This window comes from Cinclus cinclus, chromosome 2 (genome assembly GCF_963662255.1).
Source record: "Cinclus cinclus chromosome 2, bCinCin1.1, whole genome shotgun sequence".
NCBI lineage: Eukaryota > Metazoa > Chordata > Aves > Passeriformes > Cinclidae > Cinclus > Cinclus cinclus.
Window position 1 is genome coordinate 21,168,162 of NC_085047.1, and position 72,089 is coordinate 21,240,250.

At 41.6% G+C, this 72,089-nt stretch overlaps 2 protein-coding genes and 1 long non-coding RNA gene across 30 annotated transcripts in view; 1 reads left to right on the forward strand and 2 right to left on the reverse strand.

Moving 5' to 3' along the window:
* COL8A1 (collagen type VIII alpha 1 chain) overlaps positions 1-3,184 on the forward strand; it is a 3,956-nt gene extending 772 nt beyond the window's left edge. The window contains exons 1-2 of one of the 2 annotated variants that reach the window (XM_062512358.1): positions 1,080-2,731; positions 2,792-3,184. In XM_062512358.1, the coding sequence (XP_062368342.1) occupies positions 1,214-2,731; positions 2,792-3,184 (1,911 nt within the window). In that variant the 5' untranslated portion in view covers positions 1,080-1,213. Of the gene's footprint in view, positions 1-1,079 lie in introns of those variants that run through there. The other variant, XM_062512357.1, reaches the window with a different exon arrangement.
* A 2,643-nt stretch (positions 3,185-5,827) lies between these two features.
* ST3GAL6 (ST3 beta-galactoside alpha-2,3-sialyltransferase 6) lies at positions 5,828-49,105 on the reverse strand. Of its 26 annotated transcripts, none has more exons than XM_062515464.1 (15): positions 48,829-49,105; positions 44,808-46,461; positions 44,414-44,522; positions 43,726-43,817; positions 43,158-43,284; positions 29,434-29,533; positions 28,595-28,675; positions 27,273-27,350; positions 25,040-25,143; positions 23,258-23,321; positions 17,476-17,571; positions 16,890-17,076; positions 15,687-15,824; positions 12,076-12,228; positions 5,828-10,368 (listed from the first exon to the last, which is right to left on the reverse strand). In XM_062515464.1, the coding sequence occupies exons 6-15, from the start codon at positions 29,520-29,522 to the stop codon at positions 10,288-10,290; spliced, it is 1,071 nt and encodes a 356-aa protein (XP_062371448.1). In that variant the 5' UTR covers positions 29,523-29,533; positions 43,158-43,284; positions 43,726-43,817; positions 44,414-44,522; positions 44,808-46,461; positions 48,829-49,105; the 3' UTR covers positions 5,828-10,287. The 26 variants fall into 26 exon arrangements, 23 of the variants coding, with proteins under 23 accessions (XP_062371448.1, XP_062371445.1, XP_062371451.1 ...); XM_062515461.1 differs by adding an exon at positions 43,988-44,055 and having other exon boundaries at positions 44,414-46,461; XM_062515467.1 differs by lacking the exon at positions 44,414-44,522 and having other exon boundaries at positions 46,311-46,461.
* Positions 49,106-57,550: 8,445 nt separating this feature from the next.
* Positions 57,551-72,089, reverse strand: part of LOC134058252 (uncharacterized) — a 19,401-nt gene continuing 4,862 nt past the window's right edge. For both annotated transcript variants that reach the window (XR_009934391.1, XR_009934390.1), the window contains 4 exons: positions 70,246-70,294; positions 59,756-59,836; positions 59,465-59,490; positions 57,551-57,661 (listed from right to left, as the gene is read on the reverse strand). This is a non-coding gene — a long non-coding RNA (uncharacterized LOC134058252). The remainder of the gene's footprint in view (positions 57,662-59,464; positions 59,491-59,755; positions 59,837-70,245; positions 70,295-72,089) is intronic.

The window sequence follows — 72,089 nt, forward strand, 5'->3', positions numbered from 1 at the left end:
TTTTGAGGTTTGCAGATAAAAACATACAATTGCTCTTCAGACTCTGGAGTCCTCTTTCTGTAGGTTTTTTATAGGTGTAGCAGAGGCATTGAAAGTACGGAGGATTAATGCACAAGTCTGCACGCACAAGCACTTTCCCTATTCAGTAAAGGAAGTTTGGACAGTATTAAGATATTTAAGAAAACAAGAAAAAGAGACCAGGGGCACTCAGTGTCATAAAATCCTTGAGAGGACCACCAGCATATGTGCAACTGCAGACAAGCTGGATAACTTTGTCTTACTGGAGCTCCAGCTAACCACAGCCTCCACTGACTTCAGAGGGAAATGGAAGATTTCGGGACCTATTTTTGGAGTGTCTGAATGAGCACCATTGGCTGTAGCAAAATCAACCTATCTCATGAGCAGAAGTATTTGATGTGGATAAAACACAACACATGCAGAGAGGAAAGGCTTCTGCCTCCCAAAGAATAGTTAATTCTCATCCTGAAACCTCATCTCCTGTCCTTCCTCAAATCTCTCACTTCCTTACACATTTTTGGAAAGAGTTTCCACTTAACCCAAAAAGCCTGCAGCTTGAAAAGCAACCAACCCCAGCAGCAACTTCCCCACCCTGACCTGCAATGATATGTGGTCACATACACAAAAAGGTGGGTTTGGACAATACAAACATTTTGCAAAGTGTTTAGAAGAGCCATAACTAGACATGGCTCTGCCAAAAGAGCAATACTGATTAAAGCTGCAGGTTTCCAGTAATACTCTAAAGAGAACCAAAGCCTTGGGGAAAATACAAACATACCATGTGTATAAACTTCTTACCAATACAATCTTTTTTGATCTTGCTCATTTAAGCCCCTCCAGAAAAAGCACTTTTATGCCAGGATTACTCCCACACCATAACAGCACCAAGTTTTCTACAAAAGCTCTTAAACCTAGATTGATCTACAGATACATGGGACAAAAATGCAGATTTTGCTGTTCCAGACTGTATAGGTGGACAACACCACCAAAGCACAAATGGCTTTTACATATAATACACATATGTACAATTTGTGGAAACAGAAGCATGCATGGAAGTTTGGAGTATGAAAAACAGTAGCAACATCCTCTTCATTCTCAACACCAACCTGTAACTCACTAGCTGTCTCTGTCTGCCACAAAACCACAAGGCATCATAAAAAGCATATTCAATTCAAAACTTTTTTTTTTGAAGGATATGATTGCAGTCACCTTTTATCTCTCTCTCTCTCCCCTTTCTTTTTCTTTTCTTCCCGACCTAGAAATTCCCATGCGCAGTCTGAGGGGTGAACAAGGCCCCCCAGGTGAACCTGGACCAAGAGGGCCACCAGGGCCACCAGGATTACCAGGTCATGGTGTACCAGGAGCCAAAGGAAAACCAGGCCCACAAGGATACCCAGGAATTGGAAAGCCAGGTTTGCCAGGGATGCCAGGAAAACCAGGAGTCATGGGGCCCCCAGGGCCAAGAGGAGAGATGGGGCCGAAGGGGGAGATTGGGCCCATGGGGATACCTGGACCGCAAGGACCACCAGGGCCTCATGGGCTTCCCGGCATAGGGAAAGCAGGTGCTCCAGGGCTACAAGGGCAACCAGGGCCAAAGGGTGAGCCTGGGATGAAGGGGCCACCAGGAATACCTGGAATCCCAGGCCCAAAAGGGGAGAAGGGTGTCGGGATCCCAGGTTTGCCGGGTCTGAAGGGTCCACCTGGGCTGCCTGGTGCACCTGGCCCCGTGGGGCTGCCGGGGGTTGGCAAACCAGGCATGGTTGGCTTCCCTGGCCCACAGGGACCCCTGGGCAAACCCGGACCCCCAGGAGAGTTAGGGCTGCAGGGGCCTCCAGGGGCCCCTGGGATCCAGGGCCCTCCTGGTCCACCTGGCATTGGCAAACCAGGCCAGGACGGTATGCCTGGCCAGCCCGGCTTCCCGGGTGGCAAAGGGGAGCAGGGACTCCCAGGCCTGCCAGGGCCCCCTGGCCTACCTGGGGTTGGGAAGCCAGGCTTTCCTGGGCCCAAAGGGGAGCGAGGTGTGGGTGGTCTGCCTGGTCCCCTGGGCCCAAAAGGGGAGAAGGGGCACGCGGGGCCACCTGGCATGGGAGGGCCACCAGGGGAGCCTGGCCGGCCAGGACTGCCGGGCATCATGGGCCCCCCGGGGGCTGCCGGTTTCCCAGGACCTAAAGGGGAGGGGGGTGCCGTAGGGCCACCAGGACCAGTGGGCCCCAAAGGAGAACCTGGCCTGCAGGGTTTTCCAGGAAAGCCAGGCTTTCCTGGGGAAGTGGGTGGTCCTGGCCTGCGGGGGCTGCCGGGCCCCATAGGACCCAAAGGGGAAGCCGGACACAAAGGCTTGCCGGGGCTGCCGGGTGTCCCAGGGCTTGTGGGGCCAAAGGGTGAGCCCGGGCTCCCCGGTGCCCAGGGGCTTCAGGGCCCCTCAGGCATCCCGGGCATTGCGGGACCCAGTGGTCCCATCGGCCCTCCCGGGCTGCCAGGGGCCAAGGGCGAGCCAGGCATGCCCGGCCCCCCCGGCTTCCCTGGGGTAGGCAAACCTGGCGCTGCAGGGCTGCAGGGACCCCCGGGAAAGCCTGGGGCGCTTGGTCCTCCTGGCCAGCCGGGACTTCAGGGGCCACCGGGCCCCCCCGGGCCCCCGGGGCCCCCAGTCCTCATCCCACCCACTCCACCAGCCGTGGGACAGTACCTGCCTGAGGTGGGGCCAGGGATAGAGGGCGTGAAGCCTCCATACGGCTACAAGGGCAAGAAAGGCAAGGCTGGCGGCGTTGTCTACGAGATGCCCGCTTTCACGGCAGAGCTCCTCACGCCCTTCCCCCGCGTCGGGGTGCCCGTGAAGTTCGACAAGCTTCTGTACAATGGCCGACAGAACTACAACCCCCAGACGGGCATCTTCACCTGCGAGATCCCCGGCATCTACTACTTTGCCTACCACGTCCACTGTAAAGGCGCCAACGTGTGGGTGGCTCTGTACAAGAACAACGAGCCGCTCATGTATACCTATGACGAGTACAAGAAGGGCTTCCTAGACCAGGCTTCGGGAAGTGCTGTGGTGCAGCTGATGCACGGAGACAAGGTTTACGTTCAGATGCCATCCGAGCAGGCGGCAGGACTCTATGCCGGGCAGTATGTTCATTCGTCTTTTTCAGGGTATTTATTGTATCCCATGTAAAATAAAACAGACACACACACAACATACACACAAAATGAAAACCTTTCTCCTCTGCTTCAAACTTTTATACCACAAAAGATGCATTTTATGACCATTTTGGACCATCTTGTACAAAAACAAAACCAAAAAAATTACAAACTTTATGCAGAGCTAGTTATAAAAAAAAGGTGTGGTGAACATATCTAAAGATGTGTTATCAGGTTCATCAACAGTTGTTTTGTACCCAAGGGGGACATATTAGCTGTACATTATGTATTTCTGCAATGCCATGCTTACTTCACAGTAATTCAGTACTAAAGTTCAAATCAGTGTATGTCACTCACTCCTGTTGCATTGCTCATAGTTATGAGATGAGAAACAGTGACTTAAACCAGAGTAGGTCAGTCTCTAACTATATTTAAAAAATTGAGTGGCTTGTTTGCCTGGGTGGGGGTTCTCTTGGGTTTTTGACAGCAGGTCAGCCCCACAAGCAAAGATTCTCTTAGCTGGAGACTTTTATTTCCCTTCTCCTGTAATAAAACAATCCTGCAGGTGTTGTTTTTTTCCCCTGAACAATTTATTTATGACAGAAGAGGGATTCTGATGGCATGACGGGCCCTCCTGAGCCTTTCCCAGCAGTCATTGGACCTAAAATGTCACCACTGACTCCAGCAGGGACTGGTTTCACCTCCAAATGTCACAGCACTTGAAAGTCTCCATTTTCTAGTAACACAGCTCAAGTAGATGAGGTAAATGTCCCCCTTTTACTTGTGCCATGTCATTGAGACACTTTGGCCAACACATGGCAATACTTCAGGGCGACATAAATTTGCTTGGATTTCTGTGCTTGTACCAAGAACCCATTTGACTTGTCACAAGAGACACCTATTCTGCCACTCAGCAAAAGCTGAATCAGTTTGCTCTTCAAGGACTAGGCAAAGCAGAAGTAGCTCTGTTTGCTTAACCAATTTATTGCTTGAGATCAACCAGTAACTTCACCAGCAATATTGATCACGCAAATTTATCCAAGAACTTTGTTCTATCTAAAAAGCTGATTTCCAATCTTTATTTATATGTTACCAGTTGTCAGGGAGAACCTGCAGGCCTCAATTCTTCTCTGTACTTGAGGACAGCGACTTCGTGTTGCACAAAGTCTCTGTCTGCTCATCAATGGTGCTAATCTCACCTAAATAACTGTTCTGTTTCCAAAGGGCAGTGGACCTTGCTGTGGTTCCCTGTACAGTGCTGCACATCACACACTGCTGCGCTAGTTCAAAGAGTTAAGTGCTCATCATTTCTTCAATGTCTTTAGCTACTGCTACTGCTTTTGATTCAAAAATTAACTAGATTTTTTCATGCAGAAATAAGATTGGATTTAACTGGCATTACCATTATTTAAATGCAGAGTTTAATGCAATCTAACACTGACTGAGGACTCCAGTGATATAATGTGGTGCTTTATCTCAGAAATTTTATGGAACGGTGGCAGGAACGGACGGACAGTTTACCAGACACTGGTGACTTCAGTATGTTCCCAGAATATATGAGATATGTCAAAAGCAAATAATTTTGTATTTAAAATTTTTGTATTGATTTGAAAAAAGTATCTTATTAAATATCTTTAAGAATAAAACCAAAAACTAATTCTGTCTTCATACAGAACTATCAGAAGGAACACTGAACCTGCTGCATTCATTTATCAGACCCCAAGGGCTTTCTGAAACCCCTGACAGCCTGATATAGAAGGGAAAAAACTGAGATACACCTTTTTCTCTAGTTCCCATCTCCTGGCATAACATGCTCTAAGCCAGAGAAGGAACATGTCCAGTTGGTGGGGAGGCACAGCAGGGTCTGGGGAAGAGGGAAGGGCTCCCTCTGGCAGCCCGTGGGGACAGATACTGCTCAGCATGAGCCACCATGGGAGTGCAGCTGAAGGTAGAAAAGGGGCAGCTAAGGAATCAGCCACAGAGGCTGCTGCTGAGGGCTTGTGTTGCCTGAAAAGGCAGAACTGACTACCCAAGATGAGAGATGCTGGCTCTCCTGATGTGGTTTCCCCACCTCACCTCAAAGACAACCATTTCCTCTAAGGTGGTGAACTCCCGAACTGTCCATACTGAAAGGAATGCACTGAATACCTACCGTGCCAAAGAATTGTTATCCATATCTCCCTTAGACTCCCTGAAGCCCTCAGCATCTCATTGTTACTGCACAAAGAGAAAACAAATAATGACCTAAGTACCGCACTCAGCATCTCTCACTTTCTATCTAAAACCATTTCCACTTTCTGAAACTTTTTATTGCACACAATCTTCATTCTACATCTCTTATTTTAGCATTCCCCTGACAGTGCACAGTAAGCCAAGCAAGATTCAAGAAACAATGAAAAATTCGAATCACAAGGATGCTGCTCTTGATCTTAGCCACAAAAAACATGCCCCAGCTCTGTTTGTACTCAGCCTGGAGTCAGATCTCCAGCCACAGTACAACTCAGCCCACCCAGGTTGAAAAAACTTTCAGCTGTTTGCGCTACAAAGCACTAAAGTTTGTTCCAAAATTTGATACCACATCTGACAACTCCATTTACTTTACACATCAATAATAATGGCCCTGGGCATACCCACGTATCCACGCTCACACACAGCCTTGCAAAAGTAAGTCTGAGAGCACTGTCTTTAACAGTTTATTTGCAGGAAAATATTCTCATTCCATACAGAGCATTCAAAATTTCACTTGAAACAACTCTAAGAACTCTTCAAAATACAAGTGGTACTTTAAAGGCATATAAAACTTAAGACAAATGGCAACTGGGTCTTTCCCAACACCAAAAATGTACGTTGAGCTTCGTATGTTCTTAAAAATCAGAGTCCACTTAAAAGTGAAGGTGTTTACACTCTCCCCCAGAGCACTGCTAAAAAGGAAAGCATGTCATTAGAAATGAGATTAAACGCCAGAGTTGTGACTATGTATTATTATCATCTATCTAGTCACTGGAAATGTCATTTAATAACATCTTTTAGGCACTCTCAGATTCATGTTTAGTGCAATAGTCTGTGACTTTATTATATACAGCAGAGGAAAAAACAGCTTCCCAGCGAAGAAACTTCCTGAAAGTCTGAGCCAAACAGAGCTTTCAGCTGACATGTGTCATCCTGCCTGTTCTGTGCACAGTTTGGTATCTTTGAGCTGTGTCTTTCTGACAGTGCGGCATTTTGAGAGGGGTGGCAGATAAAATGCAGAAGCACCTTTGCTGTAAGATGATGCTGTCTACAAATTCAGCAGGCTGTCAGAGGACAGGAACAGAGTAAGAAGGGAGGAGAATATCTGACTTCAGATAGAAAAATAACGGAGACACTAGGGACCTACACAGTTACACCGTTATCAGACACAGAAATAAAACCAGCAGCTTCACTCCTGATATGATAAAAAAATACACAGCTTTTAAAGGGACATTTCAGTGCAGAGACTTCATTCTCAGGAATGGCAAAAAGGAAAAAAATGTCTTAATAGTAGCTCATGCTCAGAAACTATCTAAATATTTGGTGTTAGCATTATTGCATTTTTCTAAAAGCCCTAAGTCAAGTCTTTGGTACTGTAAAACACCTGTGTAAATGTGCCCAGACAGAAGAGAAACTAATCTGTGAGCACTGCCGAGAAATACACTACACATACGCATTCCTGCCTGAATGAAGCTAATGCCAAAGCAAGACCTGTCCTCGAGGCAGAGTAGCAGGAATGATGTGTGTGAAGCAGGTAGTGGAACAGGGCTGCTCTACACAGGATCCTACAAAACATCCTGTGGGGAGAAAATTCATTACTTGGCTCACTGCTTATTACTGAGGACAAAAGCTACTGGCCTGCAAGCTGGGCTTTAAAAAAAAAAAAAAAAAAACCAAAAATACCCCATGGTTTATCAACAACATCAGCTGTTGGCTTGATCCTGAAACAGGTTTCATTCAAAATGTTACCCAGTACCCTGGGACAATAACTGTGGTGGACTCAACACCCCTGGCAGGAGCACAGAAAGGGGAGAAACTGGAAATACTGTTTAACTGAAAAATAAGTCAGTCATACAATAGGAAGGCTTATTAGGATATAAAAAGAAACAGCTGATATAAACACTTGTAGAGAACATATTAATTTGAGAACATCAAACATTATTTAAAAATATTTTAGGGAGATCAAAAAGATGATGTGGCAAAAGTAAAAAAGACTAAAGGGTTTTTAAGTACAAAGAGATTGGGAGACACCATTTGCTTGCCATGAAGCTGCTTTTTTATTTTCAATTATTTTGTTTGTTCTACTACAGCTAGAATACAAATCCTATCTTTCCCACAAAAAGCAAAAAATCTACTAGAAAAAATGGAGAAGGAAATTGTTTAGATTAGTGGGAAGAGTATCTCTGAGATAAAACAGAGCAGAGAAAATAAGCACATCTTCAAAAGCAGACCTCCGTACCCACTTCCTGGAACTGAAGAAGCAGAGGGATACAGCCTGCACCATCACAAGAACTCTCCTCACAGTGTCTGGAACAAATTCAACAGCTCTCCTGGTTAAAAAAAAAAACCAAAAAAACCTCCTGGTCAGGCATCCTGCAAGATGTTACATGGATGCAGCTGGACCATGGCAGCAGCCACTGGGAGAGCTGGGGGCCTCAGCTCTGGAAGCAACTGAGGATTTTGATGGTGAAGGGCTGCCCTCCACTTCTACTGGCCTTGGCTCTCAACACAAAGATCTAACAGGGGCTCCTCTGCAACAAGAGCTTGGAGAACACTGTTATGTCTGCAAAAAGCCTTGCCACAGCAGCTTTTGCAGGAAGAATTACTACTGTCAGGAGTTCAAATCACTGTTAAGTCTGGGGCTGCAGAATCACACACAAACCCTTTCATTAACTGAAATAACCAGGAGAAATAAATACAACACTGTCACTATTTCCTTAAGTGAAACCCCACCTGTTTGTATTCAGATTTTCAAGCAAAGATCTCTTCAGAGTCTGAGGAAAAAATAAAGGAAATACAAAAAATTAAGAGTACTTCTGCCAGCTCATGAAGAAATTGTGCTTTCTTCCATTTCCACCACCAGAGTCACCGGTTCCAGTGCCCCAGGACCTGCCACACACTCCCATCTCCTCCACACTCCCACCTGCCACCCTGCACACAGCTGGAGTGCAGCTGTACCCAAGGGACACACGGCAGACAAGACACCATGGCATACCCTGTCCCTTGCTCGGACACACCTGCATCCTTCCCCACCCCATACCACAGATTTTTCTGACGTCTCGAGTTATTTTAGGTATGTCCAGCTTGCTTGAAACAGACCAAAGCTCAGCAATCACTGGGTGAAAGCACAAGCTTCCCCCCCTTCGGCTGTAGCACCTCTCCAAACCATACTGCCCTCCCTGATTCCCAAATGGCAGAGCCAAGGAGCTAAAGCTGGAAATGAGAACTATGGAAGATGTTTTTAGTTTTGCCAGTTTTTTGGGGGTTTTTTTAATACCTACTGCACCCTACAAGAAAGATTACTCTTTCGTTTCTTCAATGGTTATTACTCTATATAGCTGCAGCAAAATAAATTATGTTCAGTACTCTTGCAAGTAGTACTTACAAGAACATAAGTACTCTTATGTTCTTACTCTTCCTCAGCTTCTGAAAATAAATACCATGGTTTATGTTCATATTGCAATTGTTTGCATTACTCCTAAATGTACTCTCTATATAATTTTATTTAAAAGCAACAATGGTATTCCTACCAACTTCAAGGACTTTTTTTAAGTGAACTTATTTGTGTGTTCTTCAGGTGTGATTGATAAAGATAACCACAAAATCTTCCAGAAATTCTGCCATAAATAAAATAAAAACTTTATATAAATGTCCTGTGAGAGAACTGGAACAGCATATTGATGTTCTTTGACAGTTGTCAAGTGCCTTCCCATACAGATTTCATTTATTCACAGGCTTGTCAGAGACAAACCAATACAGGAAACAAACATTCCATTAAATGTTTCAATTAAAATCTCAAGTTCGCACTATTCGCCACACCTCAAACTTAAATATCAAGACAGAAGAGGTAAACAGATGCCAAATGATAATTCAGCTGAGGTACATCCTGGGTATTCCCTACTGCACTCTACTGCCAAAAATGGGAGTATTCCTTGCTTGTATTGATGAGTTACAGCATCTGAGGAAGGAGACTGACCTCGCTTGTGAAAATCCACTTGTTTTTGAGGAACAAACAAAAAAATACATGAGAGCCTGTCCTGGAGAACTGACTCCAACAAGCATTGACTCTAAACTCATGAACTTCTTTGTACAAGCTTGTGTTTCTGCTGTGGTCTGGAGGCTGACATGAAGGTAGTTTGGACAGCCCTTCAGTCTTCATATTCCCTCTTTAAAAGTCAACTCAGCAACTGTAAAATTTACTGGATGCACAGCAGAGAGTGTATGATTTTGCATAAAATGGGTACAACTCAAGCATTGTCAACACCAACATCTCCACAAATCGGACAAAGGGTCTTCACCTTTGACAATGGCAGACAGAAGTTCAGAGCAGATGGTCAGTGCAGAAGCTGTGGCTTCTTGGCTGAAGGCTATTCTCCTCAGGAGTATGGAAGAACAAGACATGTACAGTGTGTATGTTCCCCCTTCTCCAAAACACACAGTAATGATGTAGATGCATAGTTTAAAAACCATTTTCATACAACAAGACAGACAGTCAACTTTACATCCATCTTACTGATTGAACACTGGTCATCCCAGTTATCTTGACAGTTGGAACCCTTTTGGAGGACAGCATCAGCAACAAAAGTATTCCAGAGCATTAATGATTTGGAAAGAGTTCTCACTGATAAGTAAGTGATGTGCATCACATTTTTATATATCCCTGATGCTTTCAGTTGAAAGTTTCATGGTTTTCCCACTATTAAATAGCTTCACAGAAATTCAGTTAACTCTGTTTGCAATAGTCCATCATCCTTAGAAGCTTAGAAGCTTTTGCCTTGATGAGTTTTCTGGGCTCCTTTAAAGAGTAAACAGTTATGCTGCACTTAAAAAATAAAAATGTCATACAAAAAATAAAAATTTTTCAAATCTTGAAAATAGTGACTGTTCTTTGTATTTTCCATTCAGCTTTCACGTCAAATTGACCACAAAGTTCTTGTCTATAAGCTTCTTCAAAAATTTCTGTTCAGCAGTGATGTTGTGGTACTCATTCTAAAGAGATGCAAGGGAATAATAAAATTAATTGCAAAAATCAAATTATCACCAGCAGCACCACTTGGCTGTTCCTTTCTATTACCTGTGATACTTCAAAGATGCTAAGAACAGAAAAGGTCTGGGGAAAAGACTTCTTAGCAAAGGCTAAGCACAGTTCCCAAGAAAACAAAACTAGATTAGACATTTCCATAAGGACACAACCAAAAAGGATGATCCTTTGGGGATAAGAAAGGGTAAGATGTGGTCTCAAAGAAATCCTTTCATTATTAACTCTCCCAACTCCTTGCCCTGCTTATTCAGAACAACAGCTGTGTAACCGTATCTACAGCACAAGCAGTCAGAAAACAAGTGATCCTCAAAGCTCAGTACAGGTTCTTGAAAAGCACATCAGGCACTTGTGGTTCAGATAAACCCTGCCAATTAGGTTCAACAAGCCCAAACCAACCCATCTTCTGTGCTGTATCCAGGTCCTGGATACACAGGAGACCACTAAGGCTAGTGGAGGGCAGCACAAGGAAAGTAAATTAAGATGCTGAATCCAGTAAATTAAAATGAATATAATATGAATACTACATAAAAGATTATACAGATATAGTGCATTTACACAGCACGTGTATATATATATATATATATATATATATATATGGTAATTTATTGCCACTGAAGAACTAAAACGAACACTTTTGTTTAATAGTTTGTTTTTTAAAGTTTCAAGACTTTAGGATACTATGTCTATTCAACTAATGATCAACCTTACTCAAACAGAGTATGGTGCAAAAAAGCACTTGCAGAGAGAAGAGCCTCCAAACGAAGGCAAACTGAGTGTCAGAGGAAAATTATCTCAGAATAGCAGGCATCTAGGAGTTCTGTGAGAAACATGAAAGGCTCCTATGAGCATTGTCTCTACCCTTCCTCTTCAGAAAATGTTAGAGGAGGAAAATGGTACCCATACACTCTGGGTAAATGGGAAAGAAAACTTCACGCTACAGTGAAGGGCTGACAGGGTTGCTTGAAATACAGAGATGAAGGCAACTGAATACAAGAACAGAGACATAAAAGAAAAGAGAGGCACAGCCTTAGCAAAACAGCAGGGAGAAGGCATTCCTGATGTTTTCCAGCCTGCTGCTGCTGCCTCTCCTGAGTTATGGCTTCCCCCTCCTGGAAGCAGTTCCTTCTCTTCCTACCCTCCTCCAAGAGCTGCTTTTCTACATTCAGTTTCCAAAATTCAGTTCTTTTCCTATGAAAGACCTAATACAAGTTCATAGGTCTTAAATCCTTCCATTCCCCTTTGCTCTTCTGTCTTTTAAGGAGTTTGACAGCTATGACATACAGTGCAAGTAGGTGCCAAGAGAACACGAATAGAAAAAACAGCGCTCTTATGCTGCCAGTGCTAACAAAGACATCTTTAGGACAAGAGCTCTGCAGCCTAAGGAAAACATCAGCAAAGCAGAACACAACACACAAATGCACATCTCATGCAGACGTTGCAGAATATGGTACAGCATAAGAACACGAAGATCAGTATCTACGTTTTTCAGAAACAACAGCAGACAGGAAAATATTCAAGCAATGTTAACCCACAAGCAGCTGAACCAGGAGAAGGTGGGAGGCCCTTCTGACCTGCAGTCCACACTTCTATCTATATTAAATTGCCTTCCCCAGTTACCAGCTCCATTTCTCTCAGCACAAACAAGTGTTAGTTACCTGCATCATCTGAGACATGGTTTCATTGCCATAGTAGTGCAAAGAACTATTTTTGTCGGTGAAGTCGTACTTGAAGCCTGCCAGGTGGACTTCATGGCATATGTGAAATGCCAGTGTAATGGCAATTAGCCCCGTTGTTGGATGCTTGGGTTTCTACAACAAAACACAAAGAGAACACATGCATAATACCTGGCAGCCTGATGGGAATAGTGAACTTAAGAACAGAGACAAGGGAAATAAGGCAGCCTGGGTCTTCTACAGATGTTCGGTTTCACAGCTTGATCCCCTCCTGTCTCTAAAGGAGTAAAGTAATACCCCCATAGGTTTTCCATGACTGAGGTGTCAGTCATGTCAGTGCCCCCTGGGATTCCTTGGTTTCTAGTGAGGGCTGAGTCCACACTGTAGCCCTTCCCTCCACAGAGGCATCAGAAAGGTCTCCCCCTTGCTCTAGTCAGCTACTTTCATAAAACTGAGCAGGCTTCACTACACTGGGAAGCAATTTACAACCTCCCCACCCCAAATTTGATTAAATTATGAGATGTGTTCAGAAGTTTCTAAATGATGAACAGAACATTATATGCCCAAATTTTCACAGCAACAAACTAAAAAAGCGTGAAGGCTACTGCTACACAAATTTTACTGAATTTGCATTTCTTCAAAGCAGGGAAATTCCAAAAGTATTTTGCTTTAGACCCTCCTCTGTTATCTCCATTAGAATAAACAAAATTGTAATTAAAATTATTTCTCCAAACAGTAAGTTCAGAAGTAATTGCAAATTAGAATGACGAGCATCTCAAACATGGACAGGACTTAATTGTGCAAAACTGTGCAAAGTACCTAACCAAAAGGCAGCATTTCTCACAAAAGCAAAGAACTCCATGCAACCTATACGCCCTATCTTAAGTTCAGATATGTGACTTCTTTAGTCGTAGCAGAGGCTAATATGATCCGGGGAAAGAAATGAGGCAGTCTTTTTACAGAGAGATGAACTCATTCATTCAACCAAGATGAAGCTAAGGTGAAAAAGTGTCTCCAAAAATGGACAAAACTTCCAGGAACCAATACCCTTCTTAGCTAAACTAAGATTTTTCTCAGAGACTAAATGGGCTATTATATGCTCTCAGTAGCATCAGTAAAACCTCAAACTGAGTACAAAATTATGTTTTTTTTTTCCCAACTCTGACACAAGGCCCAGTTTGTCGCTGAAAAAGGAACAAACAAACCAGTACTAGACAACTCTGTGCACTGAAGAGGCAGATGCAATCAATATGTTTCTTTTGATAACACATCCTATGACAACAAAAAATCCCCAGGAAGAAGTTACTATTCTCAGCTCTTTTAAGCTTAACTGAAGTCACAGAAATGAACTATCGCCTTTTGCATAAAAATTTCTGGTACCTTTATGCAACTCTCTGAGTATTCCAGAAATAGTATCTGCTTAAAAATGTGCACTATGTCCAGGGCTCCTGCCAGTTAGCAAAATAACTTTCTGCCCTGGGACCCAACATCATAAACTTAGTGGTGACTCTGTTGCAACATCCATACTAAACAGGACTCTAAAACTATGGCAGGAATGCTACATGTTAAGATTATTGCTATTTGGAAATATCAGGAATATCATAGGTCGTAACTAGCTCTGTTTACCTTCAGCTATCATAAAATTCACCTCCAAAGAATATAATTTAAAAACAACTACTTTTAAAATGTACTATCATGCAATATCCAAATATCCTTGGCCTGTAATTCAGTATTTTCAGCATAATAATGGGAATAGGCACAGCTCTGGAGTGACTCCACTACAATTTCTTGAGTTTTAGTGGTCCTGGGGCAACACATTCGATTTTATTCCTGGCTCTACCAATCATCAGAAATGCTTGCTGGCTATGCACTAATGTGCTTACTGGGAACTTGAGGCTGGTTTAATGGAAAAGGCAGAGAGAGCAGGGAAAGCAACAGTGGTCACTGGCATCTCCCGCAGGCAGAGGGGGCTGAAGCACAGGACAGCAAAGCCAGCACCAGCTCTCCCTAGGGATGAGCAATGGTACACAGGGCCCCAGTGTGAGACCCCTGGAGGGACCTGCAGTTTAACCAAGTTGTGCCAGGACCACTGCAGATGTGCAGGCTCCCAGCCATGGCCCACCTCCAAGATGGGAAGAAAAGGGAGGAAGATGCATGCTTGAGATTGATGACTGCTGCACAGGGATGAGGGACTGCAAAACCCCTGGCATGCAATAATAAGGATCTATGTGGAGACAGCACAAGGGCATGGCGACACTAACCCAGCCCTGTGCACAGGCATTAAAAGGCAGGAGAGGAGCAAAGAGCAACCAAGGGGCCTGTGCCTCTGTACCAGCTGACACCATGCAGATCTCTGACTCACTAACAGCACTGATTTTAACATCTACTTCCACTGAGCAGGGAGGCCCAGAAGAGTCAGGAAGGCTTTCTGGACCCATGGAGGCCATGCATGTTCTGTGGTCATTTAGGAGATAAGTCAGGCATCCAATTTCTATGCTGCTTTCTTGCCACCATTGGCTGACAAGCTGAAATGCAACAGAGGCCCAAGCATGCACATAGCCAAAATACCTATTCCAGTTTGAGAGTTAACAAGAAGAAGAAAACTACTATTCAGCTCAGAAAACAGAAAGAAATTTCAGAAAGAGGTACAGAACCTACCCCCCCACCACCTCCTCAAATATTAGGAAGAGTAAACAAGAGAAAAAAATTGTGGCAGATACTCCACAGTTATAGCCTGTCACATTTCCACACACGTCAGTTGGGTGGTGTTGGTGAAGTGGGGATGTGACCCCACAGAACTGTCTCTGTGCAAAACAGCACATGGTTGATCCTGACTGCACAAGGGAGGTCCCCAGCTTGATGCTTCACCTTTCATAAAAACATTTTTCAGTCAAGAACTGAAAATTAAAATTTATTTTTATGTCCAAATTGCTGGTTAGCTCATTACAATACCAGGCATCAAATATGTAAGCATGACCATGGTGTCAAACATTCATCATCAGCACAGGGCTGGAATACCCTCTATGTTCCCTACTCCACCCCCAGCCCCAGGAGTGTGAAATTGCAGCAGTTAGAATTACCAGTTTGGGAGGGGGGGGGGGGGGGGGGGGGGGGTGGGGAAGAGGTGTTTGGTGTGGGGTTAATCTCAGTGTTGTGGGTTTTGGTGGAGGTTTCATTGTTTGGGGTTTTTTGTCTGTTTGTTGTTCTGTGTGCCTTGGGTTTTTTGGTTTTTTTTACAACACCCAACATTCAGTAGTTCAGGACTACTATTTCTAGAAGCACTTTGATCTGTCAAGCAGCATTACCTGCCTGTCTTCCCCAGTTTTCTTAACAGAATTTTGTCTGTCCAGAAAGCAGCCTCATTTCATACCAATTACAGAACCCATAAAAACATACTGTTGACATACAAGGCTAGCCACTGTCTTTCTGGGTTCCATTTTCCCATCTTTTTTAAGCACCATCTAAATGGCGAACTACTTTAATTCCAACCTAAAAGGTTTTCTGTATTACAGTCTACTGTAATAAAGATATAATTGCCTCTAAATACACATTTGGTTGCACAAAACCAGAAGGGACAAAAGAAAAAAGCAAACCTCCTTCTTAGGAAACCTTGTTGGGAAATGAAGCCACTCATAAGCAGTTTTCCTGGTGATGCTGGGATCAAGGATCCTGATTTGACTTGATTTGTAGATCATATTCAGAGCTGGTTTCTTCCAAAAGCCCTTTGCACTCTGTGACAGGAAAGTGAACACACATTTTTAACAACTAAAAACAGTTTAATTTAGTTTTATAGCTCTAACCAGCGCAAACTTCAAGGGCATGAGGTTAAAGAATTAGAGTGCTGAATCTCCCCAAGTCAAAAAACACCTGCTCCTGCAACAGGATAACCCACTGCCACAGCAGTGGCCAGCTGGCTGGAAAACAGCTTTGCAGTAAGGTCTCTGATGGACAACATGTACCAACAATATGCCCCAGAGACAATAAATGCTCACTGTGTGCTGGCACATAAGTAGAAGTACAGACAACAGGCAGACAGAAGTTGCTATTATTCCCAAGTACTTAGCACTGTGCCCTTCCTGCACGCCCACAAATGCTATGTTGGGGTCCACTCCAAGCAGAAGAGTGTCAAATGGCAGAAGGTCACTGCAACAGCCAAGGGGCCAGAGCTCACAGCAAACAAAAAGGGTCTGAGCAGGCTGGGTTTGTTCACTCCATCTTCCTATCTGGAAGGGGTTAACAAAGATGAGATCACACTCTTCTCAGAGGCACACAAGGAGAAATTCTGTCCTGCCCTGTGAGTGTGCTGAAGCACTAAAACAGAGTTCGGAGAAATATCATTGGAAACATCTCAGACAAAAGTACTCAAAATTTACTCGGTCCATGCCCTGAGAACCTGGTATGACTTTGAACCTGGCCCTTAATGAAGAAGACTCGTGATGATTTTGGACATAAGACCCCCTGAGAGAGGTCACTTTTAACATTATTCTGCAATTCCTCCAAGTGCACACAGTAAAATACTCCAGGAAATGTCTGGAGCTTGCATGTTAAAATATCAAACACTAGGGAGAGGATAAAAACATGTTTCCCAGAGGTAAACTGCTTTGTGGTGAGGAACTGATCAAATATGTGCGTTAGGAAGACAACAAAGCATTTATGGAAGAGGGATAATAAATAAACTGACTAGGAGGAGATCCAGAGCTCCTCTCAGGTGGAAGGACTACAGTTAAAAGCAAAGGCACAATCACATAAGAGGTATGTGGCAAGGTGAGCCAAAGCACATGAGTAATTGCACCCACTATTTTCTGACCACCAAGTATCTCCCAAAGCCACTTCAAGTCCCGTGGCTTGAAGACGATGAGAACAATAGTGGTATTAGGGTCATAGTGGATGGGATCTGAGAAGATAGATTCCGGGTAAGAAAGGCGGAAAGTCGTCCTCCTCCCAACATCCTCTTCGTACCCTATCACAGGGCCATTATTCATTCTGCAAAGGACAGAGGCACAGAGACATCAGTGACTGCCCCACCCACATTCCTACCTTGCAGTAGCAGCCACACATGTTATTAGTCAGCAGGACAGACACTTTGTCTGGGTAACAGGAAGGTTTAGCAGCCCAGCATTTATGTATCACATTACACAGCAAGAGGAGCAATTATCAGGTGCACTCACCCTCTAAACTCAGAGGGATCAAGCACACGTGGGAACTTGGCCAAGGTGGTTTAGAATACAGTCACACAATTGCTTATCATGTGTCACTCGAGCAGAAAGCAAGCCTTCAGATTTGGTTCCAACACAGACATTAGGGAAGGGCAGAGAGAGTACCTCGCCTTGGAGAATTACCTATTGCTCCATGTACACAAAATGAAAAGGAGATACCATTTACCTTATTATGACATCATATGAGTCAATTTTCTCCCCTAATGTCTTATTTCGAAGTACTCCTCCATTACCGACCACAACACACCGTCGACAGGCAATGCTGTGAAACAAAGGGAAGTTTTAATATTCATTACTTCCCTGGCTTCGTATTATTAATGGTATTTCTACATATGAACTGTCTTATTTTCTAAGTGAGATCCTGTATCTTTTACAGCCCTTGGCCCCTACAAAGCAGATTCAATCCTGTACAATGTACTATGGTTGCCTTAAAAAATAAAATAAGAAAGGCATTATTTCAGGGACTAAGTCAGTAATTGGCTTCTCTCTTGTCAAACTGCTTTTACACATCTCCTTTTTCTAGCGGTCTGCTGTTTAAGAACATCTAACCATTTGCTGATATGGGTGCCATTTGATAAATTATCCTCCACAATCCTTCTAACTTGTCTGAGTCTTGAAAAGCTAATTCAGTATTAAGGTGCTTCTGCAATATTATACTACTTCACACCTCCAACACAAGCTAAAACAGCAGAATTTATGCTCACAATTCACCTTACAGGCCTATGAGCTGTACATGTGAAAAATCTTATCCCGATGACACATGACAGCTTTTCAAATTAATCTGGTGTGGATTTCTTTCCCTCTACTTAAAAGGTACTGTCTAAACACGTTTAAACAAGCGACATGTGTGCCATCATGATATAACAAGATGGGTTCCTTGATTAAAAGTTGCATTCTCGCATGACCAGATTCAAATTAAGACAGCATTACTAGGCATATAAAATACTATGTGCCAAAAATAAGATCTTATGCTACATCCAATCAAAACAGTAATTTCAAATTTACAATACATTCAGAGACAAAAAACATGCAAATATCTTATTATAGAAATGCTAAACTTATGTAAATTATAAGGGTAAGATTTTCAAAGTTATCACAGGTTTTCTCAGAGCATATGTAGCTTTTTACTGTCTTATTTCACTGCTAGTAAAGTGCTGTTAAAAAAAAAAGGTGGGGAGGGGAGCTTCCTGTTTTTTTACTCAAGAAATTTTGCCTTTTTAGGGAAGGTTTAAATCTAACATGTAAGACTGTAAACTCCTTTCAGAATAAGCCCATCATTTTTTGTTATTGTAAAAATGCCTCTTTGTTTAGAGCAAAAGCCATTCAATTTGGTTGCAGCAGGAACAATGAGAAAATAAAAACATTGGTATTTTCCTCAGACACAATCAGGCTCACAGTTTACCAAGGATGAGTCACCTCATAATAACATCCTACTCCCTTGATTCTTTCTTCAAGTCAGAAAAAGGCTCTATATGTGACTTCTTATTCTAGGTTCACCAAAACCATGTCCCAAAAAACACTAACTTGAGAATTCCAAGCATGGCACTTCATGCAGACTAATTAACTTCTTTCTCCTCAAATAGTCCAACCTGTTTTTTTCAGCTGAGAGTTATTATTCAACATTAATGAAAACAGCTGGTTCAAGCCAAGACTGAGAAACATCTCAAGGTACAAAGCAGTTGCCTGAATTTCCTACAGAATTAACATCATCTGCAGAGATGGCTGCCTTTAAATATATACACGTATATGCATACACATACACACATGTATACATGTATGTAGAAAAAACAGTGCTCTAAATGCAGCTTTCAGGCCTGGGTGACATGAAAAAAGCTGGTATACCTTTCTCTACTATTTCCTGAACAGCTCAGTAGAAGGCAAGCATTCATAAAAAGACTTCTAGCTAACACCATAACTCATGTGACCTGGTATCTTGAAAATCAGAGGGGTGAAAACCTGTTATACCATCCTGTCCACACTACACTCAATTCCCTCTCTACTCCTTTTGCCCATTTATTTTCCATTTAATTTTTCTATCTACTTTGAAAGTATCTTAAGCAGGCTGATGAGCATATGCCTCTTACAATTTACAGCAGGAGTAAGAAAGCAGAAGTTAGTTGCCCTTTTCCTGAATTACACCTTGCTGCTTACAGCTATACCTTAGAGATCAAAGTAAGGAAGGATGAAAAAAATGTCATCAGTAAGTGATGAAGGTGGAGTGAGGTAGAGGGGCAAAAAGCACAAGATTAGCATATGGTTGTATCATGTGTCCTAGCATTTACTTTGCTGAGGCACTGCTTTTTCTGCTCCCTCCTTTCCTTATTACATACTTTTCAACTTTTTGAAGAAGTGATTTAAGACATTTGTTCAGTAAGCTAATCTCTAGCAACTGAAATAATGCCTTCGACTCTGGTATACAAGTAAGAGGTCTTTGCTTTCTCCTCTCTGTAGTCATGATGCAGCAGGACATGCTCAGGGCAGGGAGGGTAAAATAAAATATGACTTCAGAGCTGAGCAACTGAGGTTTGCTCAGCTACAGAAGTTGTAAAATTCAAATTCAAGCTCTTTTTTCTTACTGATGAATGCAGACTGTATTTTGTTTATGACTAAGAGTAGATTAGTACTACTTAGACAGAAAACAGTGAAATTTGAAGCTTGATTAAGTTTCTGAATTACAGTGCCCTTCATAAGATGTATAATCAAAGTTATCAGCTGCCACCAAATACCCAATAAATAATCTAACATTAGTATTTGAACTTTTGAAATGGGTAAAGTCAACAAGCAGATCAAATACGCCTGAAGAAGTGTACACAAGTACAGTCAAACAAATTAAATCAACCAGCTTTTAATCTCTGTCAGCCTCAGGGAGTCAAGACGGGCTTGTCAAAGTCAAATAGGAAGTCTGGCAATGTCCTATTTCTAAACTGCTTCCTCACCTGACACTTCCCTCCCAGTATTCAAATGTCTTCAGTTATGATCCTAAGTCTTAAGTTCACAGTAGTACTTAGTCCACTAACAAGAATAAGCAGGAAGGGAAACTGTTTATATAAAAAAACAGAGCATAGTATCATAGAAAACTAACATATGACAGAGATAAAATATGTAGCAAGGCTGAACTGCATTTAAAGGCTCTTAAGTTAAATAAACTGACCTGTACTCACAGCAGATCAGAGGACAGCACACCAATTTTCAGCAGACTGTTACGCCCAGACACTTAACCAATCTCACTTCTTAAAATTTCCTTTTCATAATGTTTTCAAATTAAACAACCCCAAACACTCACCCTTCCTCCAAGTTAAAACACTGATAAGAGAAATTAGTTTAGATATCCGTAAACAACATCAGGTGTGCTACAAGTAAAATACAATAGATTGCAATGTCTGGACGTTCAGCTTCCCATCAGTAGCATAATACTGATGACAGTAAAAAATATTAAGACCTTGGCTGTAACAACAGCTGTAGGAAAGGTCTGAGTGACAAAGAGGATTGCTTTCATGTGTCAAAGGTCTACTAAGAGTATAAATGGATCCCAATGCAAACACCATGGTAACTGATCTCCAGTGTCTGCACTCAAACCTTTTCCCTATTCAGGTGGTGTACAAGAGCCTCAATCTCAAGGCCAGGCCTTGGCTTATGTATTTTGCTTATAGGGTGAAATGCTGAAAGAAACATTTTTCTTATCTATAGAAGAAAAATACTGCTAAATGGAACTGTAGCCTCTAAAGGTCAAAAAGTTTGCATCCTCCACATTCCACTAAAATAGTGTTTCAATGGAAAAAGAAAAAAGATCTCAGACTCAGCTCCTTTAACACACAATCCCATAGTCACTTGAGGAATGGAAATTATTTCCTTTGAGGTTATTTGATAAAAGGAGGATGCAGAGGTCACGTTTTGTTGACTCAGGACTGTGTAAATGCATTCATAAGAACTACTGAGCTCAGAGTCCTTGGAGTACTCTGCGAGAAACTGAAGTCACAATTGAACTGAAGTCAGTGACACTATTCATTTCCAGACTCTTTGGGAGAGCTATACCTTTACACAGCGAGAATTTAACCTAAGTTTGGAAACTGACACTGTTTGGAAAATAAAACCTTTGTAGCTCACCCTGTACAGATTTACCTAAGTTGTACACAAAATACAGCTATATAAGCACTATGGACTTCGTTCTTATCTAGCCTAATATTTGTCTGCCTTAAGAAACATTAATAGGAAAATTTGGTTTATATTCTGCCAAGAAGGCTGAATTGGACAACAGTATTACAGAGCTGCTTAGTAATTCTGTATTACTGGAGAGCATTGTTAGGATTACTTCCTAAAGAGTTTCATTTTTAAAAGCCACCATATCTCAGTGAAGTACATGTACAGAAACTCTTCCAGACTACAGTGAATCATGCCCTAGGACTGCTGTACACAAAACCTGATGGATCTAGAAAGAATATGTTGTGTGAAGTCATACTATGCTTGACTTGTTTATATTACTGCTTATTAAACAGTAATATCCCTTAATTTTGCTTCAGTACCACTAAGTATGCTACTTTTAATAAAATGAAGCATACTTCCCAGAATACTAACCATATCTACATCTCAGAGACTCTACATTCAAGGGATGAATACCAATTTCCTCACTTTTCATCTACAGGACAGGCATTTCCATTTAAAAGGTACAAGCATCTCTGCTTTACAGCACAAACAATTATGTTCCTGAACTTATGGTTTCAGGGAACTTCTAACACAACATTTGGCATTCTCCTTCAAACTCTAGAAAAAAGAACAGCTCCTGTCAGACAATTCTGTATAAATTTACCCCATTAACAAAATCCTGATAGAAAATACAGAGTTTTACTTTTTTCCTTCCTTAAGAGTAAACTTGAGCATCAGAGAAAGAAAGTAGTACAGTAGGGAAAAAAAGAAAAAAAAAACTGTATTAAAACAAATTCTTAAGTCTGAATGTATTCCCAAGTCTAATTGAACTGATCCTGATATCTGGCTTCAGTAGCAGCAATCTTGTATGATCTCTAATTAAAAAACAAAAACAAGTACAGCTAACCTGTTATTTGCATTCAACTCTATTAAGAAGTATGCATATTAACATCACCTCTGGCAGGTTGTCAGCCCATCTGCTGGACTGCAAACCTAAGGAGTCATCTGCATCATTCTGTGAACACAGGACTTTAGTCTATTTGCCAACCCTACCTGCAAAAACTTCCCAAAAAAGCCAAGCAAAACCAAGACACACAAACACAAGGGCCCTTCAAAACAAAACCAAACTTCCTGGCAGATGCGGCTTCCAACAAGAGATTTAATCTAATTTAATCTAAGATTAATATTAATATCTAATCCATAGGAAGCAAGCTATCTAACTATCAACTATCAAGCTGTCAACTATCTTTCGTGCCACACCCTTGTTACTCCCAAAAGGACAGACTTTCCTGTCTTCATAGGTGTCCCTGATCCACAAGGAAAGGAAGTTGAGCCTATGTACGAACAAGGGTGCACACAGCAGCCAGCGCATGGAGAGGCACAGAGATATGTCCAAGATTTGTTCTGCATAGAAGCAGACGTTGGTTTGCACCTACTTATCTCAAACATCCTCCATAATACACTGAATTTGCAAGAGGAAGTCACATTCAGTGTAAGTATAAAAAGATACTACAGGAAGGTGGGAACTGCATTCAGCAGGTGAATTCCTAACACACCTATAAAAGGAAATCTGTAAGTTAAAGCTCCCTCACAGAATCATTTTTCTTGCATGCTGGTGCTACTTAAGTATAAAACCAAGCCTACTTAAACCTTGGAATCAGCTACACACTGCTTGGATCCTGTCAGTCTGCTCTGTGTCTTAACTAACTTGAGCAATTTTAGGATAACCCCACAGACATTCCTTTTCAGGCAAGTACTAAATCTTAAAAATGCAACTAACAGGAACAGTAGCAAATAAACCATCTCACCTGTATTCTTCACTCGAAAGGCCACAGTTCTGCAGTCTTGAAAGGGCTAAACGAAAAAATTGGTCTAAAAAACAAATATAAACAAGATCAATGAAAACACTCAGTATTTGCAATACAAAAATATGCATGTCACCCTGACCACAATGTTTTTAAACACAGTAGTGCACTGTGCATAAAAACATCAAAGCAAGAACACTTGTAATTTAGTGCCACAGATCAACCAATGATGCCAAAGAAATTCAGGTTTATCACAGCTCCTCTCTGAGTTTTTTCTGCCACAAAAGACAAAAGAGCATGAGATTTGTATTTTAAAAAAAATTTGTTACAGTAAATAAGAACTGGAAGAATTTCCAAGATGCACATTCTAACAGACTTTGTTTTTTCTTCTACCCACCTTTAGCTGACTCAAGAGGGCTCATACAGCCAGGGACAGTAACACTGTTACGAATCTTTGGAGAAGACATCAATCTAGCCTGTGGCACAGCAGGACAGAAGCACCTTTCCAGCCCACTCCTGGTGGGCAGGCTCCTGCTGGACACTTAATTTGCCTCAGGGGAGAAATCAACTCATTCCCAAATGTAGTTTTCCTCACTGTAACCCTAGAAGTGCAGGAAAATGCACCATCCCCGTTACCACTGATGGAGGGCAAATCGAAAGTTTAAAGCCCAGACTAAGAAGGTACACTGTTAGTGTCAGACACTCCGAAATTTGAAACTTTATAACCCTTTCAAAAAGGGTGGCTAAGGCCCTTAGGGTGTCGGCCCTGTTTATTTTGGCTTGACCAACACGGGCAGTGGGGTTGCACCAGAAAACCTTTCCACAGGTCTCGCAGCCAGGCAGTGTCATCTATTCCCCCCTGTGGCACCTTCACTGGCAGGAGCAGCCAGCTCAGTGTCGTGGTCTGGCCCCAAATGGCAAGTAAGTGCCACACAGCCACTTAGTCTCCACCAACTGATGGGTAGGAGAAGCAGAAAAAGCTAAAATGAGTATGGAAAAGGAAAGAAAAAGGGGAATAAAACCCAAGAAAAACAAGTGATGCAGAATACAATTGCTCACTACCTACTGACCGATGCCAGATCCCAGGCAGCAACCATCCCCTCCTGTAGAACTCCCCACTAGTTTAAGAACTGAGCCTGTTATATGGCATAGAATACCCATTTTCCAGCTGGGGTCAGTTGCCCTGGCAATGCTCCCCTGAGTTTCTTGTGCACCTTGATTTAGAGCAAGCACTACTTAGCAACAATTAAAACATCCATGTGTTGTCAACATTCTTCTCATGCTAAATCCCAAACACAGCACTGTACCACCTACTAAGAAGAAAATTAACTCTATTCCAGTCAAAACCAGGACAGTAAAAGGAAAATTTCCCTGATGTAACTGCCTAAACCTGAGGACTTGTAGGACTTTGGATTCCAACCAACTTAGGTGTGCTGATTGAAGCCCATCACACTGACTCAGTATTTCCCCTAGCAAAGCACAGCTGAGTATCTTTAGCACTCCAGCCCATATACAAAGAGAAGGAAGTTGAATAAGGTCCACTCTTCCTCACTGACATCTTTTTGAAGCTTCTCTACTAAGAGGGGCAACCTCAACCCAGTGTTTCACTTGTTAGAAACAGGAAGGTGTAAGTCAGAGGAAATTAACAAAACCATTAACCACTGCTAGACACCCCAAAAGGATTAGCATCAGTGCACAGGAAAGATCATGGCCAAAGATTCAGGTGGCTTTACATTGCCATTTAGGTATTTCTGACTTAAAATAAGGTACATGGGAAATACAAACCTGCTCTCTTTATTCCATAAGGTAGTTCAAACTTATTGCTCCCTTGGAACTCTGCCACTCTGATAAAATCATTAGCGCACAGGAATGGGTATATTTTGTCAACACTGATGAAGGAAAAAAGAAAAGTCTCAAAATCCACATGATGTACCTGCACAAGCCAGTAAGTCATGCGATTGCTTTGTAAAAAGCTCTCTTTATCCCACTATTACCATTTTTATTATCATCCATTTTTAAAAGAACAAAAAAATTCCATTCTTATTGCATTGTCATCTGTTTTTAAAAGAAGAAAAATCACAGGGAAAGCAAACAGATGACAGAAAAGGGGAAGATCTTGTAACAAAAAATATAGGCAAAGAGTGAGATAAAAAACTTGTTTATTTGTACAATTTATATGGACCATTAAAATTGTGTGACTGAAAGTTTACACCATGAGACCACGTATTTAAAAGAATACATAACCCAAGAAGACAGTGATTAACTTCAGGTTTGAAATGTACATAATAGAGCTAGCATGGAAAATTAAGAGTTATTACTGTACACAGCAATTTAATAAGTAAGAATAGGTTTTGAAGCAAGACATTTTAACTTGACAAGACATTAACTTGAAAATACCATCTCCTGATTCGAGCTGCACTCCTATTCCAAAAATGTGGCACTATATGACTGTATTGACATTAGTAAGTTGTTTGAGGCAAGAGGGCTGTATCCATGCAACAGAACAGTATGGAGTTCTCATGTCCACATTACATGCATCTTGGGTCTTTTATATTCTGGACTAACTCTAGTAGGGTCTCAGCCCTTAGCAGCTGCAGCACATGGGCTGTGCTCTGGCAGTGCATCTTCTGGCTTAAGCAGATGTCTGAAAGGATCCCAGTGCTCTCACACCAGGGCCATCCTGGGATGAGAAGCACAATGTGCAGGGATCACAAGGGAGTTTGCCTCAAAAGCACATTCTTCCTGCAAACTAGAACACGATGGCATTATACCTTCTAAGTGTCAAGCTAAAAAGAATGGGTCACTTCTTTTGTTAAAAGACAGGAACCACAGAAAAGGGTGTCTCATAGCCAGGAAGGGACTTTTACTGCCAAGTCCAGCAAAATGAGTGAACAGCAGACAGAAACATGGCATGTGCTACCATGCCCTTGGCTTCACCTTTGAACTCAGTGTACTAGTTGACTTTGCAATGATCCTGCATATTAGGCCTTAGATTAAAATGTTAACACAGAAGTCTACGGTCATTAAAAAACCTAATGTTAATCACAAAAAGCCCCAGTCAGCACATGACTTGTTTGTCCATTAAGAATATTAATAGCTGTTAAGGAAACCTTCTCTTTCAGTTTCCCAAATCGACTATCTCACTCTCTAAGCTCTGTGTATTCAGAAGATACTGACAGTAAAAAGGGAAAAAAAAACCCAAAAACAAAACACTATAGCCCACAAACCAAGAAATGGGCCATAGCTTAACTAAGCAAGACCAGCTAGACCAGCTAGCACTGAGACATGATGCACTAAATACCTGTATAAAATTTAGTAACTTGCTCAGCTGTTTAAAAGCAGCTGGTAAGCTCAGACACAATAAATAATTTACCTACTGAGAAAAGATTCTTAGTTCTAGCTCTTCTAGCTCTGGTTCCTTTCCAATAAATAATTCTGTGAGGTTAGAAATCCTTTCAACCTCCCCAGGTTATTACCAAAGCACACAGACCAGATCTTCAGCTCATGCAAACTGTCACCATAAAGAAGCTACAGAAGTGTTTTGAGACTGTCCTAGCAGTGCACGTACCTCCTTCTTGCTGTGTACCTCTGAGCCCATTCCTGCCCCTTTGCTGAACACTAAAGCTACCGTGCTGCACCAAACACACAGACAGCCTGGGGACATTCCATGAGCAAGGGAAATAGGATCGAGGTAACCAGGAGCTGACCAAAACTCGAAGACTAAAAGTCTGCTTTGAGTGGCACAAAGTTCACATGCTTCTATGTGCTTTAAAATCCACAACAGCAGTAAAATTATAGCCACATTTTCTCATATACAAGGAGTACCAGGGGAAAAAAAAAGCCACAGTGTCTTTGTGCAGAGGTTTAAGACTCCTTCAGCCAGGACTTGGTCTAATCTTTCCAAGCTTTCTCAGGGCACTACTCAACATTTGGTCCACAATGTGTAAATATCCCAAGTTCTACCTCAATCAGCACAGCCTTTCCTTCCCGTCCCCCTCAATTCCCACAGAAGACTCACCCCAGTAAAGATTCAAATGCTGGTTTCAGAAGGCAAGTGTCCAGTGCATTCCTCCTCTCCACAGCCGTAGGTGGTAGCCTGCAAAAAAACAATTCCATGTAAATAGCAAGACCAGGAATAGGTAGCAGAAACACGGTAGGGAAACTTGGACATATCAAATTAGTAAAAGCTGATTACTGAATTAAGATCACACCAAGATTTCATTACTACCTCCCCCGATAGAGATGAAACATTATTGCAGCACAATTACTTTTACTAGCAAAGGCTTTTATCTCACACTGCCGCTCCAAGGGGGCTGTGACCTCACTTGGTCAGCAAGTATCAAAGCAGGCATAATCAAAAGTGAGAACTGAGGCCGACCTCCAGAGAAGTAGGACTCCTGGACTCAATCACCCCTGCAGCCATTCCAGATAGCATCCCCATCACTCCTTAGGGAGGAGACAAAGTCTTGTTTGGAGAAGGAAATACAGTACTTTAAGGAAAATTAGATTCTTTGGGGCTAAATCATTCCACTCATAATAAAGCTAAGACTTACATTTCTAAGCATACTCCCAACCTGGAGATTTAGCCCAATTAATCACAAATATGAAGCCCAGAAGAGAAGGTAAAGTTCAGTGTGAGTAATATGTGCCTCTGGATTGCATGAAGAAGGATGAAACCACCACATTAGAATCACAAGCCAAATAGACCATTAAGGTTAACTGATTTTGGTAACCTCAAGTTCTTATATGAATACTGACACTGAGAAAGCACCCTGTGAAATCTATCAGCTGGCCACCTTGTTGCTTTCCAGCATCAGCCGCACACGACAGCCTTTTGCAGGACAGCTTCAGAGAGAAGAGAGGTCCACTTTCAAGTTCTAGCATTAGGTGCTCATTAGTCCCACAAATCTAACTGCAGGAAGTCACAAGCACAAGAGCTGCCTATACACACACTTGAACACAAGTGGAATACACCTCTGGTTTAGCGAAGTTTTAAGCACTGAAGCTGCCAACAAACTGCGCTAACTTTATTCAGGTATAACTCGGAATTGCACAGATTTGAAAATTGTTAGCCAATGTCCTTCCAACAGTTCACTGCTTGTTAGAGACAGTTATTTGAAGTGGCCATAAATATTAAACAAACACTGGAAACATAACATGGACAAGTTACTTTCTGACTGACACCTTACCACTGTGTTTATAACAGGAGTAGCCACTGGACCCAACTGTACAACTGAGCAGGGAGCCTATGGACAAAGGCTACAGATTTGCCTCAATCCCTCCCACCTATCCAAACCCACAAACAACCCCACCACAATAACACTCAACTGCTGAACTTACTGATTGTAACTGATTGTAACTCCACTAGTCACATAGGAAGGAGAAGCCCTCACAGAGGAAGTCTGTCCATAAAAGCTAATCCTGCAAAAAGGGAAATGTCACAACACTGCGGTTTGCTGTAAACAGAAACCACAACAGAAAGCTATTTTGTATCAATTGTACACCATAAACAAGATAAACACTACTTGAAAAAATTATCACTGATCTTCATAACACTCTGGTCAGTCCTGGCCACAGCTGTGCAAAGACCAATGGAAACTCAACTTCTTCAATTAAGTGCCTCAAATTTTAGGTCCCAAGCCACTTGTCCTGTGAGCCTGGAGACAGTGAAGCCTTACTGCCCTCAAGGGCTGCTGCTGGGCCTCAACAAATTTCATCTTTTCAAAAGGTGCCCCCTGCACCTACACTTAGTCCCATGCCTGGAGAAGGCCTCTTCCACATCACTTATCAGACATTTAATGGAACAAACTAACACTAAACCCACATGGGGTGGAGGGAGATGTGGATACCTTATTTCTGCACTTCATGTAACTCCTCACCTGAACACCTACTTTCATGAACCTCAGAGGGGCTTCCTACCACTGAGGTCCTGATCTCTCCATACAACCAGACTCAAATTAATTCCTAGGTTTGAAAGTGACACACAAGAGCGGGTGACAGGACAGAACAATCATACTGATTCCCTCAGAGTACCAAAAGACCACCAAACACACACAGAGTACTAATCACTTATGATGACTACTAGTAAACACTTAACAGAGCAACACAAGAACTCACAGCCGCATCTTCCATACAGCCATAAGATGTCTGCACTCTAAATAAACAAACCATCACCATACCAGTAGAAGTTATTTCTCCACAGATTTCCATGCAGGATACCATACATAACAGCAGCAGCCAGGATAAAAAACAGAAGAATTCGTTTCATGACTGATAAATCTGAAATGTAAGAAAAACAAAACAAGAAACTGAAACACAAGATGAGCTAATGCATCAGCATTTTCTAAAGCATCAGGAAACCTACAAAAGAAAAGTTATTGTTATTACAGACATTCTCTACCACAAGTCTGACAGGTGATCCCTCCACTTCAGTTTCTCACACAAAGACCCAGTGCCAGGAGCTGAATGCTGCTTTACACCTACCATACTCTGCATAGAAACATGGCTTCGCTCTAGGTTGTCTCTGAAGCCATGTGAAAATAGAACTCTTCTGCCCACTGGCAGACCAAAGAAAGCATCTGGCCTGTATAGGTACCTATGCTTCTCCTGCTTCTTGTGCCACACTATCAGTTTCCATAATTACACAGTTAAGCATTGGCACAAATGCAGGAGGCAGACAGGCTGATGCTGATGAAACAGAACAGGGTATAAGCTGCCAAAAATTTCTGTTGGTTTTTAGGATCACTGAGTGCTCTTGAAGTCCAGTTTTGACATTTAAAGCTGCACTGAAACTTTCTGCTTATGCCTGCATAATCTTCAGCTCCTGACACAAGCAAAACTTCATTGGTCAAACAACAGAAAAATGTTATTTTCACACCCTGCAAAATGAGGATGAAAAATTAGGACCCCATCTGCTGAACTTGTGAAATTATGGAGAAATATCAGAGAAAGTGTCCATTTTTCAAACAGAGTTTTCACCCCATTGCAGTCTAGTAAAAGAAAAACAGAGAAAGCTCAGAAACTCACGCATCTGGCAAGACAGACTCAAGGAAAATCAAGTCCTGTATTGCCCACATCTTACACAGCGAGAAGCCTTTTCAGTAGCTATAAATGAACTGTTATTGCTTAATCTTGTTAAAATCCAAAATAGCCAAATAGTCACAAGTTACCATGGAAATTTAGTTAACAGGTACAGCCTTCTAGTATTCCACTTCTCCCCTAACAGTGTCATGATTACTTGAGTGCAACAAGCCACTACTTCCTTATTGTTTTCCACTTGTATCTTTCACCAGAATTTAATCCTAGAGTTAGAGATGTGGTTTCATAACAGTACCTACCAGTAAAAAAAAAGCTATGTAAACCAGGTAAAATCTATCAATCTTAAGTATATCCTACAGGCTATCCTGCTCTGTTCTGGAGGAAATACTTCATAGTCTGCAGCTGTTGCAATTCCAACTTTTCAACTCTTCAAGAAGTAGCACTGCCACTTTACAGCTCCAATTCCCTTGACTCCACTTGAAGGGTCACTGCAAATTTGTCTTGACAGTCACTCTCAACTTCTAGAGCAATCTCTAAGTTTCTGCAGTAGTTCAGTAAGAGTTTTCCTCTGAAGAGGAAAACTCACCTACCAGGTTCAACCAAGTGCCATTAACAGCAACTGGCTCATAATCTCTTATAATAATTATAATAAATGTGCCATGACAACACACATACAGGACAAGTGAGGGATCAGGCCCAGCAGCGTGAGTTTATGAAAGGCAGGTCTGGCTTGACCAACCTGATCTCCTTGTATGACAGGGTAACAGGGCGCAGAAGATGAGGGAAAGGCTGTGTATGCTGTGTACAGCGTCCCTCATAAAGCCTTAGACAGATTTCCCCACAGCATTCTGGAGAAACTGGCTGCTCATGGTTTGGATGGGTGTGCTCTCCACTGGGTAAAAAGCTGGCTGAGCCCAAAAACAGGTGGGGAACATAGTTACATCCAACTGGCAGCCAGTCCGCAGTGAGGTTCCCCAGGCTCAGTCCTGTTTAACATTCTTAAAGAAAAGATATGGTCTGGACAAGGGGATCAAGTGCACCCTGTCAGTTTGCAAGTAACACCAAGTTGAGTGGGAGTGTTGATCTGCTGGACTGCAGGAAGGCTCTACAGAAAGATCTGGATAGGCTAGATCAATGTACCAGGGCCAACTGGAAGAGGTTCAACAAGGCCAAGTCGAACTCCTCTGTCTGGGTCACAACAACCTCAAGCAGCATCACAGGCTGGGGGAAGAGTGGCTGAAAAGCTGCCTGGAAGAAAAGAACCTGAGAGTGCTGGTCAACATTTGCTGAGCACAAACCAGTGTGTGCCACATGGCCAAGAAGGCCAACGACACCCTGGTCTGAATCAGCAAGAGTGCAGCCAGTGAGATTAGGGAAGAGGTCACTCACTCCTCTGTTCTCAGGAGTGGTGAGGCTGCCCCTTGAACCCTGTGCTCAGTTCTGAGCCCCTGACTACGAGAGACGGAGGTGCCAGAGCAAGTCTGGAGAAGGGCAAAAACTGGTGAAGTGTCTGGAGAAGCAGCAGCTCAGTGGGGACCTTATCACTCTCTACACCAACTGAAATGAATTTGTAAGAAGAAGGGGGTCAGACTCTTCTCCAGACAACAAGTGACAGGACAAGTGGAAACAGCCTCAAGTTGCACCAGTGGACATTTAAATTAGGTATTATTGAAGGGGGTTGACATGCACTGAAGTCTACCCAGGGAAGTGGTTGAGTGACCATTTCTGAAGGCATTTAAAAGACGTCTAGATGTAACCCCTGGGGACATGTTTGAGGGGTGGATCTGGCAGTGCACGGCTCAGTGGTTGGACTCCATGATCTTTTCCAACCTAAGTGATGCTATTATTTACTTGAAAAAGACACTGCACTCTCTAGTAGCTTTCCTCCTTTCACTATTAGTATTTTTACCCTCTCCTGCTTTGAAAAGGTCTGCCAAAACATCCCACTAAAATGTTTATTCTTACTCCCTAATTCAATCAATTGAAGCTTCAGTCAAACAAAACGTAACAAACCAGCTCTTCAGATAAAGTTGCTAAATTAGCAATGGATTAACTTGCCGATTTTGCTGACTTCAGTGTAATAAAGAACCTTGCTGAAGAGTCAGACCAAGCTACAAAACAGAGAAAAGACAAGGAAAAGCAGCCCATAAAGGATTTATTAAAAATCAAAAGTATTATTCATAACAGAATTTTTCACAGAGGGGGAAAGAAACTGTTCCATCTGCAAAATATTTACAAAGATACTCATACAGCTTGGGAGAAAAAAAGTACTAAAACATGAGAACAGAAGTCAGCATAATTTCAAACAGGATCATAAGGGATCTGTAACAACTTCAGAGCTTTATGTAGGACACTCAGCCTGGCACACATGTGATAATGGGACCACTCCAACTCCAAACAACAAATCATTAAGAGTTTACCTAACTCAGCCCTTAGACACATCAAATGGTCTTTAAGTATGTATCTTCTCACCATCCCATCCCCCAGTGCCTGGCTTCATTCTGTGTTTGAGAGAAAGTTCTGTAGCGAAATCTTCACTAAAAAGGACTCTCTTTCTTAATCTGGTTTAGTAAACAGAACCATTGCCTTGTTTACAGAAGAAGTTATTCTGGGTGTATTTTTAATTATGACAGCATCTTCCAGCTCTTCCTTCCTATTTTAGAACAGCTGAGTGTTGTAGAAAGTTAATCAAAGGGAAACAAACTCCTAGAATGTAAATATTGCACTACAAAATTCCCATAGTCAGAGACACAAGAGAATAGGGAATTGAGAAGGCAGTGCAGATGGAAAACAGCAGTTCCATTCCAGTTTATTTACTTCAACACAAGAGCCAGCAGATTGATTTAAGCCCATCAACCCAAGTCACAGAGGCCATGGCTCCCTCCCTTAGGTCAATGTCAATCAGAATTAAGCTAAATAAGGAAAACAAAGCTGGAACTCAACTGCTCAATTTCCTCCTCTTTCTTAAAGCCCTACAGCAATCTATACAATGAAAGGACCAAGGAACCCTGTATGACCATGCCTGATGCTGGTCAATTTTCTGAAAGCAAGCAATGGGATACACAAGTGCTGCAAAAAATTCATGGGCTTTTTTTTAATAATAATCTACGCTAACTTCTTCTATGGGTCAACTTTCCACCTCCCAAACAGAGTTACAATTACAGAATTAGACATGACTGACTCTGTTATGGTATTAAGACAACCTCAGAGATCAGCTGGCATCTCCTATTGACAGACAGATCCCCCGAAGCTCCCATCAACCCGCCAGAAAGGCTCATTTGTGTATATGATTATTAACTATGTAAGACTTGAGGCTAATACTTTTTTTCCCTTGGTGGAAGCAGGGAACCCTCTTCCTTGTCAGAGGCACATCATTACTTACAATTAGTCTTTTAGTACAATGTGGTATCTGCTATGAGCCACTATCTCGCACCCTCTGTTTATCTTCCAACTTATATTTGCAGTTGATAGTCATGCCACAGAATAAACCCTGCAGGACTCTACAGCTGTTGAACTGGACAATCAAACGACCATGCTACTATTGCCTTTCTTTTAAAATGCTCATAAGCCTTCCTTTCCTCCTTAAAAATTACTAGTGTTAATAGCACAATGCAGGAAGCTTTTCCTTCTGTCCTACTTACTTTGTAAAGTACATCTGACTACTACTGAAGTAGAGGTAATAAGTATTTAACTATAAAGTGGTTACTACTAAATTAAATACCTTGCAGTTTAAAGCAATCTTAGCTCCATAAACTGTCATGAGACAATATAAGTTCTTTGCTGCTGCCACCAAGTGACAGCCTGAAAATTTCAGCTCACTGGGATCTCTGATTCCTAGCCCCTGTAGTTGTGGAGGAGGATGTGAGCTTGAAAATATGCTTTGAGCAGACCTTGAAATTTAAAGGGACAGCAGAAAAAGCACATAAAAACCTAATAAAGGTTTAAAAAGAAATATCAGAATTTTTAAGATGTAGTCAGTATTTTGTGGGTTTGAGCCTCTGACCTGTAGCACTGCTTTCTTTGGGTCAGGATGTAGCACATGCCTGGTGAAAAGAACCACGTAGCAAAAGGATAACCAAGGAAGGAGTTCTCACACCATCATCTTTCTCAAGTTAAGCTGCAAAACGTGAAGACTTTATGGCACCGATGTACTTCTTCTGCCAATCTAAACACTATTCATCATTCACTCTTCCTGTTCTTGCTCTAACTATGTGCCTAATTGCATTGTTCATTAATTGTCCCCCTCTTCAGGAAGGGAATGCTGCAGAGAGACTATATAACAGTTCTGCCACACAATCTAAAGGGTACTAAAGTGGCTGAGTCAGTCTAGTGCCTTCCTTCACTCCCACGCACCTGAATTCTCATAATTTCTAATGTTCTTTTTTATTTAAGAAACAAGAAGCCCTCAGAAATATTGTTTAAGGAAGATGTATTGGGTTATCCTAGCAAAGTGGCTCAGAATTAAAATTAGTTTTCTAACTCTCCAACAACACAGACTTGGTTTTGAAGCTATACATTTAGTAGCATCAGAATTGGAAAAGGTTAACCTGTCCTGCCCCACACCAAACCAAAACAGTTATTCCTGTTTCTGAAAACCTGTACAAACCATGACACTAAGAAAACCTAAGATTTTACTGTTTCAAAATGTCACTAAGGACTGCCAGTATCACACCACACATACATGTAACTGCTGCCAAAGTTATTCCCTGCAGTCTAAGATAAGACACTTTCTGCCCTAATCTCTTCCAGCAACATGGGGATATGCAGTAGATGAATCTGCTATGACAACTGATGCCTTCTTTCTCTCCAAGAGCACACCAAACTACCAATTTTACTTCCACAATATGCAGGTATCTGAAAAAAAAAAAAATAAAGAAAACCAATAAAACCAAGTAACACAAAAAATCCCGAGTGTTTCTCCATACACAACTTCTCTCTGATAAGGAAAGCTTCCAGTGTTTCCCCTATAGTTTCCTCCCTGTCCAAATACTGCAGTATGCCTGACAAAAAAACAGCAAGATAACTTTTCTCCAATTATCCAACAGCAAGCAACAATGGCCAGTAGATACAACATCACAGCAGTAGAGATGTTTAATAGATTTAGTCAATCTCTGTTCTTCATCATTTCAAAACTCCTACAGCCAGAAGCATAGCCTGTTGACATTAATTTACTGTGGAGACAGACTAGAGCTGTGCCCATTTCTGACCTTGTGTGGTATTTCAGGACAGGCTGCAATAGATCGATTTTAGGGCCTAAGTGCCTGTCTCCCTCCCCTTCATCATCCTGCTAATGGTGAAATATATTCTGCATGGCAAGAGACAGCAGTACGTTTATTACTTTGTGGAGAATTCAGGATTCTTTTATTCCATTTTTGTCTTTTGATAACAGACACTGGTATTTTGTTCTTCAGATCAAAACTGCCTGTTGGACCAAGCAAAAGGAAAAAGCAACTTAGTATTTTTCACTGATGATTGCTATTTTGGTTTGCTTTTGCCCGGAGTCTACAAGATCTCTGCATCACTTCTCTTGTGTGGCTATGCAGACCCATTTATAAACTCAGAAACTCATCCCACACAAGCATATCCTTTGGCAAAAGGATACTGATAAAGATTTCAAGTCTAGTTAAATCTATTGTATTTTCACCCCCTCCTAATTACTAATTTACCTAGACAGCACATCTGGTGGAAGACAAAGGTTACCTGCCTTCCCAAAGGCTGCAAAAGAACAAGCACAGTTCATCTCTGTGTTTTGGGTAGAACAGGCAACACAGCACCTAAAGCTCTCCAAACCTTATCGCCAGACCTATACATTCTCACCACATCACATCAAACAAGATCAGAAAAACACAAGTTTGTAGCCTTCAAAGACAACATGTCATCAATACAGAGGCTTTGGCTAAAGCTGCAAAAGGCCTGCATGTCATGACTTACAGTCTTATCACCATGGTCAGACTCCCTTGTTCTTACTGCATGAGATAAGGTGTCATCTATTTAGTGGTTAACTCCTTTTTCCCTCTTCTTCCCTCCTTCTGCCTGAGGACCCAGGAGCTCTTACACATACTCCACAGTGGGGTAAGAAGCCAAAAGGAATTAGAGGCTGCATGCACTCAGACTTTCTTGGCGAGCAAAAAGGCATGTATACAAGCCTAGGTCAAGTTACACGCTTTTTAAAGCTTACTGAAACAGGTCCAAATTTGGCTGCAAAAGAAAATGCTGGATCCCGCTCTCTGAGGCACCACAATTATATGCATTGTTTCACAGAGGTATCACTTTTGGGCCTACCGATGCCAAGTTTCACATCATTTCTAACTGACATGAAGTACTACCTCCACAGAAGAAAACCAGGAACACAGAGCATTAGCCAGCACATCCTGCCAGAAAATCCTGGTGAGCAAAATACAAGCGAGCACAGGCATTGGGTACCACCGTAATGATCCTCGAATCTGAGCAGTTTTCAGTGAACTGTCTGAGGCTGAGTTCTTTAGCCCTGCCGAGAGGCAGAACATGTCACCTCCAGTTTGGGGCTATCACAGGGTTGCTATGCCACCCTAGAGATCTGAGCTAGTATTTTGGCTGATTATCACAGTGCAGTATGGATTCCTGGCACCAGCTCAAGGTGACAGCATGCTCTATAGCACAGTACAGACACAGAACTAAAGCTGCAAGCACAAAAAAGAGATAACGGGATTAATGTTTTTCATCTATTAAATGTTGCTTTAATTATTTTTACCTCCAAGATAAAAACAATATTCTTTAGCATTCCAAGATAAGGGCTTAGGACTCATTCCAATAATGGATGCACAGTTAAACACTGCTAACTCAAGCTTAAAAGCCAGCCCTGGATAAATCCAAATCCAACTTGTGGCTTTGAGGGAAAAGAGAATAATAACTACTGGATTTTCATCTCACTGGTGCTTTTTAAGTATCACAGATTTCCAGAAACCTTGCCAATAATTACAATCAAGAGTAAGATCAAGCCCACAGCCTCATCTTCTTGCCTGTTTTCGTGCCTTGAAATGAGGGAGGACAAGAAGCAGACAATGTATGCAAAGGCACACACGTGGGAACAAAGCTGGGAACAGACGTTTCCATATGCTTTCCCTGTCCTGACCCTTTACAACCATCCCATCAACACACTTCAGCTCTTTTCCCTCCTTCTTCCTCACATGTACTTAGAATACAGACGAGTGGTTTCTGTTATGGTCAGCAGCCAGAGATGCAGTACCGTGCATAAACAATTATTTGGGGTTTGGTCAGAAGCTAACCTGTGCATGCAAAGTCAAACACAAGTATGAGCTGAGTTCATACAGATAGCTCTGCTTCCTCAACTCCCAAAGCTTTAACCAAACATAAAAAAATCCAGTTCTAACTGTATCTTTTAAAAAAAAAAAAAATTAAACCCCCCACACACAAAGTCAGTAACACAACCTTAGCTGATAGACCTTTTCCTAGCCCTCTTTCATTCTCCCAGATTAACCTTAAAAGCTTTAGCCAGCCTAAGACAGGTTGCTATTTATATATTACACATCATAGGTGTCTGTACAATAAATGAAAGAAACACTACTATCAATCCATGCAGCTCCTCTGCAGGGTGTGGTGACAACACTGCTCCTTCCCAGTCTGTTTCCCCTTTTCCTTCAGCACTTTTTCCAGAAGGGATTGGAATATAAACAAGCCATGGAACATGTTCTGGGGATCAGAGCTCAGGCTATTTTCTTCTCATACTTTGACTTACACGACTGAAAGGTTTTAGTCAACTTAACCTGCTCTTCCTGCAAGAATCACAATTTTGAGTTGTTTTGCTTCTTCACTTCCTTTGAAAAAAAACAAGACCACAGAAATACTACACAGTGCTTGAAAAAATAGAAAATTATTAATAGAAATATATGCAACCCAGTACTAAATCATTCATACCCCTGTTCTTTGTCCACAAGTGCCTGCAGAGTCAGAGGATTAAGGTCAAACCTTAAGGTCAAACCAGCAATCCTTCTTACGTTTCCCAGAGAGAAAAAAGTTGGAAAAAACTGGAAGGGGAAATGGCTGGAAAAAGACACATTAGTCAAGTTTCAAAACAGTTCAGTTACAAACCCTATCCGGCTCACCATTTTTTTCCCCCAGGAACTATGATCAATCCAAACAAATAAAGGTACAACCAGAAAATTTGATCCGTACTTATAATATGCGCACATTCACTACAGCATTAAGTTCACCTTAAAACAAGGCACACTTAGTCTTTTAACAATGCCTAGGATATCCAAAACGTCCTGGCTGATTTGGAGCTAGTGATTTAACCTCAGCTCTCACTAAAATGGCTTGAATTATGAAACTAAATCTACCAGTCAGTTAGGGGAAAACAAAGGACAGATCTCAACACCAGGTTAAAATAAATCCCCTCCAAAAAAACCAAGAAAGTAAATACACAAAAAAACACAATACCAAAGTCCACACTCAAGCAAAATTAGGGCCCTCAAGGGCATGGGAAAAAATATGGTTGCCTTTTCTTTCCCCAGCAGATAATGGACAGAGGGGCTGATTTACTAGCTTTACTACCAGCACCTGAAGAATTAAATGCTCCCCATCTACACTGACAATAAATCCCGAGTAGATCAGACTATTTTCTCACTTCACTGCAACAGTATCAATCCTGATCCATATTGGTGTCAGAATCTGTCCCTAAACAGAAACAGCTGCTTTTGGCATGACTAGTTTTCATAGTAACATTTGTAAACCCCAGTCACAATAAATTTCAAATGCATTAGGACTGCCATCATAAGATGGCTTAACTTTTTACTGTATTTTTTTATTGTCAGTATTTCACCATATTTTAAAAAGGTACAGGTTATATTTAGCAGATTTGGGTGGATTAAAAGGTCTAGAAAATAGGTGTGAACATGCACACTAAACCAAACAGTTAAATTTTCATTTAAATAACATGCCAAACATGTCTGTAGTCAGAGCCCCAAACAGAATGTATTTCTTCATTTTTGCTAAGTTGCTCCCTGTCTTGCCTCAACTGCCAAAGAAAAAACAAGGAAAAAAAAACCCCTACCACCACCCCCCCTAAAAAAAAGCCCCAAACCAAAAACAAAAAAAATCCCCTAAATCCCCATCTGTTTGTGATGCAATTTACCCCACTAGCAAATTCTGCAAGTCTATTTGCTGCAAGGCATCTGTGTAGATGAGAGCTCTGGGATTATTAGGAATGCAGCAAAACAAGTGAAAAGTATAAAGCTAAATTCAGGGAGGGAAGAAAATGAAGATAAGTCACCCCACGCTACTACAAAATCTTGGAAGCTTCTCACAGCAGGAATCTTGCCAGCTCAGAGAAATCTGCAGGACACCAGCAGTTCAAGCAGCTTCTCTGATAATGCTAATGCCTTACATTTCCCAGTGCTCTCAATGAATGTGTTGACTTTGCCTTTGGATCATGAAAATCAGAACACACAACTTCAGTGCTAAGTACCATCAGAAAACTAACCCCAAACTGACAGTGCCAAACTGGAAAAACTTGAATATTGTAAACATTAAGAGTATTTTCACAAGCCTTCTTTATACACAGCTTTGTTTTCTTAACACTGAAGCTCAAATACATTATTTACAATAACAACAAAAACACGCATAAGAAAAGCTCTAATGAGTTGCTCCATAATCATGAGAATGCTCTGTGGATATAAAATCTTTTAGAACTCACAAGAAATTGTTGCACCACTTGCATTAGAGCCTGCATCTGATCCCCTAAAGGCTTTCAGTGCTTCGTTTTGTTTCTTTAATGTGAAAGGGAAAACTACCACATACAATATCCAAACAGTGCATATCCTAAGGACTGAGAGCTGCAAGATACACAGCACTGTAGAAAAATGTCGGCCTGTAGAACACTTAACACTTTGTAAAGTCCTGGCATCTTCTCTGAATGGGAAACTTTACCAGTGAGTCTACATACATAATATGTAAAAAAAAAAAAAAAAAAAAAAAAAAAAATTGTTTGTAAGGCACTGAGCTTCCCAAGTGGAACACAGATGAAGGTATATCCGAGTTCAAAACTGAAATCAAATTCATAACAAGAACAAAGAACAAATGAGCCAGCTAAACAACGTAAACCCAATACTGGAGTTCCTCACAGTTCTTCACAATTCTTGCTGTAACAGAATTCAGCTCCTTGCAGAAAAGTTTACACATGTTCATTTATGCACTTCTGTGTATCCAGAGCAGTAACAGTCTGTATTGCTGTGCGAACTTTTAGTGGGTATCTATCTTACAGTGCAGCTCATAGCCCTGAATCATGCACTTCAGTATTTTTACCTATGCAAAAGGAAAGCTAATTATATCTGATGCTAATCTTCAATTGCCATCTGTCTGGGAGCAAAGCTGCCTACATTAGTCACTACAGCACGCTGGGAAAGCTTATACACTTTTCTCATTGCAACACAGAGATACTCATTTACAAGACTTTCAGACCTCAATCCTCATTGAAGGTTAAACACAACCCCCTTTCCTCACCAAAACTGACACATTGCTTCCTTTCACTTTTTTTTTTTCTTCCTTTTTTTTAGTTAATTGAAAAGGACAGTCATGCCGAAAGCTTAGGGAAGTCAAAGGTGAGGTCACTCTACCCACACATCCTCCTTGCTGGTCTCACAGCCCTCCTGCTGGGAGCAGCCAAAATGCCTAGAAGCCCAGATGAGAGCACAGAGCCAGAAGGGCAGCCAGGCACGAAACTGCAGGTAGGCTGAAGACACGCAGCCTGGTCTCTGCTAGAGCACTGGCTTCACACAGCACCTTCTGTCCTGCATATCACAGCTCCCTCTGCCAGTTCGTTCTGCTCCTTTACAATCCAAGTCTGGTTTGTTGTACTTGAAACAGAGCCATCTGGTTTTGCTGTCTAATTCTGTTTCACCAGTCCTTAAATGCTACAGCAAAATGAAGAGGAGCTTCCTCAGGACCATAGTATCTTTAAACAGATTAATTAATCTTCCCTTCCTGATCTTTTCTGAGCATTGGATATGATCAGGGCTTCATGAGAATATTTCCTCTAATGACAAAAGAGTAAGAGTCTGGTAAGACAGGGCTCACCCTCCCTGTGAGATCACAGCAGGGCAATACATTTCATGGCAAAGATCTGCTCTCCCATAACCCAACTGGCCCATGCTGCACCAGTGATAAAACAACGTCTAATATTTCTTTCAGCATAAAACTTAAAAAGTCCTCTAGAGCAATATACACTACACATTCTGTGCTGCCTACTAACATCTTTTCTTGCGACCCTGACCACACCAAATGCAGCTCAACCTCCAGCATCACTGTGTCATGTAAGATTGCTATCCATGCCACAGATGATGCAGAACTCCATTAGAGCATGAAATGCCATACAGTAAAAGACTTTTTGTTCTGCTCTATCACATGTGTTCTCAGCATGAAATGAGATTTATGCAACCATACCCTATTTGTGCGCATGTATGGCCTTTTTTTCCTTCCCTACAGAACTTCTGAACATCTTCGGCTGATTTCAGTCAAATGCAAGAGATTAAGAACTTAATGTGTTTGAGACCTCCTCAAGTTTTACAGAAATAAACACCTGTCTGGGTAGAACAAACAAACACTATAAATTCATTTTTCATTAAACATTGGAAAGTACATACAATAAAAAGACATCAAAAATATGGTTTCATTTTATCCTGTCACACAACTATGTGGTAGATATATCAGAAGAGCCTTTAGCCACAGAGAGTAAAGAAGTGCTCTAATTTTGAAATGCCCTGTACAAACATGTAAGTGTCCAAATTTCTCGAAAGAGTGGTACGAAGATCAACAACTTAGATACCCTTTTCAACCATTTAACAGGTAGTTAGCTGACTTCAGTCATCCAGCTTCAAAAAGTCACTTCAACACTAACCAGTATTTATTATAAGGAATGTTCTCTGTGAAAACTGTAGAATGAGACATTCTATTTCACTTTACATTTTTTTCTGCAAAGCTCTGAACAACATGCTCTATTTACATTAGAAATCTTTTAATACAAAACCTACCTTAGCTGGAGGCTAAGCCATCTAAGAACCAATGTCACAAGATGAAAACAGATTATAGTGTGCCATTAGCACAGAAGAATGAAAGTAATTATTCCTTCAAATTGTTTCAACAAAGTAACAGTATTTCCTTAAGGTGTACTGCAAGAAAAGGCAGTCACTCTTGAGAAACTGTACTGATGGTATGTACGCTAACCAGCATTTTAATCATCTGGCTACTCAAAACCCAGTTTATACACTTGGCTTGTGCTCCATAGCACAAGGTGAGCAAAGAAAGCACATGAAACACTCTATGTCAGACCAGTGTCCATCTAGGCCAGTTCTGTCTCTGGCAGCAACAGCAGATGATTACTTAGGGACAGCATTTCATGGCCATTTTGTGTTTCATTCCCCTTGTCCACCCATACCCACACATCTCAACTTTCTGAGAGTGGAAAATTAGAACTTCCACAGGTGGTTATAGAACTGGGAGGAGGTAAAGGACAGGCTTATAGAGCTTTTGAGACAAGCGTCACCCCGCATTATCAAATACTGCAAAACATTTGGGCAAGCAAAGCTAGCCATAGTTTTAACAGTTTCCTGCAGGGGAAAACAACAAAATAAAAAAATCAAACCAGGCTTTTCCCAGATATAAAATGAGAAAGCAATACCTTGTCTACACAAGGGGCATGATCAAGACTAGCTAACACATGCCAGCAAGCCTTGTGCATACTCGGCAATCTAGACAAATCCTAACTTGTTCCCATGCTTCACCAAGTAGATTTAATATTATGGCTCCATTTAATCTTGTGCAAATGTTGTGTTCAAACAAACCTTACAGCCTGTGTCCCATCTACACCACTAACCTCTTCCTGGGTCTCAGTCCCACACATCAACTTCTGACTACCCGAAGCACTGCAGAGATAGAGATCATGTTTCCAGGGTGCTCAGATCTGACACTGGTGGATGATACGAGACTTGCACGGTCTGTAACTTAAAAGAACCAGAAAATACCTGTTTTAACTGGAAAATTATGAACAAGGTTTCATTCACCAACAGCCCCTGGGCAGCAAACATATTCTTGTCTCTTCACTGCAGTGAGAAAAACCCACAGGTTCTTCTTTTGCATTGTGCTTGGACGCCCCGGTTCCAAAACAGGTCATTTCACCCACATACATCATCATGTAAGCAAACAACTGACAGCACAACCCACCTTCAGAAATTACCTCCCCAGCAGAGAGGTATGTTAACCTACAACTACATGACGAAAAAAAAAAAAATATTATAGCAAAAACACAGCTTCAATTTATTTCTTACTCTGAGAAAGGGACTTCTGCCCTCATCCCACCATGTGATGCGTTTGCATCTTATATACACACAGACACACACATTCCATACTGACTATCGAATGGCCATCATGTTTCCTCTGCTCACCTCTGCAAAGGCTCTGGGTAAGCTCACGCCCCTCACTCCATTCTCATTTCACGGCTGGCCTCAGGACTCCACAAAGCAGTGTCTGGATATCACTGTAATGCAAATGTCAGTCTGCAGATCCATTCTAACGAAGAACTTTTCTGAGCTCTGCAGTAGATCCTTACTTTAGTGTTTCTGACCTGCACACACAACAAGGGCCAAAACTATTCTTTCAAAAATGAGTTAAAGAGTCTGTGGAAATCTAAGACTACTAGCCACATACCTCAAAAATAAAGTTTCCTAGTGGCCCAGAAGAAAGTAATACTGCAGCTCAGGAAATGGAAACTTGCACTGTAAATCAACAGATGTTAAGAGCTTCAGTGATTAAGACAGACCCTCACTTCACTCCTGCCTGCGCTTAAAACCAGTTCCTAGATTACTCCATTCTGGCCCTCCTAACAGGAGGGAAGATCAGCTGGCTCTGTAGGTTTTCCAGCCTTCCCTTATCAGTCAGGGCAAGGAGAATGGAAGGGTATTCCATTCTTTTACCTTGCTCTTCCTGGCTCTCGATTTACACGAGAATGCAAAAAAACAGCCCTGGCACACCTTACTCCAGTTTTACTGCTCCTGTTAGGGTTAGGAGCAGAGGTAATTGAGCAGTTCCACACCAATGCTGGATATTACCCAGAGACATTCACAATTTGCTCACTCTGTGACAGTACTGTAAAGGGTCTTCCTCACAGGATACCAAGGCCTCATTTTTGCCTTCAAGACCAAAGAATGACCAAGCTTCTTTGAAGGCTGAAGAGGCAGTCAACCTAAGCAAAAGTAATTTTAAAAGGACAGGGTATTTAATAGGTACAGAACACAGCAAGAAGTACTGCAGCAGAGTATTTCACCACATTATGTACCTGCATTTTTTCAACCCATTTTTCAAAAGATGGTAACACTGCATGCCACCCACACATTCTCGGTTTTTGCTCCACAGCCCACACTAGGTAATACTGCCCATCACTTTTCAACCTTCCTGTACAAATACAACTACCCATGTCAGTGACTAATACACTAAACTGCAAAGTGAGAGCTGTTGAAAGGTGACTTACAAAGAAGACAACAGCATGCACATCCTGTTTTCCTCAAGACCTCAATAATACATCAAATCAAGAAAAGATGAGGTTTTAGGCTCTTCTGGAAGTACGATAAAAGAAAGACTTAAGCTTCAGGAAATTCACATAGCAAATAATATGTACAAGTAGCTTTATTTTCATTTCCCTTGAAGAGTGTGAATAGATATACAAGCAACCATATGCAACACTGCAAAAGTAGAAGAAACTGGAATAAAGGGGAAGTTTGGGGGGGTTATTCTGCTACAAAGCTTCTGGTGTTTTGAATAAATAGACAGCAAAAAACAGAGACTCTGAAAAAGGAAAAAAAATTCTGTACATTCAGTTACCCCATAAATTAGTTACTCATTATTATTATACAGCTAATCTGTAAGGCTAGAGAAACTGATGAATAAGTTATTCAAAATGACAAACATGTCATAAGCTTGAAAAACTAAACTCCTCCTCAACACACAGGGCACACTTCAACTGATTTAGCTGAAACAGTGCAAACATCTGCAGGGAAAGCTGTCTGTATCAAAGGGATACAGATATCAAAGGGATAAATCTTCTGTATTCAAGAAGATTTGAGCCCATTCCTAAAATGCATTTAACCAGGGAGCCAAGGCAGAATACCTCACATCATACACAAAGCAAAACCAAACTTCTCATGCTTTTAAGTAAAATAACCTTAATGTTAACATACACAGATGAACAAACCAAGATACTGTGCTACTGTGCTACTAAATAACCTTAATGTTAACATACACAGATGAACAAACCAAGATACTGTGCTACTGTGCTACCAAGATACTGTGCCCCCAACAAAATAAAATAAACACACACACACAAAAACAAAACCAACCAAGCAAACAAATTATCCCAAAATTCAAACAAAACCAAGAGCATTTCTTTCCCTGTAAGTCAATGGTGTAGACAGTCTCATGGAGATTCATGGAGCTTTTGCAAGTTTTATCTTCAAATGATCCATCTGATTGCATCCTCTTCCAGGCCACTGTATTTGAATCAACACACAGGAGCATATGAAGCAACACACAAGAAAACCAAAAATCATCTAAAGCAGGTTTATGCTAACTTTTCCAAACCTGTCTTGGGAAGACAAACTGAACTTTTAACAAGAGAGACTGCGTGCTCAGAAACCAACAAACAGAACAAGCCCGAGGTAAAAGTGCTAACAGCACAAATAAGCTATCATAACAGCTTCTATCAAAAAATGAACACTGAAGGAAGAAAGCAATCATCAAAAAACTTCTGAAGCTGCCTCTGCTTACAAGCTATCAAAGTCTTGAGGCGCAGGTGAAGGAGAAACATCTCAAGCACTTCCCGCTGCAAAGGAGATCTGTCACCACATGACCCCTTTTTCACTCTTCAGTCAGGCAACTCCCCTGGGTAACTACTAAAGCCATTATTTAACAGCAGACACAGTACTTACCAACATAATGTCTCGTCCAACACCTTGTTCTAACCAAAACACTAGCTCACCTATTTCCCCAGCTGTTTGTAACTTAGGACACAGGTACTGATGATCTTCCTGTCAGCTTTCAGGTTTTAGTGTCTCAACTGAAAACTCTGCAGCAGCTCCCATGGCCACACCCCCAACTGGCAACTGCTTCCAGAGAACTTTTCTTCCTACCTGTGAAAAGGGAGGAATAAAGACACTGGGCAACTTATGACGCTCAGGGGATGAATCATACATCCCACAAGCAGGAGAAGTCTGTTAAAGCCAGTATGACCTTCAGGGAGACGTGAGAGTTAAGACACCTTTAACTCTGCTGCCTTAGTAACAGTCATAAGCCTAAAGTGTAACTTAATGGACTGCTTCAGTTCAGCAGAGACAGAGGAGCTAAAAGAGCAGGTACTGCATCAGATTGGGGAAAAAAGGTAAGCAGATTTATTTAAGTTAAATAAAAAACAGAGCTACAGCTGGTGAAGTCTTACAAGTTCAGAAATTTTAGTTCAGAAATACCAGTTCTGAGATCTAGTCAGAAAAGCATATTGCATGTTGATGGGTAGGAAATCCTGCTCCGTGCACATTTCTTTTTCCTTCAACACATCTGAGAATTTAGTTCTTTCAGTTTAGGAGTGACCAGTCTAGTACCATGGCACTGTCCACAAAAAATATTTTATATATACTTTTTATCTGTAACATCTTCCTATTCTTTATCTGTAACATTTTCACACAGTTCAGGTGAATTAACAGGTTGAAGTAAGTAATCTTATCACAAAGTTCTTTCTTTTCTTAATAGTTCTGCAGTCACACTACGCGAGAGTAACTCAGTAAAACGCGGGTTGAAGAGAGATACAAACACTGCAGAAAACTGAATAGAGAGTTTCAGGTGGGTAACAACCCAACAGGCACAAATCTCAATAGAACAGCCACCCATCTCCCTAGAAATTCTGAGAAAGGACAGCAGGACTGATTTCACCACTTGCTCTAACTGAAACAGAAAAACCACCCCCACTGCCAAATAATAATCCAAACAGTCAAAAAAAAACCCACAAAAAAAAAAAACAAACCAACAAATCCAAAAAAACACAAACATTGAACTTCAAGGGTTTGTCCCTTTCCTCAAATGCAAATAATGGATTTGCATAGCGTAAGGCAGTCTGCCCACAGAGCCATTGTTCCATCCCCGAGGCCTTCGGCATTTCCAAGGAGCCCTTCGCTTTCGGTACCCTCGCTAGAAGTAATCCCTTATCCGAACCTGCCTGACCGGCAGCCATGGCAAAACGGGTGGATTACCCAACCCAAGCAATTCAGCAGAAGCCGCGAACCTCCCCTCTAATTTTACTTACGGGCCGCCGTCAGCTCCGCCCGGAGGTTCCCCCTGCGCGGGGCTGTTCTGTCCGCATGAGCCCACCACCCCCCAGCCCTGTTCTCCCCACCCCCGGAACACCGGGTCCCGCCACCCCTTCTCCCGCTATCTCCCTACCCCCCTTCCCGCACTCGCCTCCCACCGGCGCGTCCGCCCGCCGCCACTCACCGCCCGCGGGGGGCCCCGGGGCGGCTCCGCCCGCCGCTCCGGCCTGCGAGCCGAGCTGCTCCGGGAGGCCCGGGGAAGGCGAATGGCTCCCTCGCCCCGCGCCCACCATAAGCAGCCGGGGAAATTCGGGCGGCGCCTTCTCTCCCTCGAGATCGCCGCCCACCCCGGAGGCAACTGCCTGTGTTCGGAGGCGTCCGGTTGCCCGCCGGACCCTCCGGCGCTCCCCGCCGCGGGCGACACCCGGCCCCGCACGCGGACCCGGGCAGCGCCTCAGCCCGGCCTCTCCCCCGGTCCCCGGCGCCGGACCTGCTCGCCTGCGGCATCAGGCGCATCCAAGCGCCGCCGGGAAAGCGGGGGCCGGTGGCATTTGGGTTTCTGTCGGGCTTATCCCCACCGGGAACCGGCTCCCGGCTACACCGCCGTGTTAAGATTTTTTTTTTTTTCCTCATGAAGTTCCAAGGAAGCTCTGGGAAAGGTCGGGGACGCCTCATTTCCCCAGCTCTCCAAAGCGATCAAAACTGTGTTCTCTTCAAAGGAGGCTTGTAGAGGCAGGCTCCATCCCTCTGGAAATTCAGTTTAATTCCTTGAATGCTTTCACCGAGGAACACGCTGATGTATTGGAACACCCAGCTCTGCCTTTGAATACGAGGTAATTTACATTGAGTAACAACATAGTTGGCAGCTGCTGACATCAGCATTCGCCTGAAGGAATTTTTTTAATTGGAAACATGTATACAAACTCTACATGAGGTTAAAGCTAGAAGCTTTCGCGTCTGAAATTAGGCAAGAAGATCACGAACAGTTAAGGCTGGACAAGACCCCCGAGATCCGTCATGCCCAGCCTTGGAACCTCTCCCGACAACCGTCACAAGTCCCGCGGCAGAGAGCCGGCAAACTAGGGAACAAGCACTTCGAGCGCACCCAGTGCTATGGGTTCAGGCACCATCCACAAGATCCACTCAGCCCATGCAAGGGTTTACAGAGCTATACTTGATAAATCAGGGTTGTTCACTTACCGGTTGTCATCAGAGCAGCTTATTTTATTTGTAAATCATCCCCGAGGACAGAACTCGTCACTTCTGCTCAGGGCTGCCCAGGCTGTTGCAGCAGACTCTGGCAGGTCCAGCCTGGTTCCCGCATGGCGGTGCTCTACGATAGCAAAATTCAAGAGCAGGGCTTGTTCAGCTGAGCCCCCTCTAAACAGAAAACGTAGGAGGAAACACGTTGTCTACTGAGACAGAAACACCGTGTAGCTCAAGCCTGCTGCAATCCCTCCTGCATTTATAGCAAAGCCCACCACGGGGAGGAGACACTCTCGTGGAGAGAGATAAAGGGGTGCTACGTCTTTCCTCAACAGAGTGTGTCTTTTCTGACCGACTTCCCTGCAGAGCCACAGACACTCTTCCTCCTTCTCCTCCCCCTCCTCGAACCGGCGGCAGGGGCCTTTTCCCCGCCCCGACAGCCCGAGAGGGGGTGGGAGACCCGCAAAGCGGGGGCAGCGAACCACCTCCAGAAATTACCATCTCATTAGGAAACTAATCGTCGCCTTGTATGTGTCTCGAGAGGGGCTGGGATCCTGCAGTGGCAGGATTCCCCTTCCCCAATTACCTTTGACTCCTGACATGAAACCCCAGGGAAGCCGTCCAGGGAAGAACTACCCCCCGAGGAGCGGCTGCCGGGAACAAAATGAAGCCCCACCCAACGCAGGCGGGAGTCACTGGGCTCCTGGAAAATCTCTCTGCACCTCAGCACCCAACCGTGCGGGACTGGACCTTGCTATTTCAAAAGAAAGTTATTAAATAATTCTGCCTCTGATAAAGAGGATGAAAAAGTGAGTTTGTTGGGGATCCTGTGCTGCATCAATGCTGTATTTTACCCAGAGGAATGAATCATGCTAGAAGAAATCTGAGGGGATGTTAATATTTTGTCTTCTCCTCTCTCTGTCTTTATGATTCTGACCGCTTCCAATCTGAAAATTCTCTGTATGATGCTTCAGTGACCTCACAGTATGTTTTTAGCATTGTATCAGAAAAAGATGCTTCCTTGATTGGAAAAACAACTCCTGTTTTTTGATGGCTGTCACTGGGAATGGCCAACAGCAGTTTTCTACAGCCTATGTGTACATATAATAAGAATAACAGATTGAAAGCAGGGAAATTTTGTCTGTTCTTCAGGGGCTATTCCAGTCTTTAGCTTGCCGAGATGACTTTCATTGTGTTCTGGGCTGGAAACCAAAGTTCAGTCCTCTGTAATTTGTCTTCCCTTGAGCTGAAAATACCCTAGTACTTTTTCCCCTCTCCCAAAAGATTCCTCAGGTCTTCACCTTTCACATCCTGCCTTTTCCAAAACCAAATTTCTTCCAAGTATATAGCTAAATTATGTCACTTCTAAGGTTACTTTACTTAACTGTGCTATATCTTTTCCCCTTCAGCTATCAGCTCTTCAGTCCTTACCCTTCAATTCACCTAGGTATCATAGGCACGCAACCAGTTAAAAAAAAGCATGAAGGCTGCACAGCAAAGGAGTCAGAATTAGAATATCTTAGAAGACTGATTCTGTGACTTCATGTCAGTCCCCCTGCTTATATGTTTCAGGACATTCTTAAATTATGTAGTCCAGTATTATTTTGTTCTGGCCTTGCTTTATTTTGCAAGGCCTTGTCTTTATTTACGATATGGGATGGACTTTCTCAATGTGTCAGATTTGAGGCCAGCTCAAATTACTGGTGCACCTCTGAAGTGCAATACACGTTCAATGCTTACACATGCAATGTTCATTCCTGTGGTGGTGCCATGTGGAGACTTAGAAGTAATTTGATTTTACAGCTGACTCCAAGTTAAGTGTTTGTCAATTTTCTCAGAGTCTTGCACAAGGCATATAGCTCTAGGAAGAGCTGGGTGTTCACAATTGCAGCCCAAAGTCCATAGGAGATACAGTTCACTCACAGTTTTATTCCCTTCCATCAAAGGCAGTGTGCGTAAGAAAAGAACAAAGAATTGCATCTAAGATAGCTGAATACACCTTTATCTAGAGTAAACTGCACTATATTGGTGACAAACTGTAATAATCTAACTTGCAGTAATGTAATTTCAATTTGTTTTCTTCTGGCAATTGTAGCTGTCCCACACCAGCAAACAGAATGAAAGTTGGTGTTTGTTGTCATCTAAATATGTTGAGATAAATTCAAGGATTCAAATGGCAATTTGGATAACTAATACAGTGTAAAAAAAAGTTTTGTTCCTAGTTGTTTTCCAAATAATCTACAAGCAAGAAGTTAGTAACTAATCTGCAACACAGTAAATTTTTGGATACAAAGTACAAGGAAAATATAAGGAATCATTGGGATATAGTCTTTTGCAAACAAATTACTTGACAACAGTAAGAATCTTTCAAAATGGATGAAGAGCAGGAAGTCAAATGAATGTTCCTGCAAGTAAATACAATGCATGTAACTAAAAAGTCAACAGATTTGCTCTTTCAGCTGAAAAATCAACACTCCTGAGACACAAACCTCTCCCCAAATCAAACATAAAACCTCATATAAACATTTAAATGTAAAGCAAGAACTAAAATAAATCTGAATAAAATGTAGTCATATTATAGTTCCAGGAGAAACCATGTACCTCCTGAGCCATTTCTAAATTAAGAAAATGTTGCCTCTATCCCATCTTGCAAAATCAGAGAAAAATGAAGAGGAAAATTACAGGAAATGGAAGGGAAAACTTTTGAGCATGGAAAATCAGAACTGGAGAGAAGAAAGAATAAAGAGAATGGAAAGCTGCAGCATCATAAAAGTGATTTCCCCATCAATCCAGTAAGAAAGATGACTAATGAAGCTGCATGTAGGCAATGCACCATATCTATCATACACTTCTGGTCTTAGAACTAAAATGCAACAGACCTGTCACCCTTCATAATTACTTTGGGACATGAATGCATTTATAGAAATACAGACTGTTGCAACATCCTTGTGGGTCCCTTCCAGCTCAGAATATTCTGTGATTCTGGGATCCCTCCTCCACCCACCTTCCAGCTTTAATGCCTACCATCACAGTAATCTTTATGTCACATCATAAGAACTGCCCAAATCTCTGCTACTGAGCTCCAAAACCTGTCTCAGCACAACCCTGTTTTGTACAGGTTCTCTCAGTTCTCTTGCCTAGCTGCTCGGGGCTGCCCCCAGGTGCTCTTCACTGCACTTACAGTTCAGTTGTAGTTAGCACCAGTCCTTACATAGCTTTAGTCCTCAGGTCTGTGGTTGTATGATGTTTCTTCCAGAGACTCTTTGCCAGGAGATAGCTTGCTGATGCCTGTCCCACGAGCTTTAAAAAATCTGCTTACCAGTTGTAGAACATCTCATCAGAACCCACAGTGTCATGAGCTCACAGCATGCAACCTCCACCTGGTTTGAGGTCACTTTTTCAAGACCTGGTCAACCAAAGAACTACATTAGGCTGTGACTGCTTTCTCAGTCCCCAGGGCCTGCCTTTTCTGAGAACTGCAGAGTGCTTTCTCCTGCCCTGGGCTGTGCAGTGCTCCTCTATTCAATCTGGGAGATGGGACACCAGCAAACAAAACATGATTGCAGGAAATGGAGGTAACCCAGGCAGGCTGAGACAGCTTCCCTTTACCTTTACTCCAGTAAAATGCAGTCTGGGGCACCAAGTATGTTAGGAAATGCTATTTGCCAACCAAAGTGAAGCCTTTCATGCATGTGTTTATATGTGAGCATCTACAATCCCATAAAGAAATATATTATCTAATAGGCACTAGGCATTCTTGTGCTTCATTAGGCACATACAGAGGAAGACATAGGTCAAAGGACATCCACTTGAAGAGCATAGCAAACAAAACAGTGGAAAAGAGAAAAGGGTTTGAAAAATAACAGAAAATATGTCCTGAGCATCTTACAGTTTTCACCAGGTCAAAAGCAACTTTAAACCTCAGGTTTCACCCCGCCAATTGTTCTCTTGTTTCCATTTAATTACAGTGTCATATGAAACTCAAGTTCTCCTCTTGTCCTTTCATCCTCCCAATGGATGTCAGTATACTGAGTGACTCAACCTCTATGTGTGTCTATGAATAACCCAAACTGAAGCTTCATGGCACTAAAAGCAGCAAAGCAGACAAGAGCTGCTGCTTCCTCCTCTGGAAGGAGACAAACCTCTCAAAATCCAGTTCTCCTACCCATCTTCCTGGGACATGGCAGTCTCCTCCCTGTAGTCTGCAGGCATGCAGTGGACTGCTGTTCCCAGAGGATGTTAGCTGAAGGGGGTGGCAGGGAGACTCTTACTTGCAGTCTGCTGCTGGGTCACAGCCCCAGTGCCAAATGCAGGAGGGCACTGAGCTCAGGTTGAACAAGAAGTCCTTGATCCTGTGGTTCTGAGTCCCTACCCACTTGGCCCGTGTGCTCAGATGACTGATATAAGCTGCCTCTGGAAGAATCCTTGCCCTTTTATGAAAGCTCTGTCAGTCTTACAGTACCATGCCAGGACCCACTCTCCTTGTCTCCTTTCCAAGGACAGGCCAGCATGTAAGATGCCTTTGCCATTTAAAGCACAGCTCAATGTCCAGTTTCTTTCTCTGTGCATTTTAGGAAAAAGACTACGCTGTTTTTCCTGCTGGCTCCCCATAGCACAGCCTCTGATTCTTAGGGGCCTTCAGACTCTGCTGGCTTCACCTGTACAGACAAGTCATTACTGCAAGTGCTCAGGCAGCTACTGCAGCTCTCAGATATATAACCTTTCCACTTCAAACTTTTGGCCCACTACTTTGGCCAGTGTTAACTGGCCTGGATTTCTTTACTGGTTTGCTGCCAAAGATCTGGGAACAGGTGCACAGTTTTTCTGGCAGGTACTCTTCAGACTGGTCTTTACTTGAAAATATGATGTAGCAAGTCAGTACACAAAATAGGGCTATAAAATCAATACAAATAACTATGATTAGATTCCAGGGAGAAGAAGACTGAGAAGTTAGGCGAGCCTCTGTTAAGTCAGAAATGTTATGACAATCTGCTAGAAGCCTTGTCATTTGTGATCAGCATGCTAATTTTAATGAGAAGCAGACGCTGAGAAGAAGAGTGCTTTGCATATTTCTTACTTTTAAGATTTCAAGTTGCACTCAAAGTCTTGGACTTAGGCAAAACGTGGGAAAATCTTAAATGCATTTCTTTCCATGACTGACTTACCCGCTTACAACTCCTTCCAGGTCATGCCCATGGCAAGTGAGCAAATGGTCACTTGTCACAGGTTGGAAAAATCAGTAGGAACCCCCAAAAACCTGGGCTGGTGGCACAGAAGAAAGAATCCTCCCTTCATGGCTGTGCAAGCTGAAGAGAGCAATCCTACAGCAGAAACGGCTGGCTAAGTCTCTCTAACACAGAACAATAGCTCATGGATCAGACTTTTCTTTTTTACTGTTCTGCTCCTGCTCCAAGTGGAAGCTAGACCTGACCCACATGAATATGATCAATAGGCCAATATCCAAGCCACGTGCAATCTTAGTACAATACTCCTTCTATTTCAGTGTTTAGCCATTTCATCCATTCAAGTGGAAGACATCAACTGATTTTGCAATTTATTAAAAGTCATCTGTCAGTTAGCTCAACATCATTTAATTCATCATAAAATCCCCCATTGGATTGGAAACAGGAAGCTCCACTTCCAGCAGCCCATGCCACCTGCTCACAGCCTCTGTTTTTTGGGGAGTGGTTGTTTTTTGGACACATCATTGAAACCTGGCCTTTCTTGTCTGCAGCTAAAATATGATGGTGCAAGTAAAGGTCTGTCACTGAAATATTATTATAGGAACACTACTGTGAATTGTGTCATGGCCAATTTTAACTTCCCAGATACTATTTGGGAAACAAATGATTCTAATAATAAACGTGGGCCCAGCTAGCCATGTGTGTGATAGCTGCCAGATTCCTTCTCAGTAGTCACTATGACAAAAAGAGACAACCTCAAATTAATAAGTAATGATGACACAAAAAAATAACTGGTCATAAAAAACTGCATTGCACTGAGTACCCAGCAACTGTTTCCATTTCCAAGGACAGAATAACACAACCAAAGTGCAAACTGTCAAATTAGGGACACTCACCTGGACTGAAAAGCTGGAAGACTTGACTGTGGAGGGAGATTGAAATAGATCTAGATCAAAGATACAAAAACTATCCCAATGTATGCATTCCAGGCAGGAAAAAAATCTTATGGAAAACACCTTAGATCTGAATAAATGGGGGAAAAAAAACAATTCAGAGAGATTCTTAGGAGTCAGAAATAGTAAACAATCCCTGTCAACCAAGCTAACTTTTGAGTAGAGATGCATAGGATTAAGGCCAGTTTTGTCAGAAGTCAAATGAGCTGGAACATGCAAAAGATGATTGAAGTAAACAAGAAATAAAACTTCAACCACTCACAGAAAATGAGAACATGCCTTAGATAGTATTTCCCTAGTAGGGGCAGGGAAGCAGTAATGCAAACGTGCAAAACTCTCTGTGGTGTTTTCCCCAGAACACACTGTATGGTTTGTGCTCTCACACTAAAGAAGGAAGCAGTTCTGGAGAAGATGCACAGAAAGGTTACACCAAGTAGGGACAGTCTGTCTTGTTAGAGTAGCTAAACAATGCTGGCTGGAGAACAAAGGGATACAAACTGACTGTGAATTTAACAAATTCCATGCCACGGCAGAAACATGTAAACTTGTTGGCACACTTGCCATGCTTTCTACCCCTCTATCTTTGGAACATTATCCTTTGGCTCTTTAGCCTTTTCCTACAACCCTCAAGTTTGTTGTAAGGCACTTGAAAAGACCCTTGGCACAACATAAATTGGTGGGGTATGAAGGAGATGTTTTATGGACATTTTTGAACAACAAATTCACTGTGCAAAGTTGCATGGTCATGCCTCAAAGGGTGGGATTCATCCCATAAAATTGGCATCATTTGAAGCCAAATGTGTTTCACCTTTCTCCTTCCCTTAAAAGCATGGAAAGGCTAAGTCAGAATACTTACAAATACACACAACAAAAGAGCTATTTGTAACTGGACACTGCTTGTAGTAATCCAGCTGATAAAAGCCTGCAAACTCACACCTTCTCTTACAGAAATATGACCAGAATTAAGCAGCTTTCAGTTATATTACTCTCTCCCTGGCACAGCAGATTTTGCATCACTACTTGTGCTTTTGAACTTGGTATGACCACATAGAAATATCTTATCTCCACCAAGTACAGGTCAAATCCAGCTGTCATTGCAACAGAAGCAGTGAAAACCAGGTGCTGCCCCTCTATTATTCACAGCTAAAAGCAGAATCCATCTCATTGCCTATTTTAAGAAGCTTTTTTTTTTTCTCTGAAGATTCTTTTTGTGTTTGTTTAGTTTTCTTTCTTCTTTTCTGTTTTAGTAATTGGAAGCTCAGTTTTCTTTTAACTTTCTTGCCCTGCAGGCATATAGGAAGAAGGAAAAGATAATTACAGAATTAAATTACCTGTGACAAACAGATTTACTTTGCCAGTTTATGCAGTTGTCCCATGAGCTAGACCAATTTGGGTAGCACAATACTTGGGATAGTCACAAGTCTCTATTTAAATCAACTCTAATGTACATATGTGATAGTTATTTAAAAATAATTCCACGTAAATAAATAGCTCTGTTAAGGATTTCCCATTACTATGCTTGGTAGGAGCTGCCAGGAATTAGCCTTGTACCCCCACAGCAAACAAAGATAACCTTGGTGGAGTGTTGCTGGTAAAATTTGCTTAAGTATATCCTTAGAGCTGAACTGATAAACCACAGAATGCTTTATAAAGTGAACATCTACCTTTAGGTGACAGAAAGTTTGATCCAAAGTCCACAGTAAGGTCCACATCCCACAAGTAGATATGTTCTTGTAGCTCATCATGTTGAAGAGTCACGACCATAAACGTGATGATTATCTCACTACTATTGTGCTATTGTTCCTGGCAAGAAATCACAAGCAGTGATTTACAATAGAGCATAACAGAGATAATAACAGAGAAATTTGAGAACAGAATCTGAATCATTGATGCAAGTCAAAAGGTCCACTTTATTGGAGAAAAGGGTCCTGTGACCTTTGCAGAAGAGTCAAATAGCACAGGATACTAACAGCTGTCGAAGTTACATGCCTTTCATTTTTTGACAGAAACAGAGGTGGTCTTTGCAGAAGTCATACCAAGGATTAAAGACTTATTTTCAGAAAGAAGAGGACTCATAAGATTCAGGCTCAGCTTTTTTGCCTTTACTTTTTCCCGTGTTTTCAGTTTTCTGCTCTAACAGGCTGTTCTTCTTCTGTTTCTCCAGAATTTATTCACTGCTTGTTAAGTGTTTCAACATGGTAGGTAACACAGCCTGCTTTCTGAACAGGTTTTCCTCCATCTAAAATGCCTGCAAACTGGATTATAATTACTAAACTACACCAAATTAACTCTCACTTGTTACTAGAATTTGCCTGATTGTCTTTTACCAAGACAGCAAACTGCTCCCGCATTAATGATGACACACATATTGATTTTTCAGGTCTTCAGGACCAGCACGCAAAGACAGAGGAAGAAGACAAGGCTATATGAAGAGAAAGGAAAAGGGTGACCTAAGTAAACCCCAAAACTAGTTGAAAAGGGCTTGGTTTGGCTTTTCTGAAACTGCACAATTTTAGTTAATTTTTTCAACAAACATTATTACCTGCTTTTTGACAGTAACTTCTATCTATGTCCAAAGTGTCTGGAAAAAGAAGGTTTGGGCGAACACTGCAGTTCAATTCAGACACATCATGATTCACAGCAGTCTTCAGTTGCTGCGATCAGTGCACGACTGTCGGCTGACTCTGAAAGCTTAGGAATAAGATCAGGACAAACCGTAGCTGGAAAATTGACGAAGGGGATCAGTTTCATTTTAAGCTGGTCAGATGTGGGACAGAAAAGGAACCTCCGGAATCCCAGGGAAACAGCCAGGAATCACGCGGACCCGAAGCCCTCTCAGCACAGACTGCGCAGCCGCGATTTACGCAATCAGCGTAGCCCGCAGCGCAAACGGCGGAACGTCTGCAAAGAGCGCAGCCGAAAGTTGCGCAAGAAGAGCAAAGTATCCGAGCAGCGGCAGCTGCCCCCACACGGGACCGATCCCGCTGCTGCCCACAGAACAGGGAAGGCAGCTCCTGCCGCACGGAGAGCAGAGAACGAAAAGCAGGGAGCGAAAAGCAGCCCCGCCGCACACCGGGGACCCGGGACTGACGCAGCCGCGTCCCGGCATGAGCGGGGCGGCTCCGCAGTCGGAGCGGAGCCATCCGGAGCGGTGGGAGCGGAAACTTTTTTTTTTCTTGCAAAGCAAAAAAATTTAAGGATGAAAGATGTCCCACTTTGGAGTAAGCAAACGCTTATTTGATCAGTATGTTTGATAGTTATGCTTGCAGAAAAGGAACAGACATAGAAATTAGCAATGTAAAGAGAAATAAACCATCACTAGACTTTCCTTCCCCGCCCTAGTTTATAAAGCATCATTGGTTCTTACTTTCAGCTAAAGAAGCTGCTTTTTTGACAAAATTGGTACAGGTTTCTTTGCAGGTTTCACCTATGCAGGATGGTGAGGCTCACGCTTACCTGGGTTGATGAGTGTGCTTTATCAGCTGTGGGGATAAAATGGTCATGATACAGCAGTGTAGAAACGACAAAACAAACTCCAAACTTATTCATACATACATTACAATTTTTCTGCGATTTATTAGTATGCCAGGAGGCTCAGCTGTATCTAATGGTTTATCTTGCTACGTGTTTTGTTACAAAACACATTATGGTTAATTGCCAATAACAAATCTGCCAAAAAGTTGTTATGTAAACAGTAAAAGACACAAACCTAATTATCAGAAGTAATAGCACAGTTTTAGACTAATTAAGTATGATAAGTTTGTCTGTTTGTCCTGTTCTTCTGTTGCCTATAAGAAAATCTTGATTCTGCAAATTTGCTAACTTGTAATTACTTTCAGTAATTGCAGCAATTTTGTAGGAAAAGTTGCAGGTGAGTTTGCAGCATCTTGCTTCAAAATTAATTTGGCTTACATGAATGTAGCCACTAAAAAAACCCCAAAACACCAAGGAAAGAAAGCTCAGTATTTAGTTAGAGTTTTGCTCAAAAATGGACCATGACTGTTTAGAATACTGTAACATTTGCAGAGAGAGTTCACTTGGGATAGTATGATAAATGTTTTGTGGTGTGCAGGTAGGTATGGGTACTGCTGGAGTGGGGAGGTAACAAGTACTAAGAGGGAGTTCACCAGTGAAACTTGGAAACAGCAAAGAACATGACTCAGATTTTCAAGAGCCTCCAAACATTTGTAGAAAAGCATTGCTAGGGTGATCTACCAAGCATTTATCACACTCCCTAAAGTCCTGAGAAATAAATTGCTGAAATACACCGTTAATGTAAATAGCTACAAAACTAGTCCAAGTTTTCAGTGTTTGAGTAACTCAATGAGTGTGAAAGTGCACTAATGATCCCTACAAAGGACAACACCTTCAGAAAACAAGCGTGGGCTGGTCTGTGCCACTTGACCCAGCTGGCTGCTAATATCAACAGTGAGAGCCCATAAACACCATCTCCAGAACACCAGTAGCTTTCCAAGTGCTTCTTGCCACACACACCTCAAGAAAGGACGAACTGCAACGAACTGAAAAGAAAAGAAAGAAAGGCAGATAGTTTGTTTCTCTCTTGCAGTCTCGGTGGACTGTTTGGCCAGTACAGCTTCACACCCCAGGTATTTCTGTTTGAGCTTGGATCTGCCAGGAATGTCCACAGCAGCTGATCAGGCTGATCAGCTCTACTGAATAGCCAAAGTTTAAAGGAACTATTGGAGGCAAAACTTAATAGTCCCGGGTATTAAAATTCACCCATGGAGCAGAAGTTCTGAAGGTTTCTACCCAGGAAGTAGCTACCTTTAAGAAAGAGTTGAGTTATTTGGAAAAGCCTTAAACTCCTCTTGATCTGTCTCATCTACTGGATCATGCTTCAGCTCTCTGTAATAAAACCACAAGACACAGTCATGGGACAGAGTGAAACACCCACTTAAGGAACCACACACATACAGTCATTATTCCCTTTCCTCTCTTCATTATGGCCATTTTGGGTTTTAAATCAGATCTCTTAGTTACAGTACAGCTGGAATTACTCAAATTTCTTAGCAGTTGAAGAGAAAATGAACAGAGAAGTCTAGTAAAGTTGTTCTAGTTACTCCACAAATGAAAAACTACTCTAAGCATGCATCAGTTTGTTTAAATTTGTGACTTCTGTGTTTACTCATACATGAGCTTCAGGCTACCTCTTATCTTGGCCAACTATTTTCTGTGTGGATGCCTTTTCAGTAGTCTTGTTCACTTTCATATTTTCTTACCAAGCTCCCTCCTTTCTGTTCTGCACTAAAGCATGCCCATTCCCATATTTTAGTTTTTCTCCTCAAGTATCTTATCCTCTTTTTTTTTCCCCCTCCCTGTGAAAAGAATAATATGTGCACAAAAGGCTTCTCTTCTTCAATCTTCTTTTCACCAACCACATCCCTGATTTCTGTCCAACTCTTCAGCTACTTGGAAAGATACTCCCCTGATCCCAGGATCTATCCTCCAAAAAAGCCCATCAATACAAAAGAGAAAAATACCCTAAAAAATTCAGAAAATGCTTTTCTTGTATGGTACAGAGTCTGTAAGCCTAATCTAAAACACTGAAAGCCTCCTGAAAGTCCCTGAAACACTCAGTCTGATTTGGACTGAAAGGGGAACAAAATAAGAAGCCTTCTATAGACCAGCTGTTCTGTGAGTCAGCGAGCAGAAAGCTTGGGCTGTTGCACCCCTATGTAAACAGTTCTTGCTGGAAGGAGGATAGGGGGGTGGGGGTGGAAAAGGAAAAAAACTTATTTTGAGGTAACTAGCTGTTCCCAAAGCCGGTGACTGAGATCTTTCTTTGCACAATTGTCCTAATCCAGTGTGGATTTTGCTGGCATTCTTTCCATTTTGATCAAGATAACTTTCTTCAAGGTCTAAATGGGGAAAGATTACTTCTTTATGCATTTATTTACCTTCAGAATATCAACAATCATCCTCATGCTTCATAGAAGAGGATGGCTGGCCAAGTTTTGTGTCTACCCACTCAAACTCTTTACTCTGACTTGGTTGTACTGATTTAGCTGAAGTAGACTGACAATCTGAAATTAAATTAACCACAGATAATAGATTGAACTAGCTTCAGCTCTTGATGAGTTAGGAAAAATACCCACAAACATTACATGCATTGATTAAAATAAATTCATTGAGTCAAACTAATGCGACTGTCTTGATCATCTTCCTCTTGGTTTCTCAATCCTGCATTATTTAAGAAGGGCCATGACATAGGATTTTTTCTACAAAAATGCAGATAAAACAATTGCCTCAGAAGACTTTTCTAATTAGAATCCATGTGGTGATCACCTGAAAAAAGATCACATGGTGGAACGAAAAGAGATATAAAGCATAAAAGATGTTATTCTTAAAGCCTAACACTGCTCAGTAAAGCGGTGCTTTTGTGTGATTTCATTAAATGGGACTATGCACTTACTGCACTATATTAGCCAGACTGCTGGTCAAAATATTTAATGATGTTTCCTTCCTATCTAGGCACTTTCCAGTCTGTCTGCATCAATAAAAACTGAATAATGGTAGAGCTAGAAGGACAACTAGGTGAGTTTAACATGTAATTAAAGTAGTTTTCTACATAAGACCTCATGGTATCACAATAAATACACATGCAACAAAAATAAATGCATAGTTCTACACAGTTTCTCTATCACACCATGTGATTACACATATATTATGCCATGGCCATATGCATGCAGTACTGTTGGGGGTTGGTTCTTTCCCTTTTCCCTCTCTGGAATTTTCCCCATTGTCATGCTAAGACACCTGTTGATTAGGCCCTGGTGGCACGGGGAGGGGGAGGGAAGAGGGAAACCCCTCGATATCCAAACAGCCAGAAGAGCAGACGGAAGGCTCTGGCTCGGCCCCATTTCCCCCGCGGAGTTCAGACAAGAAGGACGATCGCCTCCTCTGTCCTATCCCTGCCATCCCAACGCCTGTAGCCATCCTCACTGCTGTCAGACCCTGCACTGCTGCCTTCTCGCTTTAACCTGCCACCATCCAGCACTCTGCTGAGCATTGGGACCAACACTGTGAGCTGAGAGCTCTCTCCATCTCTCTCTTCCCCGTGGGACAGCGCTGCCATCACCCCCAGCCCTCCTGCAGCTCTGCGGGACCTGCCCGCCCCCAGCACTGGGAACTGCAGCTCAGGGAAAAGGTGCCTGCAGCCAAAAAACACTGGGACTGAGTTAGTGTTCTGTTTGTGGGTAATTTCATAGCTGTTGTTGTTCTTGTTTGTCGTGTTAGATATACTAGTAAAGAACTGTTATTCCTATCCCCATAGCTTTGCCTGAGAGCTCCCTTAATTCCAAAATTATAATAATTTGTAGGGAGGAGGGATCACATTTTTCAGTTCAAAGGGGAGGCTTCTGCCTTTCTTAGCAAATACTTGTCTTTCAAACCAGGACAAGTACATACCAAAAAACCTGAGTTAATGTACCCTAATGAGATACCTGTTCTGGTAAGAGAGTAGAAAGAGCAGAGGGAACAGAGGTGATCTGAAGGAGAAACACAGTGATAGGAAGAGACACAGCAAAGAAAACTATGATAGGAGGAAAATGTGCATAAACTGAAGATGTATTAGAAGAATAAGATTGAACTAAGAGAAGAAAACCGTTAGATACTCCAGAATTTCTTCAGTAATTATACTTGAATTACTACAAAAATAATAAACACAACACCCAAATGATTACTAGGGCTGGAACTGTCAGTACACTTTGCAGACCTATTGAATTCACTTTTCACTTTTGAAAACTTTACCTGGGATATAGGCTGCTTTCTGCTGGCATTAAAGACATCATGGCTGCCTGGTGCTTACTATTTCAGGGAACATTATGCCACATGGGCCCCTCAGCCCGTAAGGTCCCTACATTATTACAGATTGCTTATGTAATCTAACGTTATACAGCAATGCATAGGCCAAGATTAGGGTAAGTCTTGGAGTATACGTATCCCCTGGCTTAGACTTGAATTCTGCTGTCCAAAAGGGAGAACTGAGCCCTCTGTATCTGAACAATTGCATACATAGCCACAGACTGGTTATGAAATAGCCACACAGGATCAAGAATAAAACAACTGGCCCTCTCTCTCTTTGCGCCTTCATACATGTTTCGTAGGCATGAATAAACATTGAAAAGTGGCTAGAGCATCTTGCATTCTAATCCTTGCCTTTCTGGGGACTCTGGTGTGACCTCAAAAAGGTTATGTCTTGTGGAGGAGTTTTGGGCCAGTGAGGCCGCAGAGAGCTCGCTTTGCAGTGTTGGGATAAATTTGGCTATTTTAGTGCTAGCAAAGGCATGCTGACCTTGGACTGAGAATAAGAGATAAACAGGTAGCAAGAGTGAGAAAGCAAGCCAGGATGTGCTAATCACAAGAGCAAGAAAGTAGAACATAAACATAAAATGCTGTAACCAATTAGTAGGGTAGTCACAGTGCATGAACAGTTATTTGTAGCCAATAAATATTAGCATTAGGTGCATGAGCGCATGCATGTATGTCAGAACTTCATAAAAAACAACAGCTTGTATAATAAAGTGGAGCATTCACCATAACTCTATGAGTGTTACATGTCTGACTCTGGTCGCTCCTCGCAACAATGTCTGATATAACCCTGATTTCAAGTGTCCGCATCCTTAAAACTGTAGTCTTCTCTATCTTGTTAGCAGTTTTTCTAATTGCTGTTCCTTTCCTTTTGTTCATAAGGAATGAAAGCAATTTAGATTCTTTAACATACCCTTCAAAAAAACTCTGCCCCAAAACCCCACACCCAGACTCCAGACCCAAGGGGGATCTTAAGACATGTTAAGACAGCCACCAGATCAGTGTAACTTGGGCTGGCTACAGTAGTTAAAGTTTATAGACAAGATCATAGTCGAACAAAAGAGGCTTATGCAAAATCCTATTTGGAATTGCTGTCTCCACCGTTATTTCAGGTGAATGCCAACATAAATTCATCAATGCCAACATAAATTCATCATATGCCATCTTCTGTTGTACAAATATATGCTTTAGCTTTTGGACAATGATAAAATATAGATGTATGCACACAACTTTAACTTCTATATGGAGAAATAAGGTATATTAGTCTAATTAATTTAGTATCTTCAGATTTGGTTTAACCTGAATATTGGAGAATAGAAACAAAGCATAGATGCAGTCAGGATTCTCCTCTCCTATATAAAGCTCACACGGCATCAAGGCCTGACCTTGAATTCAGGTACTTTGGAGTATGTGGCTGTTGGCATGACTGGTTGTAGAGCCTGCTGGGAGGTCCACATATGCTGCCTGTAAGTTCCCTCTGCAAGGAGAGGAAATGTTGACAGAGGTTTTGCATTTTACCATTTAGGTATGTGTGGCTTTTAGGCTACAGCAAGCCCATCAAGGAGATTTTGGAACCAATTCACTCAGACCCCATTTTTACTATCATGAATGTTGCCAATCACAGAGGAAAAGCCATCAAGAGTAGATTAAAAAGAGGATAATTACACACTGTACTTCCTTATGGTTCTCAGCAACATTCACTTTTAATCTTTTAAAGTCATGAGACTGCCTGAATCATGGCTGGTATTTTGCAAGTGCTGTTATGACACACATGTGGCCCTGCAAAGAAATCTGGACATTTCCTTAAGGAAGCATTCAATCATTCACACATATGCTGCTCCAAGAAGTGTTTCATCCCACATCCTGCAAAATGTAATTTCCCTATGGCTATAGAGAAGACTCATTGTCATTCCTTGAGATTACAGCAAGAAGAGGGTCCATTCATATTCTTAGGAAGAATTACTAGAAATACCATCTTTCACTGGTGCTGAAAAGCAATCTAAAAGGACAATAATGCTATTCCATGTTGCTAAATAGTGAAATATCTGCTGTTCTGTCTGAAGGCTAAATCATGGAATCACATGACTACCCATAACCTTCAGCTGCCGTAATAAAAGTAGTCGTTCATAAACGTTGTTAAAGATCTAAAGCTGAAAAATCTGACCCCTAGGCAAGATGGCAAATTAAGTTATGTTAATAAATCTTGTGTCTTTGAGTGATCTTTGAATGGTCTTTGGATGGCTTGGGCAATGTTGCATCTCCTAACCATTTCTTAAACTCTGCTGATAATCTCTGTGCCCAAGTACAAAGTTTACAGGCAATCTCATTTTAAGAGAATTGTGTGGAAAAGATTGTACCTTCCAGCACGTTTGCATTGGACCTGGCAGTAGGAGGCCTCATTTCCAATTGCACAGTGCAGAACTGTAATTGCCATTTGAGCAAACAAAACAACAGACACTGCATCAAGTATTTTCTTTCCATCTTATTGTTTTATTTTACTTTATGGGGAAGTGCTGTGTCTAGAATAACTGAATAACTATTGCAGTGGATGGCCTGCTGCTCAAATAATGAAAGCTGAGATCTAGAGACTCTAGATTTCTACATTCAGCTCTGCAAGATTTGAAAATGATGAAGTCAGAAGCAGCCAAACCATATTCCTTAGTTATGATTACTATTAATATCTAATGTATTACATAGTTCATAAGACACTGGATCCAGAGCCTTTAATAGTACACATTACATAAATGCAGAACAGGAAGCCTGGCTCAGTCCCCAGGGTCTTACTGCTGAATGACTCAGTCATTTTTGGATACCCAGCTAGCCACACATTCTGCCAGTTTTCAGAAGTCCCAGAAAGAAGTAGATCTCACCAGGAAGAACCATTCCTACAGGTCTTCAGCATCTTTCCATATGAGACTTAAGAAATTAACACATTCTAAGATCCCATGGCCAGTATTTTTGGTTGGCAGTAGTTTTTTAAAGATGTACGGTCAAACAACATGAATCCAAGTTGTTTTATCAGGGCCTAGGAAATGTCACAGACATTGAAGCTTGTAGCATTAGTAAACATTCTGAAAATGTTGGTAGTTGTCCTTGTACTCATCAAAATGTAATGTGAAGCAGAACTCACCTATGTTCTACAAAGGGTTCATTAATCACTGCTCAATCTTTACAGTTAATGTAATTGGACCAATGTGCCTTAAGAATATTAATTAAAAAAAATATGAATGACCAATTTCTCCTCAGCTCAAGCACCCCTTATACTACCCAGGTTGTTATAATGAAACAACAGCAAACATGAAAAACACAACAAACAAAGGAAAAAAAGAGTGAATAAAAGGAAAGCAGGGGAAAAATAAAGAAAAGCAGAAAAGCAGCGTGAGTCCCAAACTGCTGCTGTTTCTTTTCACGCCAGCACTAAGCAGTGCAACCATATGCTAAAAGTTGGGGGTGTGAAGGCTTTTTACCAAACCTGCACAATATAATGTAAGAAGCAGAGACTATCATGACAGAGTCACTTCTTAATGGGAAGATAGGTGATTATCAAAATTTCTCAAGGGCTATAATGTATATCAACAAGCCTTGCCAAAAAAAATATTTGGGCTCCACTCTCCCTGGATCCTGCCATGCTAAGTCTGAAACCTACTGAAGGCTTTGGAGTCAGTTGTTGAATTTGTGTCTTCTTCCTTTTTCTTTCTTTCATTTAGGAATTCAAGCCTATCTGAGATTGTGCTCCAGTTAATTTTTTTTCACTTTTTGTCTGTATCCAGAGAAGAGGCCAGCATTTCTTGTTCAAATGCTGGGTATTTTGCTTCTGATTACACTGAAGCTAGTTATTCAGTAGGTTTAGCCTCAGATGTCCCATGCACTCAACTATTTATGAATTTTAGTCCCTCACATTACAATGCCAATACAATGTAACACTGTTTGCAGCACAGGCACATGAAGTGGCTGTTTCTGCAGTCCATGCTCATTCACAGGTGCTCAGCAAACATGGCAGCTGAAGAACTGGGGTTTACATGGTGACTTGCCAGAGAGTCTCTGAAAGGTATCTTTTTCAGCAGATGTATATGACTTGCTTTCATATAGTCTTATGACTTGCTTTCATATAGTCTGAGTTAAGCATTCAAGGTTTTGAAAACAGAAGTCACAGAGCAAAATAACTGCTGTGTCAAATTAGCTGAATATGCTGTCACTCAGCCACATACATTTTTGACAATACAAGTCAAAAACCTCAGTTTGTGTCTCTCTCAATGCTACTGCCTTGCCCCTTCTCCTAACACTGTTGAGTTACCCTGTGGTATTGCTTTAACAAAAGGTCAAGTTGATCTTGAAAAGGAAAAAAAAAAGTCACTAGGTATATGGTTAACGAGAAAAATGTATCTTATGGTTTCCTTTGATGAAAGTAACTTGTGATTTATAATATAAAAGGAAGAGAAACTTCTATTTAGAAAGCAGTGCTGCTTTTTTTTTTTTGGAGCAAGTTTAATGTTGCCAGCAACATTTTCCTGAATACATGCCTGGCTTCCTCTGAAAAATGTTTGGTGGGTTTGACAAGCTTCGTGCCTACAAAGCTTTCCAGAACCTCTATTTACCTTTTTCACAAGAGAGACAGACTGTGCATTGCTTCTCCATGTACATGATCTGCCACCTTCCTTCTAGCTGCAGCATTCTTTCTAAACCTTTCATCTGAACAGAGCTGTAAAAAAGAACAAAAATAGCAAAGTATATGCTGTCTCATGGTTATGTTCAGCAAAACTTGAGCACCAAGTGTAAAATGTGTCCTCTTTGTCATTTATGGTTGCAAATATGCATGTGATACAGGATGTGGCTTCTAACATTTCTGGTGCAGATTTGACAGTTTATACAGGTCTTCTTTGTAAGGTAAGACATGCAGCTGCAGGTAAGCCCCAGCTGCAGACATAAATATTTTTCAGACTAAGGAAAAAAAAAAAAGGTAGATAAGCATGAAAGCAACTCTGAGGTCAATACTTCTTCCTCTCCACCCTTTCCTGCCACTACAAAAAAGTCCAACTGTGTGATATGGGTGACAAAAGTGTTTTTCAGCCACTCCATTTTTGACAGAAAATAAGACTGATTTTGTGATATTCATGCCTGAGATAGTATATTTCTGTAGTGGATGGCATCAGCAAAGTACAGCACCATCCATGAAGACTTCTTTGTATTGGTGCTAAACAGTGTGGCAATAAATTCTAGCTTAATTTAACTACATCAGCTTAATGTAACTACATCACGTTTTGTTTACTTAATCATTAAATCAATGGACCTGAATGGGGTAGGCACTGTGAAAAATCTGGAGACTGAAGCTCATACTCCTCTTATTTTAAAATAATGGCAAATAAAGTGATACCTATACACCTTTGGTATTCTGAAAGATGTGCATTTTGGGTAAGGTACAGAGCTGGAATTTCTAAATTTAAAATTTAAATTTCTAAATTTAACTTCTACCTGATCTTAAGGACAGTTCTTCAATAAAGCCAGAGGAAGAGAATACAAATAGAGTAGTAAAACACAAATGTATTACTAAATAAATCATTGGTGGTTTTGTCTCTCACAGAAACAGCTGGAGAATTGCCTAGAAGGGATGAGAATGTCAGACTCTTCTCTGCTGACCCCAGAAAGCAGCTATGTGGGACAGAGAGAATCACAAAATCATTTGCATTGGAAGGGACCATAAAGATAATCTACTTTCAAAATCCCTGCCATGGGCAGGGACACCTTCCACTAGACCAAGATGCTCAAAGCCAGGAATGGGGCATCCACATCTTCTCTGGGCAACTCATTCCACTGTCTCCGAAAGAAGGAAAATATGTAACAATCAACATGTCTGATGTAAGATGAGCATTTTCTAGTTAAAGAGTTTATAATTTTCCTTTTCGCTAGTGGGGTGCTTATATACCCATGTCAGTACCCTAGTGTAACAGCTTTATCAAAAATGGCTAAAAGCTCACTCTATAAATTAGAGAAAAATGGGAATTCACCTTGACAAATAAAGCAAGTATTGAGTTCCATGTAATTCATGGCTCAAAGCCTCAAAAGAGGTGTAACATATATTCAAGATTTTGCAATTCTCCAACTCTCTCTTCTTGGAATTCCTTGTATAGGCGAGGATTCACTTTACACAAGTATAAAAACCTTCATACAGTAAATCCAACAAAATAAGCCATCTTTGAACTCCAGCCTTGGTTTTATCAGAGTGAATCTGAAACAACCCTGCTGTATTCCGCAAGTTCCTTCCAACCAACAAAAAAATAGAAGTCAGACTATGGAGCTCAGGACCCAGCCTAAGCTGGAAATGAGACAGGTAAGTACTTTTAGCTCAAAAGAACAGCTCAATATGCTGACAATTCAATCACCTTCACTTACTTCCTTGAACTGTCATCAGGCACCAAACTGTGCTTATTTTAGTACTGGAATGTATTGCTGTAGACACTTAGGAGAAATTGCCCTTTTAATTTGTTTTATTTTGGAAGTTATAGTCCATATTGACAGGACATTTTGCTCCTGCAGAAGCATACAGCTGGGGCAGTGCTTTTATTATGAACCTTCTATTTTCTCTTTCTGGCAAGCATCCTTGATTTTGTAATTTAATATTCCTGCCAAAAGCACTGGAAACATTTGAGGGGATCCTCATGGGATTAACTGTAGATTACATTCCTGGCATTCGACTACACTAGAAGCCATAATTTTTCTTGCTATCCCTGAATATTTGTGAGCTACCCAAGTAAGAACACAGCTGAATTAAGGATAATTTGATGCTGTTTTACTCTTTCTTCTCAAACCATCCCAGGATCTAATGCACTTCTGCTCTTAGTCTAAGGAGCGTGTTTAGGTCAAGCAGATCTGTTTATGCTGATTAATTTACATATTAACAAAGTGAGAGCAGATTGTGGTGTGGCTGAGGACATGATTTTCACTTTTTTTTTCTGCACGCTAGAAAATGTGTACTCAGCCATTAAACCTGCATCCTGCTTCCCAGATGTTGAGGGTCAGTGACTTAAGGATAGCCACACTGAATTAGACCAAACCTATAAAAAGCTAGGCTCCTACCTCTGACAGTGGCCAGTAATGGCTATTTTGGGAAAGAGTACAAAAAGTGGGGCAAAACTTTCTTCTAATACATCATACTGAGATCTGATAATTCACTGTTCAGGGACAGACAGAGCCAGAAGCATGTTTTACATCTGTGTATTGAAAAGCCTTTCTATGATTTTCTTAGCTCATTTTTTAAGCTCATTTGCACCCCTGGTTTCTGTAACACCCTGCACTTCTCAGTCTCAGTTTATGTCAACTGCACTGTGTAAAAACAACTGGATTTTGCTTGCTTTAAGCCTGCTCCTGGTAATTTCTGTAGACACTCTGGCTTCTTGTTCCATGATAGAATAATCCCCTCCCTAATCACCCACACACTATATGCTGAATACCAGGTCAGCAGCAGTGGAACCACAATCCTCTGTGGGGCAGGGGCTTGATCTGGAAAGGAAAATTTTGGATTTGAAAAGGAGATATAGAGACAAAAAAATGAACATAAAGATAAAACATACATTTTATCTTGACCATACCCACAATACAGAGAAAACTTTCAGAAAAAGAATTGCACTGAATCTCAACAGTTTCTGAACTCACTAAATAACAACCAAACCTTTCAGGGATCCAGTAAGTCTCCCTTGCAGAAAAAGCCCAGGGGTTTGTACTTTAAGCAAAGAAACTGCTGAAACTAATGGGTGAGAGCTGTTAGAGTTCACCTTCCAGTACTTCCAGAAGAGCTGGAAAACATGCTAGTGGAAAATATTTTTCAAGATCCATAGACCTCAGCATTAAACAAGTCAATCTAATCTATCAAACTGTTCAATGTAAGCTGTAACATGCTACCTGACTTGATGGAGAACTTGTCAAAAATTACACATAAAAGTATACAGCAAGCATTAAAACATACAGAACTGTGAACGGTTAAGTAATTTGTCTTTTACAAGTGTAAGTGAAATAACTAAGTTTTAGATAACATTGACTTCAAATTAGCAAGAAATCAGTCTATTTAAAAATTACAAGAAATAAAGAACCTTGCATATTTTCTATATTGTAATATTATTACTCAAGGAAGGTGTCTGGTCTCTAAAATGCTCACACTTTCATGAAGCCCTCAAAGTCCTCCAGTAGATAATATCACTATAGTCCTGTGACAAAACTGCCATGGAAATGTAACAGGAATGAGTCAATATGTTTAAGAACAGTATCTTCTACAATTCCACAGTCTAATAAAGAGTACTGGATATGGTTTGAATTACCTAGAGAAATGTTATAACACTATTAAAAATCACTCACTTTTCTGTTATGTTCTGTTACATCAAATAATGCTCCACAAGTTTACAGAACTTGATGCACAGTCCTGACAGAGCTTAGTATTGTATGTCCAATATCTCTTCTTATGGCTAAATATAAGAAAAACAGATCACAATGATAGAAAGGGTCACACTGATACCAGGCTGAGGCAATGGAACAACTATTCAGCTAGTGCATCATGCCCGTACCCTCTACTTTCCATGGTTAACAGATGAAACCCCTTACCCATTTGAGATAGAGACTGTAAAAACTTATTTTAATGGACTAAAATCCACTTTAAAATCTAATTTTTTACTGTGCAGCTCATCTTTATAACCTAAGAGACAGCCTACCTTAAGAATCAACAGAAGCAAGTAGGACCCCGTGTCCCATGGTTTTCACATTGGCCCCTAATTTAAAAATAAGGTCACCCTCTTACTTCTTCCTTTGATAGGTGAAGAGAGAATTTCTCCAAGGCCTCTTATTAAGAAATTTAGACTGAGAAATTCTGTTTCTCCAGGAAACAGGCACCATGCTCCTGTGACAGGTCATATCCTACGTTAGTGGAGAATGTGGATGTCCAGAAGAGAGAAAAAGTTTGAAACTTGTGGGAGAGGAAAAGCTGCTGGAATGTTACACAAGAATGAGTAGAAAACATTCTCTTATGAAAAGTAGTCTCAGGACAACTACTGTAAGGACTTGTGTTACCAGCAGACATGGGACCCTTGGGGAAAACAAGTGAGGAGCATGTGACAGTCTAGCCAGGGGTTGAAGAATAGGGGATGGAAGGCATGGGGACAGGGCTCTGGGGTTTATTACACTGAAAAAGAATTAAACAGAAGAAGTACCCAGAAGGGGAAGATAATGCAGTGCTAAGATCCAGTATTGTCTAGGACACTCCAATTAAAAGCTGAAAAGACGATGAAATCCCACAGAACTCGTGACAAGG

Coding starts and splice junctions, on each gene's coding strand:
- ST3GAL6 (XM_062515468.1), bottom strand. CDS start 29,522: ATGAAACGAATTCTTCTGTTTTTTATCCTGGCTGCTGCTGTTATGTAT. Junction 27,351..28,594: donor GTTACAATCAGTTACAATCA/GTAAGTTCAGCA, acceptor GTTTTTTTGCAG/GCTACCACCTACGGCTGTGG. Junction 15,825..16,889: donor TACTTGGTGGTCAGAAAATA/GTGGGTGCAATT, acceptor TTCCTGTCACAG/AGTGCAAAGGGCTTTTGGAA.